Source organism: Myotis daubentonii, chromosome 1 (genome assembly GCF_963259705.1).
Source record: "Myotis daubentonii chromosome 1, mMyoDau2.1, whole genome shotgun sequence".
Classification (NCBI taxonomy): Eukaryota; Metazoa; Chordata; class Mammalia; order Chiroptera; family Vespertilionidae; genus Myotis; species Myotis daubentonii.
In genome coordinates this window covers 190403712-190475800 of record NC_081840.1, presented here as the reverse complement: position 1 = coordinate 190475800, position 72089 = coordinate 190403712, and the positions used below count along the sequence as shown (strand labels likewise).

Below are 72089 nucleotides of genomic sequence, written 5' to 3'. Positions count from 1 at the left end.
TGAAAACATTTATCCCGCCCGCCGGGTGTTTTTGCCGCAGCTGCCTGTTGCTTAGCAGCAGACTGGTCCCAGGCCGCAGTGCGCATGTGTGGAATGTGCGCTGCGCTCTCCGACTCTCCTCCTCCTCTCTGTCTCTGGACTCCTCCTCTCAGTCTTGGGTGTGATCGGACAGTCACGAGCTTGCCTGTGCAGAGCCTGCTGTTGCCTGAGGACAGAGGTAAGAACAAGTTGGGATTTTTTAATTTTTTTTTTTGAAGTTAGGAGGTCTATTTTTTTGAAGTTAGGAGAGCCTTTTTCCAGAATGAAACATCTGAAATCTCCAACCAGATCTAGACTAACTGATGCACACTTGCATCACTTGTTACGACTAGCAGTGACAAATATGGAACTGGACATTGACCATCTCATTAGCCAAAAGCAGGCCCATAATTCCCATTGAAATACTGATAATTTTGTTGATTTAACTTTACTTGTCCTTCATTTTAAATATTGTATTTGTTCCTGTTTTGTTTTTTTACTTCAAAATAAGATATGTGCAGTGTGCATAGGAATTTGTTCATAGTTTTTTTAAAAAACTATAGTCCAGCCGTCCAATGGTCTGAGGGACAGTGAACTGGCCCCCTGTTTAAAAAGTTTGAGGACCCCTGCTATATACACTGGATATTAACCAACTTTGTTCACCTATTTAATAATTATTTATTCCCAGTGTGCAACTTGATGTTTTGTTATTTAATGAAGCCTTTTCATGCATAGAGCATTTTAAAAGTAAACCAATTCTTGAAAGACACAACATTGAATACTACCAAACATTTTAGAGAGAAATTATAAAAATTCTCTACAATTTCTTTCAAAGGATGGAAGCAGAGGGAATACTTCCTGACTAATTCTATGAGACCAGGATTACTCTAATACCAACACTAAACAAAGGTATTAAAAGAAAACTACAGGCCACTATTTCTCATAAACTTTGATGAACAAATCCTCAACAAAATATTTTTTAAAATAAAAATACTTAATAGTCTAACAACTCACACTAAGAACCATAAAATATTAACAAATATTTCCCACTTTTATTTCTTCAGAATATTATCCTATCTTTATCTAAAATTTAAATTTTATTTTTTTACATTTAGGTTTTGCTGCTATTATTCAGGTCTGGTTATAAACCATTTCTTTTTGTGTCAAGATAAGTTAAAGAGCCCTGGCCTGTTTGGCTCAGTGGATAGAGAGTCAGCCTGTGGAACCAATCAATGTGTTTCTCTCATGTTGATGTTTCTCTCTGTCTTTCCCTCTCTCTTCTACTCTCTCTGAAAAAGATCAGTGATTAACAAAAATAAATAAATAAGTAAAAAAGGAAAATGTATTTTTTTAAAGATAAGTTAAAAATACAGATTATTTGTTAACACAAATAGAATACCTACCTATCAAATAATCAAACTGAGATGAATTTAACATGACTCTCCTCTGTCATAAGCTGCACATCCTATATAATAAAAGCGTAATATGCAAAGTGTCCGATTGTCTGGTCAGCCATTCAACCAATCAAAGAGTAATATGCTAATGACTAGAGGCCCAATGCATGAAATTTGTGCAAGGGACCGGGCCCTCACAGCCCCAGCTGCCTCAGCCCTTGTAGCCCTAGCTTCGTCCGGAAAGTCATCTGTAAGGTTGTCCAGATGGTCGTTCCGCTATTCAGCTATTCAGTCGATTTACATATTACCCTTTTATTATTATAAGTATATTATTATAGTTAGGCTAAGGCCACTCAACCACTTGCTATGATGTGCACTGACCACCAGGGGGCAGATGCTTCGACTGGTAGGTTAGCTTACTGCTGGGATCTGGCCAATCAGGACTGAGCGAGACGGGCCAGACACACCCTGGAGCCCTCCGGTGGTCCTTCCTTGGCTGGCTAACCTCCCGCATCCCTCCCTGCCCCTGATCATGCACCAGTGGAGCCCCTTGGCCTGGCCTCACCATCTTGCAATCCAGGCTGAGTGACCCCCACCCGAGTGCATGAATTTTGTGCACAGGGCCTCTAGTTTCATATATTGTTTCATCTCAGCTTTAAAAGTAAAAAAAAAAAATAATAATTATTTTAAGCTGCCATTAGGAATCTGAATTCCTAAGCTTATATTAATACCAAAATCCTATCTCTTTTGAGATAATTTTAGTGGAAAAAGTAGAACCCACATATACAGTTTGATAAGAAATTACTATTTCATACAATCCATATCTTAGTTTTCGTCAATTTTTGTTTCTTTTTCTTTTTTCTTCAAAAATCTGTATAAATTCAGAATTTCTTTTGTTTTTGAAAGAAAGTCTCTATCTCACTTTTGCAAAAGAAATTTAAATAAAATTAAATTGATTTCATCATTTCTAATTTTCTAAACACTTCTTGACTTTTACCATACTCCTTCTTCCCTGTTATGGTAGACCATTTTGGGAGAAAGTAGTTGTATATTTTTCTCCTGTCCTGACATTTTTATAAATGACTAATTTTTAATTACATTTTTCTTTTTCATAATTCTATATATTATTTTATTATTTTACGTAAATTGTAATTTGAGAACTTAATTTAATAATATTTTTACCTTCCTTTTAGCACTACTTCCTTTTTACATTACTTTTAATATATTTTATTGATTTTTTACAGAGAGGACAGGAGAGGGATAGTTAGAAACATCTATGAGAGAGAAACATCGATCAGCTGCCTCATGCACACTCCCTACTGGGGATGTGCCTGCAACCAAGGTACATGCCCTTGACCAGAATCGAACCTGGGACTCTCAAGTCCGCAGGCTGACACCCTACCCACTGAGTCAAACCGATTAGGGCCTTTTTGCATTACTTTTAAAAGATTATCTCAGGAACTAAAACTTTACATTGTCATCACATTCTACTTATATAACACTTCAAGATTTTACCCTTCACTTTTCAGCCATGTTGCAGCCTACATCTTTGTGTTCTGATGCCTAAAGCCAGTAAGAATGTGGCTTTCTGCTGGACTCTTTTTTTTTAATTTTTAATTACAGATTTACATCAACATTACTTTGTATTAGTTTCAGGTATATAGCATTGTGGTTAGAAAATCAGTATTTTATAAAGTGGTCCTCCTTATATTTCAAGTACCTGACACCATGCATAGTTATTACAATATTATTGACTATATGTCCTATGCTGCACTTGACATCCCTGGAGCTACTTTGTAATTACCAATTAATATGTCTTAATCCCTTCACATTTTTCACCAAGCCCCCCAAATCCCCTACCCTCTGGCATCACTCTGTTTTCTATAAGTCCGTTTCTATTTTGTTTGTTTATTTTGTTCTTTAACTTCCACATATAAGTAAAATCATACGGTATTTGTCCGCTAGATTTTTAGTTGTCCTTTGCCACCTGGACTAGGCAATGCTCTCTGGCAAGAAACCATATGTTTGTAAACCTCACCCATTATACTTCCTTCCTTTGACTCTCCTTTGATTGACTCTTCAGTTTTTGCCAGTTTGGGGTCACACTTGACCGTCTTCATATCGTCAGTTTTTACATTTTTCCAAAGTTTAGCATTATAACTTCCAAAGTTTATAACTTTAAGAGTGCTCAATAGAAGATACTTTATCATTATTAAAAACAGAACTCTTTAATGTTGACTTTTATTTATTTACTTTTTAATATATTTTGATTGATTTCGGAGAGGAAGAGTGGGGGGGGGGGAGACAGAAACATCAATGATGAGAGAGAATCATGGATAGGCTGCCTCCTGCACACCCCTCACTGGGGATCGAGTCTGCAACCCGGGCATGTGCCCTTGACCAGAATCGAACCTGGGACCATTCAGTCTGCAGGCCAACACTCTATCCACTGAGCCAAACCAGCTAGAGCTACTGTTGACTTTTAAAGAACACCTTTTGAGGGGGTAGAGGGCACGAGGGCAGGTGTGGGGAGAGTATGGACATTGATTCTTTTTTTTAAGAACATAATTTCTTAATTTTAGTTTAAAAGTTATCAACATTTCCTTTTAAGTTTAGTATTTTACATATACATGTGTGCAGGGTGTTTAGAATGCTTTGCCTTTCATAAAGATTTTCTCCCACATTTTCTTTTAAAAACTTGGTGTTACAATTTGCACTTAGACCAACAGTTTATATGGAATTTAATTTTGTGTGCATTATAAAGTAGAAATAAAGATACACTTATTTTTTCCATATAACTCTTTGGGGAATCTGTGCATCTTATTGAAAATGTACAAACACAATCCTTTATTCACTGCACTACAATGCCACTTCTGTTATAAAGCAAGTAGGTATCAAATGTGGGTCTGTTTTGGAAGATTTCACTGATTCTTTGATTTGTTTCTAATATCAGCAATAGCCACTGTGGACTGGTGTGGTTTTCCATGTTACCCCAAGATCAGCCTTTCTTCCATTTGAACAAAGCCTAATATTTCAGTATTTATGTCATCTTCCTCCTCTTGGCTCCATGACCACAAAAAACAACAACATATATATATGTGTTATTTTTATGTACTTGTTGAATCATCATGCTTTAAATGAGTGAGTTACAGAAAGTACACTGTTCACAGGACACTCCCAAGACTGCATATTCCAGTTTCAGTTCAACCAAGAAGCCTTAATGTCAACTTGGAAAAGAATTAACCAAATGCTCTGTAGCAACTGGAATTATCCACCCCATGACAGCACTTCCTCTTTCTGGGTTTATATTTTTCCCAGGGCAAGCTTCAGAGCAGAAAATATGTTTTTAATACATTTATCTGACAAAAGACTTACATCCAAAGTAGAAAAGTACTGCTATAAAGCTAAAAAGGGAGAGACATCTAAAAAAAAGACAACAACAACAACAACAAAAACTCACAAAACTTTACTAGGCACTTCAGAAAAAAAAATAAGTATATGCAGATGTCCTTAATATTATGAAGTGATGTTCAACCTCATTGGTCATCAGGGAATTAAAACCACCGCATATTGACCAAATAGCTTCAATGAAACAATAACACCAAAGGTTGGTGAGGAAGAGGAGCTACTAAGTCTCTACTATTGAGAGTGTAAATTGCTCCTGCCATTTTGGGAAATTACTTGGCAGTTCCTAGTAAAGCAGAATACCCACCTGCCTTATGACCCAGCAACTACACTACAGTAATAGAGGCTACTGTTCTAAACCCACCAGAAATGGCATGCATTTTGTGCACCAAAAGCCATGTACAAAAGCATTCCCAGCCACACTCCTTCTGACAGCCCCAAACTGTAAATAACTCAGAAGCCCTTCAGCAGTAGAGGGGCTGCATACTTTATATATCTTATTTTGTCATATTAGTGTGGTATTTTCATACAATAAAATATTCTACAATACTTTAAATAAAAGAACTTCAGATACATGCAGAAAATTAGATGCAGCTCAAAAATGAAAGAATTAGACACAAAATAATATGCGCCATATGCTTTTTTATTTCTGTATTAATCAATCACTGTTAGGTCTTTAGTATAGAGTTGGAAGTCCAAGATGGTGTTTGCTTTTGTAGGGAAAAAGGCTTATTGGGGGGAAAATTGGGGGGAGGGGGTGACTTCTGGGATGCTGGCAGTGTATTTCTTGAATAGGTGGCAAAAACGTGTTTCTTTGTGACAATTCACTAATGTACATTTGCCTTCTGTGTTTTCTGTATATCTTATAATTTGTAGCACATTTTCTGAAAAATTGAATATGGAAAAGAATTATTTATGTAAGAAAGCAAAATAAAGAGCCTGTGCACAATCTGTACTGAAAACCTATACTGCAGAACACTTTGCAAGGTGCTGTAAGGGTAGATAAAAAGACACAGAAAAAGTTCATCTATCATGTGCCAGATACACTGGAAATACACCAAACAAGAAGCAAAATTTCCTGCCTCATGGAGTTTACATCTTAATGTAGAAGACAGACAAACAAATATATGTTTGTTTGTTTGTTTGTTTGTTTGTTTGTTTGTTTGTTTTTGTGTGTGTGGTGTCAGGCAGAAATGACTACTATAAGAAAGTGTAAAGTAGGGTCAGAAGAATATGACTGATAGAGGCTACTTGGTGAGACAAGGTAGTCAAAGTAAGCCTTTCTGAGAGATTGACGTTTATACAGAGACTTGAATGAAATTAGGCAAGGGGGAAAATCGCATGGCTATCTCAGGAAATAGCTTTTCAAGCAGAAAAGGCAGAAAAAGCAAAAATGTGGGGCCAAGAGAATTCTTGAGATGCTTGAGGAACTGCAAAGTGGCCAAAGCAGTGGAGAGTTAGAAAAAATACTAGAAAGATAAGAAGATTTTAAAGGTAATGGCCAAAGAGAGAAACAGTTTTTCTTGGACCTAATGAATATAATGAGAACTTTGAATTTTATTCTAAACTTGGTGGAAAGTCATTGTATGTTTTTAAAGCAGAAAATTATGTGGTCAAACTTATGTTCCTAGTGACTGCATGAAGCAAGAAACTAGGCGTCAGGTCTGAGTAGGAGCAGGAGTAAGGGAGTTAATAGGCTGCTGTAGTTTGTCAAGGTGAGAAAAATGGCTATTTGGACTGCAGAGATAATAAAAAATTGTGGAAGTCTGCTATAGTTTAAAGGTAGTGCTGGCAGAATCTACTGACGAATTGAATGTGGTAGAAATTTTGGAGCCTGAGCAATTGGGTTCACAGTAACACCATTAACTGAAATGGTAACACTCAGAAAAACAGAGTGAAAATTGAATATCCTGACCCCATTTTTAGACATGCTCCATTAGAGAGAGCCTTTAGAAATCTATGGAGAGCTATTGAACAGGTGCTTGCTTATATGAGACTGGAGTTCACTGCAAAGGTGTAGTTGGAAATATAAATTTTGGAGGTGGAGGAAATTGGAGACTAATTCCTGTGATGAAATGTCCAGACACATTGATTATTCCTATTGATATCTACAGAGAGTAAGCTGTAGACTAACTGAGGTGCCTCAACACTGTGAATAGGAGGCTGAATTGTAGATAGAAGATGCTGAAGAGAAAAGAAAAAACTTTAGGGAACTACTTTGCAATTATAAATGCTTTTTTGTTTCTTTTCCCAGAATGAGCTCTACTCTGCAGTAAGAAAAATAGTTGAAAATTATTACTTGCCTACTGAAGCTAATGTCTCTGAAATTATGATGATTTGGAGAATGAAAGAAATGGCAAATTACATTCTTTTCAAAAGGGAACAAAAGATTAAATTATAAACAATTGGCAAGTGAACTTGAGTTTAGGCAAAATTCTAGAGATTATTAATATACTAGAAAAGTTTTAGATGGGATGTGAGAAAAAAAGGAGTCAAGAGAATAGATAGCAAGGTTTGGGGCCAGAACAACAGAAAGAATGGCATTGGCTGGGACAGGGAATACAGCGGGTATAACACATGAAGCATGGTGGTCCCTCCTTTAGAAAACTGCTGTTTAAAACTGCTGTTTGAATTACTCTGTTATTTTTAGATAGTCTCTTATTCTGTAAAATATAACTTTGTTAGCTTGAATAATAGAAAAGATTAACTTATTTGTCTGACCTTGCAAGCTAGCCATCTAACATAAGGCACTGATACGCTGATACTGATGCCAAGTGTCTGTATAGATATGTACCCAAGGTTACAGGTGTCTGTATAGATATGATATGTACTCAAGGTTACAAGCTGTCTACAAAAATAACTTACACAAAGAACTAGAAGGATATAAAAAGGAAATACTCCTTCCTGTGTTTATTCAGAATTTGACAGAGGTAATCTGCTCTGAACCTGCATGCAATAAAGATGACTCCTAACTAATTGGCTCGTTAAGGCATCTTGTCCAGCTCGCTGATTTGCAATACAACACACATTTGAGGGAAATACATGTTGTTTGAGATGATTATTACACATCTGAATGGAGATAACCAATAGGAAATTTGACATATGAGTATGGCTTTTGGGAGAGAAGTTTGGACTGAAGATAAAAATCTGAAGTATCATGTATATGGTATTTAAAACCATGAGATCACCAAGGAAGAGTAACGAGGTCTTAGCCCTGGTGTAAGCCAACATTAAGAGGTTAAGGACAAGGATAGCAACCAGAATATAGGACTAGCCTGTGAATACAAAGTCTGAGAGTAGCAGGAAATCAGGATGATGTTGTGCCCTGGAAGAGGGAGAAGAAAGTTAACCAAGGGAAAGGGAACATCAACTGTGCCAAGTGTTATTGATAAGACATATAAAGTGAGAATTCACCATTAGATTTAGCCACATGGAGAGTACAAATGTCCTTGAAAAGAGAAATTTTAGTGAGATTATGAAGCCAAAGTTTGAAATGTGCTTAAGGAATAATGGAATGAGGAGTGAAGGAGATAGTAAATATAGGTCAATTTATTTAAGAACCTTTTCTGCAAAGTTTTGAAGCAACAACTGATAGAGAGAGTGGGATCAAGATAATTTTTGGTGTTTGTTTTAAGATGGAGGAAACAACAAAAGGAAAAGTTGACCATATAGGAGAGGGAGGGAAGAGTTACTAGAGTAAATTCCTTAAGTAGGTGAGAGAAGGTAGGATCTAGTGTGCAGATGTAGGAATTGGCTTTCAGTGAGTGCCTTGTCCACAGGTGGAAAAGCCAAGTGTGAAGGTTTGACTGCTGGTAAGTAGAGGCAGTGGTGGGTTTCTTCAATATGCTTTAATTTTCAGTGAAGGAGGATGGAAGCAATATCTTCAGTGGAATTCAGAATAGATAAGATGTTAGGAGAGTTGAGGAGAGGAAAATATGTGAAATAGACATCCAGGAGAATGGGAGCGTGAATGGTGAAGCATAGTATGATGGTGGGGAAGCATTAAGAGTATGCTGGAGGTTTGTGATCATGAATTTGAATTTAGATCAGTCAGTGCGGTTGTGTATTTTTCTCCAAACAAATTCAACTGCGAGGTAGAGAAAAAGAAAAGGTGGAGATTTGCATTTTATCAGGAGTATGGTAAAAAGCAAGTGTCGCAGAGTGGTGAAACAAAAGAGAAGCAAAACAGGAGTATGCAAAGCAGTTATTATGGTGATTGACTATTGTATGTATTTAAGCTGAATACAACTATGCCAAAGAAGTACACTGATTAATGAATGGATCAGTGTCAACCAAGGGAGTTCTCATTGCATTTCATAGGCTTTCATTCCTCTGTCTTTCATTCCACCTTGAGAATTGTACATTAAAAATTATATTAGGACAAACAAATTATAGAGTCATGGTTATAAAAATTAAGACCAAAAAAAAAGTTTTTTCAAGATATTTTATTGATTTTGAGAGAGAGAGAGAAGAAGGGAGAAAGAAACATCATTGATTGGCTGCCTCCTGCATGCCTTCTATTGGGGATCGAGCCAGGCATATGCCTTCACCTGGAATCAAAAAAGCAACATTTTTGTGCATGGACCAATACCCAACCAACTGAACCACACTGGATAGGGAAAGGCTAACAAATTTTTATGGAGTATATTTCTATTCCACAAGTACAGCATAGAAGCTGATAAAGATGTATCAGAAAACCATTCAATACACTTATATATAAATGTATCAGAAAACCACTAAGTATATTAAAGGTAAATGTGCCAGGAAATACATTCAAGCATGAGGACTGCATCATGATATAAACTATGTCTTAAGTGTGTGCGTGATTGTGTACCATATGGGAAAGGGGAGAACATTTTATATCAACCAACCAATACTTGAAGCTACTGTGGCAAAGTCCAGAATTACAGAAATTAGAGCATAATGCACTCATGAAGGCACTACTGTTATTTTCTACCCAAAGAATTTCTTCTTTTCTATTGTACATATATTGCTGCAGTTGCTTGCTATTATTACTATATTATACTTTATTTCATAAATCTTTATGGGCCAAAGTAATAATCTTATCTATCTGTAAAAGTTATGAAAATGAATCAGTCATGGTCCCTACCCCTACAGAGCTTATAGGTCAGTGTTGAAATAAGATCTATTCACACATGTCCAAAAAAACATGAGTAGATAGTACAGGTACAGAGAGTTAAAAATGGTAAGAAGCCATCTGAAAAGAATATGGCAGTGTATTTTTTTCAAACCAAATATATGCTTACCATACAACCATTAATGTACTCAAGGCCATTAATACCAGAGAGATGCACACATATGTTCACATAAGAAACCTACACACAGATGTTACAGTAGTTTTTTTCATAACAGCCAAAAACTGTGAACAACCTAAATGCCCTTCAGTTGGTGAATGCATAAACAAATTGTGTTATATCCATGCCATGGAATACTACACAACAATAAAAAGAAATGAACTATTTTTTTTTAATATATTTTATTGATCTTTTTACAGAGAGGAAGGGAGAGAGATAGAGAAGAGAGATAGAGAGTTAGAAACATCGATGAGAGAGAAACATCGATCAGCTGCCTCCTGCACATCTCCTACTGGGGATGTGCCCGCAACCCAGGTACATGCCCTTGACCGGAATCGAACCTGGGACCTTTCAGTCCGCAGGCCGACGCTCTATCCACTGAGCCAAACCAGTTTTGGCAAGGAATGAACTATTGACACACACACACAACTTGAATTGATCTTAAGAGAATTATGCTGAGTGAAAAAGCCTACCTACAATGTGATTCCCTTTATATACCATTCTTGAATTGACAAAATTAGAAAGATATAGAACAGATTAGTGGTTACCAGGAGTTAGAGGCTAGGGATGAGGTAAGGAGGAAGCTAGGTGGCTGTGGGTAGTATGAGGAATTATTGCAATAAAACTATTTTGTACCTTCACTGTGGTGGTGGTCACACAAATCCACATATGTCATAAAATTACATTAAACTAAATACACACCCATTCGCATAATTGCATGTTTTTTTTGTTTTTTTTTAAATTAAATCTTTATTGTTCAGATTATTACATTTGTTCCTTTTTTCCCCCCCCCATAACTCCCCTCCTCCCAGTTCCCGCCCCACCCTCCGCCCTCACTCCCCACCCACTGTCCTCATCCATAGGTGCACGATTTTTGTCCAGTCTCTTCCCACATCTCCCACACCCCTTTCCCCCCCAAGAATAGTCAGTCCATTCCCTTTCTATGTCCCTGATTCTATTATAATCAACAGTTCATTCTGTTCATCAGATTATTTATTCACTTGATTCTTAGATTCACTTGTTGATAGATGCATATTTGTTGTTCATAATTTGTATCTTTACCTTTTTCTTCCTCTTCCTCTTCTTAAAGGATACCTTTCAGCATTTCATATAATCCTGGTTTGGTGGTGATGAACTCCTTTAGCTTTTCCTTATCTGTGAAGCTCTTTATCTGACCTTCAATTCTGAATGATAGCTTTGCTGGATAAAGTAATCTTGGTTGTAGGTTCTTGGTATTCATCACTTTGAATATTTCTTGCCACTCCCTTCTGGCCTGCAAAGTTTCTGTTGAGAAATCAGCTGACAGTCGTATGGGTATTCCCTTGTAGGTAACTGAGTTTCTTTCTCTTGCTGTTTTTAAGATTCTCTCTTTATCTTTTGCTCTTGGCATTTTAATTATGATGTGTCTTGGTGTGGTCCTCTTTGGATTCCTTTTGTTTGGGGTTCTCCGCGCTTCTTGGACCTGTAAGTCCATTTCTTTCACCAGGTGGGGGAAGTTTTCTTTCATTATTTCTTCAAATAGGTTTTCAATATCTTGCTCTCTCTCATCTTCTGGCACCCCTATAATTCTGATGTTGGTACGCTTGAAGCTGTCCCAGAGGCTCCTTACACTATCCTCGCATTTTTGGATTCTTTTTTCATTTTGCTTTTCCGGTTGGATGTTTTTTGCTTCCTCGCATTTCAAATCATTGACTTGATTCTTGCGCTCCTCTGGTCTGCTGTCGGGCGTCTGTATAATATTCGTTATTTCAGTCTGTGTGTGCTTAATTTCTAGTTGGTTCCCCAATATAAGATCGAGGGTCTTATTAGTTTTCGTGTAGATCTCATTAAGTTTATCGGCAGCTTCTAAACAGTTCTTGAGAGACCTTAAAAGTATGGTTCTGAACTCTATTTCTTCCATTGACAATTTTGTCCTGTTTCTTTGTCTCCGCATTTTGTTATGCTTCCTTGGTGCACCCCCTAGTGGTCTTTGTTCGCAGTCTTATAGATAAATCTTGATTGTTGTAGCTAATTCCAGGGAGGGTTTGACCTCCAGGCCAAGTGGCTATGAGAATCAGCTGTGTCAGCAGTGAGAGAACTTCTGTCCTCTAGGGAGGTGCTAATCTAGCCTTTGCCTGAGGCTATCCGGCAAATGCCTTTGCCTGAGGCTATCCGGCAAATGCCTCTGTGCAGGGCTTGGGCGGGGCGGGTCGCACAGGATCAACAGGGTGGGCCGGAGAGAGCAGTTATGGCGGCTCTCAGTCCTGTCCCCAGGGGCTCTGCCTCTCTGAGTCCCAGCACCCGCTGCAAAGCTCGGAGAGAAAGCTGCACTCGCTCTGACCGAAGCCAGACAGTCCCGCTTCTCCCGTTTGAGTCTGGGTCCCTAAAGACTCGCCCGGATCTGGTGCTCAGAGTCTGCGACTCCCTCCCGATTGAAAACAACAACCGCGCCCTCCGCCGCCAGCCCGCTCCACGCACTCCGCACCTCAGAATTTGACTTCAGCACTGCGCCTCCTCTCAGTGTCCGTGTGCGTTTCTCTTTCCTCCTAGTTGTAGGACTTCCACTCAGCCAGCGTTCCTGTGGTTCTGGGTGATGTCCCTTCCGTTTTTTGGTTTCACTTTTGAAGTAGTTGTTCAAAGCAGCAAACTCCGGCGTTAACCTATGCCGCCATCTTGGTTCTCCAACTCAATTGCATGTTTTTAAAACGGGTGAAATCTCAATAAGGTTGATGGATTGTCTCAATATCAACTTCCTGCTTATGATATTTTACTGTCACTAAGCTAGATGTTACCATTGGGGAAAACTGGAAAAAGGATGAACAGGATCTCTCTGTATTATATTTTACAATTATACATGAGTCTATAATTACTTGAAAATAAGAAAAGTTTTTTTTTAATGGTTAGGAATGTCAGAAAAGAAGATATTACGTCCACTTGAGTGAGTCAAGGAAGGCTTCTTGGAGGAGGCATCATTTGAACTAGACTATAGATCTTGATATAATCCAGTCACTCTTTGGTTAATAAGGTTTATTGTTTTTAAAGTTGAAATTAAAAATCAGAATAACAGTCAGAGAAAAACTTGATAATATGTTGTAGAATGATTCCAATAAAATTTTCTCTATAGAATCAGAATTAAACAAGAAAATAGCCCATTCTCTTAGTATAATTATTTCTTTATTTCAAACATATTTATTCAACCTATTATGATCAAGTATCAATTATTCAAAAGAAGACTCTAGTTTCATTACAACAACAATTACAATAACACCATATCTTGAGCACCTACTATGCTCCAAGAACAATCATTTGAAGTATTACTGAGTGTTTAAATAACTGGTTTAAGTCACACAGTGTAAAATATGACATTACTCCTTAAAATCAAAGTGTAAATAATAATAAAGCTATGTTTTCTGAATAACACAAAAATAAAAGATCAGTTCAGCAACATTTATTTAAAGACTATTAGGTACAGAACACTTTATTAAGTGCTGTGGGAAGAGAGATAAAAGATAAAGAAGAGGAATCGCATACCCTTTTATACAATTAATAAATATTATTTTGGCAATGACTTAACTTTCTCCAGTGAATTGGTTAACAGACATTTCTATAATAATGTTTAAACTTTTTCTATGTTATCTTGCAAAGGAAGTTGTCATTATAAAAAATATGACACTGTATTACCTATTTCTCTGTGAACATAAAATTTGAACTTTTGCTCATATTTTCACAGTGATTTTACCTCTATTTCACATATCTTTTGAAAATATCAAAAATATTTCTCTGAGGAATATAATGTCACTGTGAAATTAAACTTCTAAAAGTGGTTAATTTAAATCTCTTCAAGTTAGTTTGCAGAGGAAATTCCTTATGTCACATGTTCATTTTATTTGAGTTTGGAAACTCACCTCCAGAAATCTGGAAAATACTAACCATGGTGCCAGTTTACCTGGATTTACTTTTAAATGCCTTTTCATGAACTGTATTCTTTTGGTTTCACAAGACTCTGGTATAGAATTTCTAGTACAGTTTTTCTTATTACTTGAAGTCACAAACATCTTTCTTCCCTGTATCTTTCTGCAGCTGACGGGTGCCACCTAGAGGCCCAACTACAGAATATACTGAAATAGATTTTTAATGGGACACTGAGAGTAAAGTGAAGGGATTAGCCAGCCGAAAAACATATACATAACACATAGACCCAGACAACAGTGTGATGATAGCCAGAGGGAAAGAGGAGTGGGGGCTAAGTGGAGATGGGCAAATGGCGGGGAAACGGGCAGAGAAAGAGACTTTACGTGGAGTGATGGCCACACGATGCAGTATGAGATGATGTTTTATTGAGTTGTGCACTTGAAACCTGTATGGTTTGTGAACCAATGTCACACCAATAAATTCAATTTTTTAAGTGTACTTAAATCTTTGTTTAAAATCTTTCACTTCCCTCAGTTTTTTTTATCAAAATATTTTATTAAATGGAACAAAAATAGTTTCTGCAAAATATTTATCACTATCAATCCGTGTCAATTTTCATATCTTATTTTAGCCACATGTCTCAATTTTAACAGTTCCATATGCCAATGTTATTTGGGTCAAGTACAGTCAAATGTTCCTACTAATGTTAGTTTTCTAAGTGGTTGTGGTACAACACAGAATCTGTGTAAGTAGAGCTTAATGAGAGATTCTGTGAAATCTTAGGATTAATATGGCGTAGATCATGACACCAGCCCTAACTTCACAGTGGCCTAGACCACTTGAATGTTGTGTCTCTAACAATTTAGTAGAGCTGAAATTATAAAGGTGGCTGGTAATTAGCTTTTATTCTTCCATTTTGTATCCAAGCATTTAGCAATTCAGTGCCATTCTGGATGCAGGAAGTCAGCTTCCGGAATATCTCCCCTATCATATCCTCCCCTCTGAACCAGATAGGCCACAGTGCAAGCATGGGATGGAGGCACAGCAATGGGGAAGAAGGTCTGAAATTATTTCAAAATGTGGGGAGGAGCTCTAGCTTTCTTTGCATGACCATAGCTACATGCTAACATCTAGACTTTATTCCCATCCAAGGGTTTGCAGTTTGGGAAAGCTTCAGATGTAAATACACAGGCACTTGGTGATAACATTATTTTATTCAATAGTTTGAATTGATTTTCTCTTCATTTCCTCTTATTCACCCACACAAAAATCTTACCACATACTCTATGCTGGTTGTTCTTCAATAAATTTTCATTCTACCCTCAGATTACATCTTTTCCTCCTCCATGGATAACCATATTACAATGTCAAGCAAATGAGAGATTTATTGTTTTTATTATTATACTAGAGGCCCAGTGCACGAAATTCATACACTGGGGTGTGTGTGGGGGGGGGGGGGGCATTCCCTCAGCCTGGCCTGCACCCTCTCACAGTCTGGGAGTCCTTGAGGGATGTCCAACTAACTGCTTCGTGGGGAGCGGGCCTAAGCCATCAGTTGGACATCCCTAGCACTGCCACGGAGGCAGGAGAGACTCCTGCCACCGCCGCTGCGTTCCCCATCCGTGAGCCCAGCTTCTGACTGAGCAGAGCTCCCTCTGTGGGAGCGCACTGACCACCAGGAAGTAGCTCCTGCATTGAGCATCTGCCCCCTGGTGGTCAGTGCACATCATAGTAACTGGTCATTCCACCCTTCAGTTGATTTGCTTATTAGCCTTTTATTATATAGGACTAGTAGCCCGGTGCACAAAAATTTGTGCACTCGGGGGTGGGGGGTTAAGGGTGGGGCCAGACCCCTCAGCCCGACCTGCACCCTCTGTCATGTTCTGGGACCCCGGCCACTCCTGGCCTAGGCACAGGCCTACAGGCTTGGGGCAGCCTGGCTCCCGAGGCCCCATTTTATCAAGAGAACAAAGTCAGAGTTAGTTACAGCCCTCACCGAACCCAGTACACTGCATCTGTGCGTACAACTGCCTCGTTCATGTGCCTGCTTCGCCCTACTGAATTACTAACATCTTCAGGACATAGCTCTGTCTTATCCTGCTTCAATTTCAGTGCCTGGCCTGGTGCCAGGGACCTGAGAGGGTTTGCTGAGTGAATGAGTGCATAATGAGTGAGTGAATGAGTGAATGAATAAGTGAATGAGCAAGTAGCTACGGGGTGGGAACTTCTGCCGTGTTGCCATGGCAACGCAGCAGAAGTTCTGGCCCGGCTCCTGGCTGCCTGATGCAAACTGCAGGAAGTTCCCACCCCGCTCCCAGCAGCCAGGTGCCCCACTCCTGGCTGCATTGTTCGACCCCACTCCCAGTGGCCAGGTGCCCCTCTCCTGGCTGCATTGTTCAACCCCACTCCCAGTGGCCAGGTGCCCCTCTCCTGGCTGCATTGTTCAACCCCACTCCCAGTGGCCAGGTGCCCCTCTCCTGGCTGCATTGTTCAACCCCACTCCCAGTGGCCAGGTGCCCCTCTCCTGGCTGCATTGTTCAACCCCACTCCCAGTGGCCAGGTGCCCCACTCCTGGCTGCATTGTTCGACCCCACTCCCAGTGGCCAGGTGCCCCTCTCCTGGCTGCATTGTTCGCACCCCGCTCCCAGTGGCCAGGTGCCCCTCTCCTGGCTGCATTGTTCGCACCCCGCTCTCCACTGCCTGACACAAACCCCGGGAAGTTCATGCCTTGCTCCCAGCGGCCCCACGCCCCTCTCCCGTCCTTCCCCTTTCGCCTCCCATCACTGTGCCTATGTATGCAAATTAACCGTATGCAAATTGTTGGCGGTTAACTGCCATCTTTGTTGGCAGTTAATTTGCATATTGCCCTGATTAGCCAATGGGAAGCGTAGCGGAGGTACGGTTAATTACCCTTTTTGTCTTTTATTAGATAGGATATTAACATCCTCAGTAGTGCGATGTTAAATAAATATTATTTGCTTTATATAGAGTTTGCAAAATTATTGTAAGTCACAAGAACACATAATGTTCCCCACATTTATTTCTGTAGTTTTTTTACTAAAAATGGGTAAAAAGCTAAATCTTGTACCTCTGTGAATTTCTTTAACTTAGTTCCCATTCGTTGTCCATCATGAAGGGTTTGGTATTCTGTCTCTGCTTGACCTTTCATAATGAATATGATCATTTGTCTTATTCTGTTCAGAAAAATATATATATTTTTCTGTACATTAAAATGTAGTTTTTTCCTTCTTATGTTTTCTTTTATTCTTTGCCTTGCACCTTGAAAGTGGAAATGTACTGATAAAACAAACTGGGGAAATGAAAGAAGGAATCACTTCAAATTGTATATATGCATGAGAAATTTTATGTCAACAAGGCATCAAGGACAGAAAACTTGTAAAATAAATGAATGCAAGTTGAGACAGAATCCATCTGGAAGAAGCAGGATGCTCACATGTGGAGCAGAGCTAGAAGGAAATTATGCATCGAGCACACAGTTTCATTTTTCAGTCAGATCTAGGTGACCTGCAAAGCTTCTTCTGCAATTCCATATCTCTGACATGGCCTATAAACAAAAATGCATTCCATTCTACTGAGTTTTTCTCCTTTAGATACCAGTTTGGGAAGCGATCCAGTCCCGGAGGGCAGTCACTCTAGTATAAACACCAGGCTTATTGGGCTGCCCGCATTCATCTCCCCAGCTCACTATTCCAGCAAGGTACCAGATATCTCTAGCATCTGCACTAACCAGTGGTCCTCCAGAGTCACCCTAAAGGAGAAGGAAAAGATTAGTAATTAATAATTCACTCATTACAGAGGAATTTGCTATTTTTCTTATAACTTAAGTCTAATGGAAGGGCAGGTTTTCAAAAGTCTTCAGTGTGTTCAAATGCACAAGTGATTCCCTCTAAATCATAATTCACATAAAGGAGAAGCTTAACCACCAGAACTGGCTTAGCCTCAGGGTTCACACTGAGATTAAAGGCTCAGTCTCTTTGGAGAACAGAATTCTTAACCTACCTGGTACATCTGACAAAGTAATTCTCCATACTGGTTGCCTCTTTACCAGTGTCACGTAGCTCTCAAAAGAAGGGTGATTAGTCTATTGCTGATGATGAGCATGGACATAAGAGTCAAATACCTGGGCTTAAATCTCAAGTCTGGCCCTTTCAAGTTGGTTAAGACCTTTAATTTACTTATTTGAAATGCTCCTAATACTGCCTACCTCTGATAATTATTTTGAAGATTATATAAAAGAGTGTCTAATGTGCTTAGCATAGAGCCTGGCACAAAGCAGAACATAGCAAATATATATACAAAACCATAAATTCCAACTGTTTATAACTTGTGAACTACAGAGGGCTGTTCCTATTACCAGTCATAAAAACAAGGTACTGGCTGATCAGATTCCTGGGTTCTCTACTTATTGATCACTCATTAAGTGTTCAGCATTCTATAAAAACTTAATTAATATATTATTTCATTCACTCTTATAATTCTGGCAGCAAAACATGGGGTTGTGTTTCATTTTGTCCATTTTAGCAAAAAGGTAACTGAAACCCATAGAAGTTAAGTAATTTGCCTGTTGTCACATGCTAGTGTGGCAGACGTGAATATGAATCTACAGTGATCTAACTCAGAAGCCCATGTTTTCCCTCTACATTATACTAATTTCCTTGTGAATTTTCCTTTGTCCATGTAAAACTATTAACTAATACTACAAATAAAGCAAATATTAAAAAATCTGAGTCCTGGCCAATATAGCTCAGTCAGTTGGAACATCATTCGGTGTCAAGGGAGGATGAGTGGAGAATGAGGCAGCACCTCTCTCCCCTCTCCAGTGTCATGTCAGAGGAGGCCTGTTAAAGTAGAAGATTTAAATAAGATCTAGAGCCTCATAACAATACTCAAAATGTCAAGGGTACATTTAAAATGTATTATCATACCAAGAATCAAGAAAATCTCGAATGAGAGAAAGCAACCAACAAATACTGACACTGAGGTTTGGAATTATCTGACAAAGATTTTAAAGCAGCCATTGCAAAAATGTCTTCATGGGAAATTATGACCATGCTTGAAACAAATAAAAAAATAATAAGTTTCTGCAAAGAAATAGCAGATATAAAAAAAGAATCAAATGGAAATTTTAGAACTGAAAAATACAATGATCAAAATAAAAATTTTAAAAACTCAATAAAGATGACAAAATAAAAAATCAGTGAATTTGGAGATAGTATGATAGAAATTACCCAACCTGGACAATAGAGAGAGTGAAAAGGAAAAAATGAACAACAGAAGCTCAGAGACCTCTGATACTATAACAACAGAACTAATGTCTCTGCCATTAGAGTCCCCGATGAAGAGAAAAAAGAAGAGGGTGGGGCTAAACAGTATACAAAGAAATAATAGTTGAAATTTTTCCAAATTTGTCAAAGGGCAGACACCTGCAGATTAAAAAGCTGAGCAAACCCCAAATAGGCTAATCCAAAGAAATCCATTCCAAGGGACATAATTAAACTTCTGAAAACTAAAGACAAAAAAAAATTTTTGAACACAGCAAGAGAGAAATGACAACCTATCTATAAGGAAAAAATAATTATAATAATAGCAGTTTCCTCATTAGGAATCAGGAGGCCATAATTTAAGTGCTGGTGGAAGAAACTATACATCCCAAATTCTATATCTGGTAAAATTATGCTTCAGAAATTAATAGGAAACAAATATTTTGCCAGACAAAGAAGATCTAAAGAAATTTGTCACCAGCAGAACTACACTAAAAGAATGCTCAAAAAAGTTTCTGAAGCAGAAAAGAAATGATAAAAAAGAATCTTAGAAAACCAGGAAGGAAGAAAGAATGAAACTATGGGTAAATACATTTTCCTTTTCTTGAGTTTTCTATGTTTGGCACTTGAAGCAAAAATATTGTATGATGTGGTTCCCTATACATATAGAGGAAATATGTAATATTTTATTTTTATTAATATCTAATATTATAAATGGAGAAGAGTAAAGAGATTTGAAAGGAGGTAAGTTTTCTGTTGTATACTCCACTCAAACTAGTAAAATCTGAACACAAGTAGACTATGATAAGTTATGTGTGTATAACTTAGAGCAGCCGTGGGCAAACTACGGCCCGTGGGCCAGATCCAGCCCGTTTGAAATGAATAAAACTAAAAAAAAAAAAGACCGTACCCTTTTATGTAATGATGTTTACTTTGAATTTATATTAGTTCACACAAACACTCCATCCATGCTTTTGTTCCGGCCCTCCGGTCCAGTTTAAGAACCCATTGTGGCCCTTGAGTCAAAAAGTTTGCCCACCCCTGACTTAGAGGAACTACAAAGTGTATTGTCCATAAAGAGATAATCTAGTCAAAAACACTAATAGGAATTTTTAAAAAGTTACTTTTTAATTCTATTTATATAGCACTCTCAAAATTATTGATATGGAAAACAGATTGGTGACTGACAGGTATGAGTGATGAGAAAGTGATGAGGGAGGAAAGTGGGTGTTATAGGAGATCTTTGTGGTGTTGAAATAGTTCTCACCTGCAGTGGTGGTTACACAAATCTACACATGTGATGAAAGGCCATAGAACTAGAAGCACACACTGTACCAATGTCAATTTCCTAGCTTTTATGTTGTACTATAGTTATGTGAGATTTCACCAGTAGGGACATTGAGTGAGGTGTACATAGGAGCTCTCTGTACTATCTCTACAACTTTCTGTAAATCTATAATTTTTTTCAAAATATGTGGTGAGCAAAAATCTATGCAGCATAACTTTTTTGGCCAAAAAGTTATAGGTCAAACCACTTACCTGGCATGCATCTCTTTTTCCTTCCAAGGAGCCAGCACATAACATCCTAGGAGTTATGGTATTATTGTAAGCTTGAGGTTTATTGCAGGTTTCAGTGTCTATGAGATTCACCTGCACTTGCCGAAGATGATTTTGACTGCTACCTAAAGCAAAAAAAATAGTCTTTATATTTATTGATATACATATGTTTTATAGACCTGAAGAAAGCCTTTCATAATTATCAGATAAGATGATAATATAGAATCTTAGGTTATATATTTTCCAGATACAGTAATATTTGGGGAGATCATGTTTTTCTAGGCACTTTAAGGAAGAAGTTAGGTGCCCAGGAAAAAAGCCTCAAGTGGTGAAAGTAATTTATATTCCATTATTAAGCTTAGCAGGTAATTTTAATAGGAGGGCATGGTGGTTTTATGATTCTTTGATCTTCACCATTGAATATATTAATGATCCCTCATCTCTTATGTCCTTAATTCCCCAGCAAAAAGTTCAGACATGTTTACTCTTTCAGATACCTTTCCAAGCACCATTACTATGGTAGTAGTGATGCACTTGATAGTAACCTAAGGTATGAAGGAATTTATGTATCTTCTAGATTTACAAGCAGAGCCTGACCTGGCCCAGGTCCAAACAACTAACATACCTGGGCATAAAGACATTTCATTCTTTAAATGCCTTAGAATGCTAAATTAGATTACTATATTTGAGTTTCTCTTCAGATTCTCACCATCATTTTGCAGTGCTCCAAATCCGGTCACAAACATCTCATCACCTGGGCGGAACTCATAGGAGGCATCAGGGAGACAAACTCTATGTACCGCATTTGTGTAGGGAACAGGGCTGGAAAGCTCTGCAACTGAAATATCATAGTCGTGTGATGGATATTTGTATTTTTCATGCACAATTACCCTCCGGATGCCTTGTTTCATTTTAGAAGGAAATAGTGTCACTCCAAAGGAGGCAGTCCATCTGGATGGGTCCTTATACCTGGGAAGGCAGCGAGGAAGAATAAATTTTACTTTGCCATGCTACCAATATAATGGTTTCCATGAAACAATTTAATCTGTCCATATGAGGTGTTTTTTAAATTATAGTTTCTATGTATAGAAACAATCTGAGAATCTGGCTCATGGGTCAGATCAGGTAGAAACACCACAATGGCATGTATCTTGCTCCTTTTCATGCTGAGTTACCACTCCAGACCTTAGGGCCTTATGATATTTCTGGCATCAGTAACTCCGAGGAATATATGGAAAGCATATCCTGTACAGGATGAGAGAACTAAATGCATTCTACACACACCATGTCACCTACCCCCACAAACATACACATTTCTCTGAAAACCAAAAAGACTGCATAATAATTTAACAAAGCATTACAATCCTGTATACTGTAGGCATTTTACCCCAGGTTAAAAAGTTTTTATCCCTTGGAATATAACTAGCCAACCTATTCAGTTATATAATTTGTTGCTACCAGGTTTCTTCATATTTAATTCTTATCACGGGAAACTCCCCCATTGGGGTCAAACCTACAACCCACCTAGTCTCCATCTCTCTTAGATATGCAACAGAGAGCTATAGCTCTTCTCATTGATATCAAGCTCAAAGTCCAAAGATGTCTTAAAATTCCTGCTTCCTCTGACAAATTATTGTGCGCTTTTCAATGGATAATTTACCTAGATGCATTTTGATGCCATTTCCATTTCCAGACTATAAAACCTTTTACTAAGGTTTAAGAGTTTCCCACTCTCTTTGTGATGTGTATGTTCTTTAATATATACTAAACTCATCTCTCTTAAACTTCATAAGGTATTTTCTTCTTGCCAAGCCCCAAAGCAATCTGCTTACCCCCAGTCACTCATGAGGTTCAGGACTTACATTCTGAAGCAGTGAGCGGCACTCACAAGCCATGAGCCATTAATTAAAGTTGCTCCACAGCGATGGATCCCATCCAGTTGCAGGCTAGCTTGCCATGGCCATTCACCCTCTTCCACCTGTGTCCCACCAACAATCCTGACACTCTGTGTTGTACTTTTGTTCTTCCGAGTCCCACAACCTGCCCAAGAGAGATGATGCATTAGTTAGTGGTTGCTTTTAAGTTTCAAATTGTGTTTTTGTGTTCCAAGTTTTTCATACTTTGAGCTCCAGTAGTATCAAACATTTTCTCTTGTTTTTCCCTTTCCTTAAACTGTTGTGTTTCATTATTTAACTCCCATTCATGTTGTAAGATTGAACTAGTCACCACTTCCTCTAGGATACTGTCTCTAACAATTCCCCATCCTCAAACTGGATCAGTTATAACTTTCTTTAGTACCTCCATTAAAAAAAAAATGATACTCTATATATTGTATGTGCATATACCTCTCTCCCTGTGGTGTTTATTACAGGGTTTCTCAACCTTGGAAGTATTGACAATTGGGATGAATAGTTCTTAATAGTTGTGGGAGACTGTCCTTTATATACTAGTAATAGGATGTTTAAAAGGACCCCTGACCTATACATATTAGATACCAGCAGCGCGTGTGCGCGCGCGCACACACACACACACACACACACACACTCACACAAAATCATGATAACCAAAAATGCCACCATAGGGCATAATTCTTTGGGGGGTCAAAATTGCCCTTGTTTGAGAGCTATTGTTGTAGAGTTATGCACTAGTTCATGCACTAGTCCCTGTACATATAGTCCCATTAGAGTATGAGCTTCTTTGTGCAGGGATATTATTTCATCCTTTAAATCCCTATTGCCTACCACAGCACTAGCACATAATAGGTTCCTAATAAATATTGGTGACAAGAATATATTTTATTTAAGTAATAGGATTATCCTTTGGTCTCATACCTAGTTAAATTTATGTATCAACCAACATTCTGAGCTTGTGAGTAGTATATTTCCTTCCATCTTTTAAGATAAATATATTCTGTACTTATTCTATAACTATCTAATGTACTCTCTAAATCCTGATGCAATACTCTGCTATGAGGGAAGGAAATTCTAGGTCTAGAGTCAGAATTTTTAAAATACAGGTAAAAAATGTTATCTAGGCCTTCAGTAATGTCATCAATATACACTCCAGCCCTATGATTGCCTGTGATTTCCACAATATGGGATTAATCAAGAAGATTTTATTTGCCCTAGCCAGTTTGGCTCAGTGGGTAGAACATCGGCCTGCAGACTGAAGGGTCCCAGGTTTGATTCTGGTCAAGGGCACAAGCCCAGGTTGCAGGCTTGATCCCTGGTAGGGGCTTCCCAGAGACAGTGATCAATGATTCTATCTCTCTTTCCCTCTCCCTGCCTCTCTGAAATCAATAAAAAATATATTTTTAATAAAGAAGATTTTATTTTGTGTAGAATAACAAGTTTCTTCCTCTAGCTGAAAAATACCAACATTCAGATTACTTTTCTATAATCTTTAGAAAACTTTTGTGAAAATATATTATAGTTATCTTCAATCAGAACATTAAGAAATATTTTTGCCTCTTATTTAACAACTGCATGATTCACTTCCAATACACATGTGCCATGAACACCCATACATCCACTCCAAAATTCCCCCAATTTTGTTATTCTTTAGTAATAAAATGTGCCTCAGAGGTAAGCTAAAGCACCATGAGCTGTACACAGAACACTCAAACTTTATTCTGACCCTTAATACCACATAAAGTAAGCCTAAATAATCTAGTGTTAACATTTTACATTCAAGTCATGTGATTTTAATAAATATATTAAACTTACAATTGTTTAGAAAGTTGTCCGTTTCTGTCTTGTTGATTTCTGAAATACACAGAAATGGTGAACAGGGTCAGCTCAGCAGAATTGCATAATGCCTCCGAATACTTCAAATACTAAAGGCTGGTTTAATTCCATTTTAAGATAATATATCTCTAGGTTGTAAAGAAAGCAACATAGTTATTTTATCATAGACATAATATGTTCACTGCCTTGGGGAAAAGAGAGATCTGAACAGTGTTTCTTAAACTTTAGTGAGGATAGAGTAACATAGGGAGCACCTTCATAATATAAATACCTGTTTCTCTTTCCAGTAATTCTGATTCAGTGATTTTGTGTTGAAGCCCAGGAACATGAGTTTTATACCAGGAAATAAGATGCATGTGGACCACAGTCTGTTTGAGGGAAATAATGGCCTGAACCACAGTTTTGATTGACCAAATGCAATGATATTATTTTTATTGGCCACTATTGCAGATTATTTACTAAAGCCATAGGCATAGTCCCATTTGTACAACAACCACGTGGCATTTCCATAAATTAGTTCTCACGCCCATTTAAAACCAATGTTCTCTCTTTACTAGTATAAGTCTTCCTTCTGCCAAAGTTTCAGCAAGGCGATTTGCCTTCACATCCTCATTTCACTCTAACCAATGGCTCCTTAGCTCATTGACTTCTCAACATTAGGCAGAGGGCAGGGATAGTCCCCAGACGCCAGGTTTCCTGTGTGAACCAGAGGGTGCTTAAAAGGGAGGCAATGACATTCTAGTAGACATGAGCAACCAATGCACTCTAATATATTCTTTCTTGCTCTCATCATTCTTGGTATTAGCCAACAGTTTCTGCTGGAAATAATGGCATAGATAATAATAAATAATAAATAATAATAATAAATAAATAAGCCATCCTTGCTTAAGCTAAAGGTAGCGAATGTTTTTTAAATGTGCATGTCTCAACAAGGGAAATAAAAAAGCTCATGTTAGCCTTGTGTGGTGTTTTCATTGACCTGGTAAAAACTGAAATATATATATGTATGAGCTGTGAAATACAGTTGTATAATTTTTGTGATTCCATGTAAAAATGAAATGCTCTTATAATTGCATTTAAAATTGACATTTCACAGAATGAATGTGAACAGTAAAACTCATTCTAGTAATTTTATTTTTTTACTTTAAATAACATTAAGAAATAAAAACACCATGACAAAACAAGAGACCATGAGAGAAAAAGGCCATGAGAGAACTTATATTTTATTGCCTTTAACAGCCCTTTTTTAAATTGTTTTTTGAAGAGTGCAACTTTCTCTTTTCCACTGGGCCCCACAAATTATGTAGTAGCCCTGACTAGTGAAGCCTCCTTTGTAAGCAAGTAAGGTAGCTGACCATCAAGTTAAGCCTCTAGTGAAGTCTACCAGCTTTTATATTTGTACTTTGTACTTGTTCCCTATGGTCTCATTTCTAATACTACCAATTCCCATATTGTACCACTAGCCACATGTGCTTAATCAGCTCTTGAAATGTGGCTTATCTAATTTGAAATGCACTATATATATAAAATATACACTAGATTTCAAAGCCTTAGTATTATATATATATGTATATATATATGCACATATACAGTATATGCATATATACATATACTAGAGGCCCGATGCATAAAATTCGCGCAAGGGACTCGGACCCCATAGCCACCGCAGCTGCTTCTGCCTCGGCCTCACAGCACCACGGCTTAGTCTGGAAGGTTGTCTGGAAGGTTGTCTAGTCTAATTAGCATATTATGCTTTTATTATTATAGATATATACTCATAATAATTTGTACATTGACTGTTGAAATAATACTATTTTATATATATTGGGTTAAATATACAAATATTTAAATGAATTTCACAATTAATGACAAACTTGCATGCAAGCCATAAGTTTTGGGTAGTATAAAAAATTAAAATACTTTATTAGGACCAATTTGGTCCCAAAGAAATGTTCTACTAGTGGCAAGACTCCATAATTAAAGGGCATCCAAAATAATTTTCTAAAAATCATTGCCCAAGACCAAACGTAACATGGAGATATTTTATGTAAGAGAATTGAACTAAGTAAGAAAAATAAACTTACTTTTTATTTCAACTGATTCAGGATCTAATTTAGGGGGCCCTACAGCATCATACAGCTTTTCATGTAGAACACGTTGAATAATTTTATTTATGGTTTCAGGATCCTCAGTAGAGCGAAATCTAAAAATCAGCAGCATGTGAGCCAACACTCCATTTTCCTCTTTACTGTGGACCAAAAAGAAAAAAAATGTGGTTTTAAAATATAGTTTAGAATAAAATTTACAGTAATAGCATATACTAGGGGCCCAGTGCATGAAATTCATGCACTGGTAGGGTCCCTAGCGACTGCCGGCTGCCAGCAGTTACTCACTCCCTTCCCTCAGCTGCCTGCTGCCACTGTTGGCCTGGGGCTCCCTCCCTTCCCCTGGCCACCTGCCGCTGCCCCCTGGTCGAACTCCTAGACAACTCCCAGTCAGGGGGACAATTTGCATTCTACACTTTTATTATATAGTATATTTTTCTTTATCATTCTTTTGAAACACAAAAACAAATCCATACATGTAATTTTAAAAGATCTAGTTTATTTTCTTCTATATTTCTATTGGTTACCACATATAGAACTCCCAACTCAGCCTCTCTGATAGTAATAAGCTAGTATGTTCATGGTTTCTATTACAACCAAAGGACCCGGTTAAGTACATGGCTATTGATATAAAAAGACACTTCTCTTGTCAGCCATTCAAAATTATCAAATATAGCATCACCGGTATGACTCAGTTGTTGAACATTGACCTATGAACCAGCAGGTCACAGTTCGATTCCTAGTCAGGGTGCATGCATACCCATGTTGCTACTGGATCTCTAGTGGGGGTAGGGAGGGAATGGGCAGGAGGCAGCCAATCAATGATTCTCTCTCATCATTGATGTTTTTATCTCTCTCTTCCTCTCCCTTCATCTCTGAAATCAATCAAAAATTATTTTTTGAATTATCAAGTATAATGTTTACTGAATATGAAATTGACTCTGGCTTTAGCTTTCAGGCTTAACTCCCAGCGACTTAAAACCAATAATTTTTCCTAAGCAACCTTCAGGCTCTCCTAAACAACTCCCAAATCCTAAGAATCTTAGAAAGCTTGACCAAACTATGTTGACTCTATGTGATTGTATTTTCAAGGTAGAGTGTTACTTAACCTTTGTTATTTGAATGAGTTACTGACTTGGATTCAGACTTGACTACTCTTTCTCATTCTGTCAGCTGCTCCACCCCATGTTTTTCACATATGATCAATTCCCATAGAATCTTACTCCTACCTCTACATGGCATTAACTCTTACATAAATTGTAAATAGAATTATAAATTAGAATCTTATTTTTTGAGGTGAGTTTTTTTATTATAAATTTTATTATCCACCCTCTCTGATGCAGTATTTCTGCTTTTAGAAATTTAATCTTCAAATACCCTCTTGTATGTACAAGGAGATATGTATGCATATGTTCATCATAACCTTGTTTTTAAATCCAAAAATATGTAACAACCCAAGTGTCCATCAAAAGGGCATTGGCTAAGTTGACCCTGATACATACTTGTAGTGAAATACTATTCAGCCAACTAAAAAATGGAATAGATGTACATTCAGTCATTGAAAATACGTGCAAAATAGACGGTTAAGAAGATGAGTTCTTTCTGGAAGTGGAATTATTGGAGAGGGAGATTTCAGGTTCTATTTATGTAATACTGTGTTGTTGAACTGTGTATCTTTTTGTATTGCTTTTGTAATCTGAAGAAACAAATAGGGCTTTAAAGAGATTATTGTTATGTATCTCATTGCCTTTCAGCAACCCCGCACATCAATTATTTCTTCTTCAGTCTCTTAAAATATTCCCATACTGCCTGGCTTATAGAAACAAAAACAAACAAAATCCTCTCCCTACCCCAGAAATTCAATGTATCTCTCACCTTCTTATCACAATAAACCTTCTTGAAAGGATAAATTACATTCTACCTCATATTTACTTCTTTGCACACTGCTTCCTCCCCTTCCCGTCCACTGAGTCTTTCTTCTACACTAAATGACTTCCTCATTGACTCATACATCAGTCAATTCTTTCAGTCTCTTCTTGAATTTTGTGCATCTGTCATGAATTTTCTTTTTTTTTCTGCTTCTTCCCTATTGCCTAGGTTCCTATTTTTTGTGAATCTCCTTACACATTTTTGTTCTTCATCAAGCTTTTTTTCATCAAACATTCTTTTTATCTTTCATTACCCTTTTTTTGAGAAATTTCATTTATACCCAAGTTAAACTCATATTTCAGGCTCATATGGTTCCCTAGCATCTCAATTCAACATCTCTAAGACTAACTTTATCTTTCCAACACACTTTACTTCTTCCTACTGCAGTAACAGAAAAAAACATAATGAACAGTAAGGTTTGTAGGATGAAGAAATAAATTGGAAAGTGGTTGGGAAGATAGAATTGGCATAACTTTGTTATCCATGTATGATGGATCCAGGAAAGAAAGTAGTGTATGATGACTCCTAAGTTTCTCATTTGACTGGGTTTTCCTTGACTCCAAGATATTTCTGTGGAACTTACATGTGGAAATGTACTTGGGCAGGCATATAGTTCTAGAAGCCAGGAAAATAGTTTAGACTGGAAAAATACACTTGGATTTCAATAACACATGTGGATGCAGTCCTCTTTAGAGAGAAAAAAATTAAGGATTAGAGATCCAAGAAAGAATAATATTTCAAATACTAAAGAGGACAGAATTTTCAGGTGAAAGTGAGCAAAGTAACACCTCAAAGATGTCAACAAAGTAATAGACTAAGAAGTGAATCTTGGAGTTTTGTCATTGAAATAATATTGGAAAGAGTTCTTATCCTATTTTTGAAAAATACAAGTAGTTTTCATTAAGACAATATATTATTTAAAATCCTCATATAGTGCTTTGCATAAAATGTGCTCTAAATTTCTATTTATTCACAGTTGATAGTCAGATCTAAGATCTTAAATACTTGGAGCAGAAAGGGTAAAATAAAAGATAGCAAAGAAAATTGAGAAGGAAAACCAAGAGATGAAAACAAACCTTATCTACTTACACTATTTACTATTAAACTGAAAGATGTGATAGGTGCCTATTTGTGCTAGAATTTGCCAAAAAAAAACAAACCCATAATTCTATAACATAGCCACCAATAATATTTCTGAAACTCTCAATCATCTTGCAAATGCTTTCTTTTGCATTTAGAAAATCAGCAAGACACATTGTAACCCATGACTTACACTGAATAGGTGCAAAATGAATATTTGTGAAATTGAATTACATCATATTATAACACTTTAAACAGCATTTATAAACTGATTACATCAACAGCTTTAGCTTTAATTTGTATTCTGAAGTAATTTAGATCTACATACCTGAATCTGATAATGTGAGACATGACGAAGTCTCCCCTCAATGAAGATTTATGAAATGCATTTCTCACCTGTTCCAAAAAATATTCAAATCATTCCAGCAACAATTCCTTGAAATTCTGCAAGCTAATTTAAAGTTTACATTTTTTTTTCAATTAAAAACAAAACACAATGACCAACGTATCACCATGTGGCAAACTTGAGGACCCTTTTTTAGTATTCTACTCAAGTGATTTCCACTGAACTCTGCCTCGGGACTTATAGGAGCTGGGGAACCATAAGAGAGGGGTCTGAAGTGACATCAGTTGTACTACACTCAAAAAGAGATAAAAGAGAATAAACAGACTGTTTTTTGAAAAGTAACAGTCAATATTCACATCCTGAGATATAGATAAAAGTATACAAGGGAAATGAATTAATTCTGCCAACTAGTAATTGGGTTAGAGATATGAGTGCATGAGTGTCACATGGTTTCCAAACCTGGTGAAAAACTTACCCTATATAATAAAAGGCTAATATACAAATCTACCAATTGATGGAAGACCAGTCGCTATGATGTGCACTGAATGCAGGAGCTGCCCCCCAGTGGTCAGTGCGCTCCCACAGGCTGGTGAGTGCAGTGGGGTTGATGGGAGCCTCTCCCATCTCCACAGCACATCTCTATGGACCCCTCGGGGGATGTCCACCTGCCTGCTCAGGGGGAGCAGGCCTAAGCCAGCAGACAGACATCCCCCAAGGGGTCCCAGACTGCGAGAGGGCACACAGGCAAGGCTGAGAGACCCCGCCTCCCAGTACACAAATGTTGTGCACCAGGCCTCTAGTATATATATATATATAAATATATACACTGAGTGACCAGATTATTCTGACCACCTGACTTTTGTAGGCAAATTAGCTATAATTTCGCACTGAAGTTGCTAGAGGGCCAGACCATTATAAATAGGGAAGCAGGTTGTTTACCACAACAGTAGAAGTGATTTTTTTCTGAAGATATGGGCAAACAACACGATTTTACAGCCTTTGAATGTGGGATATATTTGAACGTGAGTGGCCAGATTATTATGACCACCCCATCAGTACTTCAATGGGGCACCTTTTGGCTTCAATACTGCGGCGATTCTTCTTGGCACTGACTCCACGAGATGTTGAAAGGTGATGCGAGGAATCTGACACCATGCCTGATGAATAGCACTGTCCAGTTCTGTGAGATCTGATGGTTGTGGAACCAGCTGCCTGATGGCTCTTTTAACTTTGTCCCACAAATGCTCAATTGGATTGAGATCTGGTGATTGTGGGGGCCACCTAAGCAAGGTAAAGTCTCCCTCATGTTCTTGACACCACTCCTGCATAATACGAGCTCCATGGCATGGCGCATTGTCTTGTTGGAAGAAGCCACCTCCATTGGGATATGCCATCAACATGATAGGATGAACTTGATCAGCAATGATACTTAGGTATGTTGTGCTATTCAGACGTTGTTCCACATGAATTAAAGGGCCCAAATCATGCCAGGAAAACGTGCCCCAAACCATAACACTGCCCCCACCAGCTTAAAGGGTTGTACTCATGCATGTGGGGTGCATGCTTTCGTACTGTTTCTGTCAAATTCTCACTCTGCCATCTGCATGATGCAACTGGAAACGATTCATCGGACCACATGACTTTTTTCCAATGCTCGACTGTCCAATCCTTGTGTTCCTGTGCGAATTGGTAACTGCAGACAGCAAAGGTGTTCGAACAGGCCTTCGGCTTCCATATCCCATACGATTCAGTGTATGGCTAATTTGCTTACAAATGTCAAGTGGTCATAATAATCTGGCCACTCACATTCAAATATATCCCACGTTCAAAGGCTGTTAAATCACATTTTTTACCCATATCTTCAGAAAAAAAATCACTTCTACTGTCATGGTAAACAACCTGCTTCCCTATTTATAATGGTCTAGCCCTCTAGCAACTTCAGTGTGAAATTATAGCTAATTTGCCTACAAACATCAGTCATAATAATCTGGCCACTCACTATAGATATATATATATATATATTGCTTTAAAGAGGAGCTTATTCAGATATTTCCCTGACTTAGTGTTTACAAATACAACCAAGATTTGACCTCCTCCTCAGCAAGGTGTACGAATCCTCAGGCTTCTAGTCTACCGGGCAGTTTCCAGGCGACTCACTGCCATTCTGTTTTTACTTGGGGTGTTGGAACTGGAAGACGATTTGGAAATGATCCAGTCTTAATGCCCTAATATCCACATAAAAAAATTTGTCCAGAATGATAAGTGATGCCCCAAAGAACACATCACTAGCTAGTACATGGTATTGAAAATAGATGTCCCAACTCCTAGCTTAGGGGGCTTTCTATCACATCATACCACTAATTACCTCACAAAATATCAGGAAACATCTAAATTATTCTCTAAGTAATCTGACAATAAGAAGTCACCACCCAGGCCCTTGCTCTTTTGGCCAATACTACTTATTTTTCTACTTCTTAAAATATTTCATTCATCCCTCAGGATAATGTTGATGCCTTCCTGATGGAATGAGTACCCATGGATTTCTTATGCACTTATTACCAAAAACTGGTCCAAGATTAGATTTTTAAATATGAAAATACTATTCAAGTATGTGTTTCAATAGTTTTAATCTGGTGGTCTTTTGCTCAAGGTTTCTTCTTTAAGAAGTCTAGGATACATCAACCCTCACATTCCCAGAATTTCTGGATTTTGCTGATTAAGCATGTAGCCCTAGCTAAGGAAGGGTGAGTAGGAGAAACATAAAGAAATGGCTAAGGTCATTTGGTTCAGGTCTGCACATCATACTCTCTGAAATCATGAATTGTTATTTTGTTTTATATCCCTTAGGGAGGGGGCTCTTCTTATTTTGCAAAGATGTGCAAGATCAGTGGAATAGATGTTGTAGAAGCTAAGGTACTAAACATTATGGTTAAAAAAGTGATGGCCCTGGAAATGGAGGGGAAAAAATGCTTACCATTGATTCAATTCTCTGGCTCATTTCTGTGAAATTTTTAGAAGCCTCTCTTTCAAAATCATCATACAGTTTGTCACTTGTAAATGACAATGTACTATAGTAATTGTAGGTCTTCCTTTGATCTACAAGAAAAGAGATAAAAACCCATCATAATTTTTATCAGATGTGTGTGAAGCATTATCATTCTCCCATTTAGTGGTTGCTGGAAAGGCTGAGACTGGAAATAATGTTTGTACCCATGTCAGCATCTGCATCATCCTGCCCTGAGCTTCATGATTATCTCAGAAGAAAAGACAACAACATTAATCATCATGAGATTTAGAGTGTAAAAGCCATAAGAAATGCTTGGTGTTCCTATGGGTTAATTAGTCGTGTGTTATCCATTCCTGAACAAGCAACAGGAGGTAGCAAGTCACGCCATCTGAGCAAACACACATGGATGGATTTAGAAACTTCTCAAGAGTAAATGCATTTTTTATTCCAAAAGTAGGTTTCTTCCATAATTCTGGCCATAGGACTCTAGTGTAAGAATATTTACTTTGACTAAGGAATAAGGTGAAGATAGGGTTTAAAATGCTAGGAATTCAGTATATAGTTTAAGAAGCTAGAGCTGCCACCTGGCATACACTTCCAGGGACACTATTTAGTTTCACCTCGCTCCCTTTTCACACTATTTATTTTCTTTCCCCTGACAGCCACAGGAATTGGAGCTTGTCGGCTTCCTTAGCCATTGTCTCCATTTTGTGCATTTAGTTTAAGCAGCCCAGATTGGGGCCTGCTGAAGAATTCATTCAGGAAAGCGTTTCATCTACCCCATGATACACAAAGCAAGCACAGAGCCCTCAGAAAATTCATTAAACAAATATTAATGCCATCTACCTTTTCTGTGAGGGACTCTGTACTGAGCATTAGAAATACAATGGTGATCAAGACTATTGTGTATGGTTATCACAGGAAAATGGAGCGTGTTTCACCCAATCTCAAGCTCTCTGCTCTTCTCTGTTGCTTCTTATATGTTCCCTTTGCACTTAAACCCCAAGGAAAATAAAACTAACATTGGACACCTGTGTCCCAGACATACTTACATATCTCATTTAATTTATAATAACCCTCATGGGAAGGCAGTATTATCCACATTTATCAGACACATGATATAGCCTCAGAAATGTGAATAAATTGCCTAACCTCAACATGAATAGCCAGAAAAAAAAACACAGATCAGGGCTTCAACCTAAGGTCTAACTCCCAAAGCACAAATGTTCTTTACATACTGCTTCTTGGGGTGGAAGCAAACAAACAAACCCACTCATTGAAGCTATAAGAAAAATATCTTGTTATATGCAACTTACGCAAAATAACTCCTGGTAAATTTCAAAAGAACGTCATGGCCATCAATCAGACTCTAACAAGGTCTGGAGTGACACATGAAGGAGAGGGAAGTCAGGCTGGAGAGACTGAAGGGTCAAGGTCTGCTGAGCATTAGCCACCTAAATGAGGTACTGGAGAGTTTTTACCTTCCTCATCTCCCTTCCCTGAATGGCCAGTGCAAGCTAAAATGCAGGCAGAGCCCTGGAAATGTACAGAATTTTAAGTAAGGTTTCTAATCTATTGAAATATTGACCGATAGTTTCCCTTAGGTCTGAATTTGGGCCCAAGACTCTGCATTTTTTCTAACAAGCTCATCCATCAAGCACTAGGCTGATGCTGCTGGCACCCAACCACATGTTGAATAGTAAGGTTCTAAAAAGGAAAAGAACAGACTCTTCTATATCCTTAGACCTGTTTTGGTGCTGTTTATTTAATCATTAGATTAAATCAGTGGTTCTCAACCTGTGGGTCTCGACTCCTTTGGCGGTCAAACGACCCTTTCACAGGGGTCGCCTAAGACCATCCTGCATTTCAGATATTTACATTACGATTCATAACAGTAGCAACATTACAGTTATGAAGTAGCAACGAAAATAATTTTATGGTTGGGTCACAACATGAGGAACTGTATTTAAAGGGCCAGAAGATTGAGAACCACTGGATTAAATCATTTAAAATTGCCGTTCGTGTAGGTCAAAAATGGTCAAATATCAGCAATTCCATATACTTCAACCAAATAAACAATTATCTGTAGTCAATATTTTACTTTGATCAGATGACGCAAACAGATCACTAAGTGTCAAAACATATTCCCAATTGTCAAAATTATATGGCATGTGTAGTTGTTGAAGAATATCATTGGGAATGTTAACAGAAAAGTAAAAAAAATAAGGAGGAACATAAGTTTTCTAACAGGTTTGTGATCCTATAACCTACAATGATGTTACTTATAATAGATTCACCTTCTGTCATTCAAATCACAGAGGGGACAGGAATGCAGCTTCAAAGGCCCGTGGACACACACCACACACACAAATCTGCGCTGTCCTGGGCTTTATGCCAAAACAATGTTTTTTCAAGTCTGATCACTTCCAGCTTTATCTATCTGTTTCTGTAGTAGATTTGTTTGGTTTAGCTGTGTTATCTAGGTGTACCATCTCCAAGTGCACATGTGCTATATCCACTCACAGAGGGCAGGTCGCAATTATGACAGTAACACACATCACAACAATCGTTTATTCAGGTGTGCTGTGTGGGCAGTAGAAACTGTGTTCCATATTACTCAACTGATCATCCAAACAATAGGATCCAGGAACAGGTTACTGGAAAAATCTTGCCAGGTTTTCACTGTATGCATATGAATAAGATTTTAAGCCTCTATAAACACTTGGCTTGGGAAGAAGCAAAGGAGAAAATTAAGAAACATTTTCTCTCACTCAGGTATGGAGACTCCTAGTATTACTTGGGACTCCTTATGAAGTCAGATAAGCCAAAATATGCCCCTAGAAAATATCATAGGTATGACTCACTTGTTGCTTTTCATTCTGTATTTAATAGACATTAATTAAGTTTCTAATATGTGCAAGAATCCTCTTAATTTCTGAAAATACAAAAATGAATGCAATGTAGTCCTAGGCATCCATGAAGAAGAGTGATAATGCTTACAACATCACGGGACTCAATATATTCATAACAGAATTATAGGATTGTGAAGTTATTTCAGCTACTATTTTTTTATTAAAAACAAGCTCCAGAAAAATTTTCAAAATGCAAATACTTCAAATTCAAAGACCTGCATGTGGGGAAATTCTACCAAAAATAATATTTACATTACTTTTTTTTCCTTTAAACTGCTCGTTAATGATCCATCTTGTTTGGATAATTAAGACTGGATTGTGTCTGCTAGCAGATCACCAAATTACAGACCACCATTTCTCTTTACATGAAAGAAACTTCTGCAAATTCCCAATTAAATTAGAATCAAGTTATTAGCCTCTTTAGTTACAGGGTCTTGAACATCAAAGCATTATCTAGTCAGTAAGGGAGATATTAAACCAATAGGTCATAGTGGAGTCAACTAATTAAAACCGGAGGCAAAATAGAAGGAAACTTCAGAAGGGTTGTCGTGCACTTAAAAAACAGTTCTGGAGTACCCTGGGGATCTTTCCAATAGCACAGCAGTGTTCACGTTTCATTCAGCAGTGAGGTACCCAATTACTGCAGAGCGAATCTCCTTATAATTAGCCTTCTCAGCAGATCCTGTCCTCTTTACTCACTTATAATACATCCCAAGATGAGATTTAAAATAACAGAAATAAACATTTCTTCAATAATATATCACTCTGAACATTTTTCTAACTTACCAGCACAGAATAGAGCCTACTTATTTTTTATAGTCCCTGATTATGTGATTAATTAATTGGGCTGTCAGGATTTCAATGAGTTATAATTATTTTAAATCAAGGTGATTGCCCTATAACCTCAAACAACTCAAGCCACTGGACTCTAGCTATCCTATGGTCTTCCCCTAATTAAGAGTTGATTATTAATGAATATAAAAACGAGCATGCTGTTCCCAGTAGGAAGCATTGCTTCATTAAAGATGGAAGAAAGAATCTGCTTGGCTCGTGAGGATTAAACATGAAACAAGGCAGGTAAAGCGTTCTTCGTACCAGCTATGCAAATGAATTGTAGTAATGAATGAATAAGCCTGTGGCTAACCAAAACAGGAATGTACAGGAGGAAATATTTGGGGTAAATCACATGATGCCAGGGCAGCCCATACTTACTGTATCTCACATAATGAACAATGAGTCCAATGCACACGGCCAGGACAATCAGGGATAAAAAGGTGATGAGGCCAATCACCCATGGCTTCACACACTCTCTCTTCGTGGCCCTGGCCACAGAAGACCTGAGAAAGAAAGCAAATGGGTGAATTATATCACAGTGCACACTGTACCCACTTCTTGGGTAAAACAGATATTCCTGAGGAATTAGGACACTCGAACAGATGATAGAATACTGTTTTGTTTAGAACACACCCTGGGTCCCAGGCTGCTAAGCCAGTCTGGCTCTGGTTGCCTGACTTTTGGCAAGTAATTTGACTTCTCTGTGCCTCAGTTTTCTTGTCCATAAAGCAAGGATGATAATGGTAAACCTATCTCATAGAATTGTTGTAAGGATTAAATAAATTACTTCGTGTAAAATGCCTACAACAGTGCCTAACATGTAGAAAGTGCTATGCAAATGTTAGCCATGATTTATTGTGCTGTCTGTGTGCAGGACAGAGTTAGCACTGTAGGAGCTGTGGAAATGTTTAAAGCCTGTTTCTACTCCTCTAGAATCTAAAACTGCCCAAGAAATGTGTTGCAGCTTTAATCATACCAGATTCCAGATAGAGTTTCTAATTCAATCTCTTTCTGTTTTTCTGATCGATATCCAAACAAGCTTTCAGGATACGCATAAAAGACAACCAGAGGTCTATTCTATAAAAGCTAATGTTTGAGCTAATAGTTATCTCTAAACTTCAGTGATGCTGCAGGGAATCCCTTGTTCATGAGACTCCCTCAGCCTCTCCCATTTGTTCTGCCTTCAGAACCACGTTACTGAAAAAATGTCTGTTAACCTTCTTTGTGCTTGATTAGTAAAGTTGCTGTTTCCTTGTGTTATAATAGTTACGAAGCAAACTCAAAGACTAGAGAAAATGAAATAATATGTCAGTTGGGTAAAGAGTTTGAATATGATGCTTTTTTAAATTTCTTGAGGTATTTGTCATGCTGGTAGAATCAATGGCATGTATTCATACCTTCAGAGCACTGTCTGGTACATGAAGACTAGGGACAAGTATGGTGTTATTTTGGAGGGCGACCAGGGATTGAATCAAAATAAAGAGAATTCCAAGTCCAGCTCTTTCCTTACCAGCTTGGAAAAATCACTTAGACTCTGAGCATAGTTTCTCGGTCTTACAATAGGGACAGAAGAATACCCATATTTTCAAAAGCATGAGGTAGACTGTGGAGCCCATAATGAAATCATGAATTTGAGAAGTTCTTGGAAACTGCAAAGCATTTTGCAATATATATATATTGCAGAAACAAGGAGACTCTATTTCCACGTGATATATGGCCAAGAAGTGATATCATTTTGATCCCTGCCACACCATCATCACATCCTGTCTCTGCCTCCATGTCCTGTTCTGTGTGAACATTATTGCAGAAGTCAATAATGGCACCATTGCTACATGACTCTGCCTCTGCTGAAGGCCTGGGGTGTGGTGCAAGGCCCCTGGGACTCTACCTGGTCCTGTGACTTTCCCATGAGACTGTAGTCAAGGAAACTTCATCTTCCTCTACCCTATCTCTTCCATCACTAGTTCTCCCTTGAGTGGAATTCCAAACACCTGCTCCTACAATGGCAATTATTGAAATATAAAAAGAGTTCTCCACAGGAGGTTATTTTTATGTGCAAATGTGCCTAAGAAGTCTAAAAACTGACTACTGTTCCTTCATCTGTGAATGCTTGCTATTCGCCTGTTGCAGAAGAAAGGAGATGCATATAGCAGACGTAAGCAAAGTGTGGGGGGTGGAGGGAGGGGACAGCCATGGGAGGGAAGGGCTTCTCTACTAATAGCAAAACATGCCAGATAAGGAATATGAATTTATAATGGCAGGAAATATGATCTAACTATAAAAGTATATGATCACTATATAGAATTGTGAAATATGACAGAAGTTCTATTTTATGATAACTTTTTATCAAGACAGAAAAGTAAAATAATGCAGCCATTAGACTGATGGGGTAGAGCTACATATATTAACATGTAAAAGGTCAATGATATATTTTAATGAAAAAATGTTGCAGAAGAATATGTATTCTGTGTCTAGTTTCTATAAATAAAACTATATATGTGTGTGCATTGCAAAATATATAGGAAGAGACAAAAATTATAAACAGTAAGAAGTGGAATAACAGAAATAAGAGAGAAACTTTAATTTTAATGTGCTTTCTTGTGTTGTGGTGGATTTTTTTTAACAAGAGATATCATAGCTTTTGAATTAAACAAAAGAGAGAGAGGGGCCGAAACCGGTTTGGCTCAGTGGATAGAGCGTCGACCTGCGGACTGAAAGGTCCCAGGTTCGATTCCGGTCAAGGGCATGTACCTGGGTTGCGGGCATATCCCCAGTAGGAGATGTGCAGGAGGCAGCTGATCAATGTTTCTCTCTCATCGATGTTTCTAACTCTCTATCTCTCTCCCTTCCTCTCTGTAAAAAATCAATAAAATATATAAAAAAAAAAGAGAGAGAGAGAGAGGGGGTTGAATTTCAAAAGATAATGAGAGTGATTATATGCCTTTTCATGGAATTTCTGTCACTATCGTGCCCCAAATTACCAGTGTGTCCTCCTTTCCTGACCCCCACCTTTTACAGCTATTTCAGTGATGGTCTTTGGTGGCTTTGAATGAGATAAGAGAGGTAGCATGGGACAAAGAAAAAAGAGAAACCATCAAAAACACTTTGAATAAGCAAGGGAGTGTATTGCTGAGCCCCACCACCAATTTATTTATTGTGCATTCTTGTACCAGCAGATTCAATTCTCTCTTATTTCCTCCACATGAAAAACAGGAATTATAATCCCAAACCCCTCCTAAACTCGTGAATTATGTGGAGATAAAAAATGATAAAATATTTTGTTATTTTGAGCTCCCAAGTAGAAAAGTATTGTGTAAAAAGCAAGGGCTATCATTATTATCATTATTTTAATTATTAATAATAATGGTAATAACCACATTACTGAGATGTTTGTCATTTGAAACATTACCTCTTCCCTTCCCAGTCTGCATGGCATTGCTTTTCAAACTGATTCACCGTGTTTCTTAATTGCTTTTTTGTTGCTCTCTCAGCAAGTGATTTAATACTGAATTGCTCCAAATTAGATGTGGTAGAGTGTGCTAAAAAATCATTAAAATGGAGGAATAAAACCATTTTATATGTCAACAGAAACATGTAATTAACCCCCTTCTGCACATAAACCCTTATCCAATCATCATTGTGGCCTGTTGAAACTTATCTGAAGTTCCTCCCATAAAATTACCTTCAGATAGACTGGTTAATTCTAATAGCTTCAGTGGCATCAAATTTCTTTCTTTGTATTATTTTTCTTTTCCATTTGGGGACATGTGTGATTAGACAAAGAATATAGCAGGTGAATAAAACAGTTAAAATATGGGTACATTTTTATAAGCCCAAAATTGCTAAAAGACAAGTTATATGACCTGAGTTGCATTTTCATTGTCACTTTTTAATGAGTACTAAAAAAAAAAAAGGAGCCCAGCTGGTGTGGCTCAGTGGTTGAGCATCAACCCATGAACCTCAAGGTCATGGTTCAATTCCCAGTCAGGGTACATGCCCCATTTGGAAGCTTGAACCCCAGTAAGGGGGTGTGCAGGAAGCAGCCAATCAATGATTCCCTCTCATCTCCCTTCCTCTTTCTGAAATCAATAAAAATTGATTTTAAAAAATAAAGAGAAAGGCAAAACAACTACAACAAAAACAAGGGGGAAGGGGTATATACTAACAAATAAACTTTATGGTAAGCACTAGGGAATGAGAAGTCAAGACTCACAGTGCTTCAAAGGAAAGTTCATCAGAAAACCCCTACACAACACCACCACCATGGACTGATGGATAGAGGATCTCCAACTCTTTGCTCGTTGTCTACAATGGTAAATAGCATGGATGTTCTTGGTTCACATGTTTCACCAGGTCAGTCCAGCTGAGCTGTTTTGAATGAACATGTGCACAATATCTATAAAGCTGGAGATACCAAAGCATTATTATCAACGACTTAACCCAGAGGTCAGCAAACTTTTCTGTGAATGTCCAAATAGTAACTAAGGCTTTCTGTGCCACACAATCTCGATTGCAGCTACTCAACTCTGCCGTTATAGTGCAAAAGCAGGCAAAGACAATACATAAACAAATGAGCATGTCTGTGTTCCAATAAAACTTTATTTCTGTACACTGAAATTTGAATTTCACAAACCTTTGCTTGCCATGAAATATTTTTCTTCTTTTGATTTGTTTTCAACCATTTAAAAGTGTAAAAAGTCATTCTTAACTCAAGCACGGTACAAAAGCAGGTGGTAAGGCAAATTTGGCCTTTGGGCTGTAGTTTACTGATGGTTGACTTAAGCAAGAGCCGGCAAGTCAATGCTAATTGCGTTGGGAAGCTATAATGGTCTTTTCTCTTTCTAGTCTCACTTTCATAGCAAATCTAATGTAGTCTATCGCTAATCCCATTGTCACTGAACTTGTTTTGACAATTCTCACCAAAACCTGCCCTATAGCTTGACAAGAGATTTCTTTCTTGTCTACCACTCTCCATATCATTCTCCATTATAGTAAGCTGTCTTTCTAGAAGGGATATGCTAATGCTGAGACTGCTTGAAACCCAAGTCGGCCTCAGTTTGCTTAGTATTCCCCCTCTGTCCCATGAGCTTTAAAGTTATTTGCCTTTGCTCCTGCTGCTTCTATGTGGAGTAACTTAGAGTCTTTTTTTAATATGCATATGTATAATTTATGTAAAACAAGTTACCAAGGTGGCCCACTCATACCTGAGTCCCTCCCCTTAGCTCACTCTTCCCCACGATGGCCCATTTGATCAGTGCACCAATACTGGAAAGTGCTGGGGGCTATTCGGTTTTGTGTGTGTGTGTGTGTGTGTGTGTGTGTGTGTGTGAGTGAGGAAGAACTTTTTGAAAGTTAATTTTACTAGTATTTTCATCTAGTAATATGTGCATATTGTCTAAAAAATGAAATGAGACTACTTACCAGTTGTCTTTAGCAATTGTTTTTTATTTACCTCTGAGTTTCTGAATAATGTTCTCACATAGAGTCTATTCTTTGCCTGCATCATAAAAGCCTGTGGGTATTTAAGAGCCAATTCAAAAAATCTATTCACTTCAGCTAAGTTTATTCATCCCCAACTCTGAATAAACAGATAAGTATGCATTTTGAGCTCTTTGAGGATAGGGTCTAATCCTTACTTCTTTTTTCTTTTTCTTTTTCTTTTTTTCTTCTTTTTTTAAATCTTTATTGTTCATATTATTACAGTTGTTCCTCTTTTTTTCCCCCATAGCTCCCCTCCACCCGGTTCCCACCCTACCCTCTGCCCTTAACCCTCCCCCCCCCCTACTGTCCTCATCCATAGGTGTATGATTTTTGTCCAGCCTCTTCCCACACCCCACACCCCTTTCCCCCTGAGAATTGAAAGTCCACTCCCTTTCTATGCTCCTGATTATATTATATTCACCAGTTTATTCTGTTCATCAGATTTTTTATTCTCTTGATTTTTAGATTCACTTGTGGATAGATATGTATTTGTTCATAATTTTTATCTTTACCTTTTTCTTCTTCTTTCTCTTCTTAAAGAATACCTTTCAGCAGTTCATATAATACTGCTTTGGTGGTGATGAACTCCTTTAGCTTTTCCTTATCTGTGAAGCTCTTTATCTGACCGTCAATTCTGAATGATAGCTTTGCTGGGTAGACTAATCTTGGTTGTAGGTTCTTGCTATTCATCACTTTGAATATTTCTTGCCACTCCCTTCTGGCCTGCAAAGTTTCTGTTGAGAAATCAGCTGACAATCGTATGGGTACTGCCTTATAGGTAACTAGCTCTTTTTCTCTTGCTGCTTTTAAGATTCTCTTTTTGTCTTTTGCTCTTGGCATTTTAATTATGATGTGTATTGGTGTGGTTCTTTTTGGATTCCTTTTGTTTGGGGTTCTCTGCACTTCCTGGACTTGTAAGTCTATTTCTTTCACTAGGTAAGGGAAGTTTTCTGTCATTATTTCTTCAAATAGGTTTTCAATATCTTTCTCTCTCTCTTCTTCTGGCACCCGCATAATTTGGATGTTGGTACGCTTGAAGTTGTCCCAGAGGCTCCTTACACTATCTTCATATTTTTGGATTCTTTTTTCTTTTTGCTTTTCCAGTTGGGCGTTTGTACTTCTTCGTACTTCAAAACTTTGACTTGATTCTTGCAATCCTCTAGTCTGCTGTTGGATCTCTGTATAATATTTTTTATTTCAGTCAGTGTATGTTTAATTTCTAGTTGGTCCTTTTTTAGATCCTTGGGGGTCTCACTAGACTTATTGAGGGTCTTACTAAATTTATCGGCGGTTTCTAGAAAATTCTTGAAAAACCTTAAAACGATGGTTTTGAACTCTATATCCAGTCATTTGCTTTCCTCCATTTCTGTCATTTGTTGTTTTCTTTAAATATATTTTTTATTGATTAAGATATTACATATGTGTCCTTGTCCCCACGTTACCCTCTACCCCCCACATGCCCTCACCCCCCCATTGTCCGTGTCCATTGGTTAGGCCTATATGCTTGCATAGAAGTCCTTTGGTTGATCTTTCCCCCTTACTCCTACCCTCCCCTACCTTCCCTCCAAGGCCCGACAGTCCAATCAATGCCTCTCCGTCTCTGGATCAGTCCTTGTTCATCAGTTTATGTTGTTCATTATATTCCACAAATGAGTGCGATCCTGTGGTATTTATCCGCTCTCCAGTTCCATCCATGCTGTGGCAAATGGTAAGAGTTCCTTTTTCTTCTTCCTCTTCTTAAAGAATACCTTTCAGCATTTCATATAATGCTGGTTTGGTGGTGATGAACTCCTTTAGCTTTTTCTTATCCGTGAAGCTCTTTATCTGACCTTCTATTCTGAATGATAGCTTTGCTGGATAAAGTAATCTTGGTTACAGGTTCTTGCTATTCATCACTTTGAATATTTCTTGCCACTCCCTTCTGGCCTGCATGGTTTCTGTTGAGAAATCAGCTGACAGTCGTATGGGTACTCCCTTGTAGGTAACTGACTGTCTTTCTCTTGCTACTTTTAAGATTCTCTCTTTATCTTTTGCTCTTGGCATTTTAATTATGATGTGTCTTGGTGTGGTCCTCTTTAGATTCCTTTTGTTTGGGGTTCTCTGCACTTCCTGGACTTGTAAGTCCATTTCTTTCACCAGGTAGGGGAAGTTTTCTGTCATTATTTCTTCAAAAAGGTTTTCAATATCTTGCCCTCTCTCTCCTTCTGGTACCCCTATAATTCTGATGTTGGTACACTTGAAGTTGTCCCAGAGGCTCCTTACACTATCTTCATATTTTTGGAATCTCTTTTCTTTTTTCTTTTTCGGCTGGGTATTTTTTGTTTCTTTGTATTTCAAATCTTTGACTTGATTATTGGGATCCTCTTGTCTGCTGTTGGATCTCTGTAAATTATTCTTTATTTCAGTCAGTGTATGCTTAATTTCTAGTTGGTGCTTTTTCATGTCCTCCATGGTCTCACTATACTTATTGAGGGATTCATTAAATTTATCGGCGGTTTCCATAAAATTCTTGAAAAACCTTATAAACGTGGCCTTGAACTCTATATCCAGTCATTTGCTTTCCTCCATTTCTGCCATTTGTGACCTGTTTCTTTGTCTCCGCATTTTGGCTGCTTCCCTGTGTTGATAGAGTGGCCCTGCGTGACCCGATAATTGCTGCAAGCACCTCTGAGGGAAAGCCGCCCTCAAGTTCGCCCACTGCCCGACAGTCCAGCTTCTCCCCGTATGAGTCCTGGGTCCCCAGAGACTTCCCGGAACCAGAGTTCAGAGCAGTCGGGAGCTTGTGGCTCCCTCCGGATTCAAAAAAGACAGCCGTGTCCTCAGGTGCCACCCCCTTTCCGCGAGCACGAGCCGCCGTACCTCTGCACTCCACCTCCGCAGCTCCTCTGGCTCTCAGTGTGCTTTTCTTTCCTTCTACTTGTAGAATTTACACTCAGCCAGCCTTCTTGTTGTTCTGGATGATGTCCGATCTGTCCTTTGTGGTATTTTTCAATTGTTGTGGGAGGCATCAATTTCCCGGTGTTTATCTATGCCGCCATCTTAGTTCTTTTCGGCTTTTTTCCATTTCTGTCATTTGTGATCTGTTTATTTGTCTCCACCTTTTGGCTGCTTCCCTGTGTTGATAGAGTGCCTTTCTGTGCTAGGTGTCCTATAGGGCCCAGTGGCTAAGCCTCCCCAATTACCTGAGATGGACACTCTTGGTGCACCCCTTTGTGGGCTTTGTGCACAGTCTTGTTGTAGTTAAGCCTTGATTGTTGTAGTTATCACTGGGAGGAATTGACCTCCAGGCCAATTGGCTGTGAGAATCTGCTGTGTCTGCAGTGGGAGAACTTCTGTGCTGGAGACATCCTTATGGGGCAAGACTTGCTTCAGTGGGGCTTTGGTGCTCACTGCGTCTGCCCCCTGACTGTGTCCCTTATGGATCTGAGGAGTTGTAATTGGATGGTCCCGCTCTGCCCACTGGGCACACTGGCTCCTGGAACTCTAAGGAGGTGCTAATTTAGCCTCTGCCTGAGGCTACCCAGCAGGAGCTACAGAGAGATCTGCAGATTCCTCTTCTTTGTTTGGGATTTGGAGGTGCCCAGATGAGGCCCATCTGTGAAGCAATGCAATCTGTTGTGTGTCCTTGGGCCTTCTTTTGTATGATCTAGGTCTGACCCAGCTGCAGTTTGTTAGGTAATTTTAGATTGCAAAGGGCCAGGTCATTCATATGCAAAAGCCTCTGCGCACAGCTTGGGTGGGGCAGGGTCTCAGGGAATCAACAGGGCAGAGCAAACAGCTATGGCTGATCCTCAGTCCTGCCCTAAGAGGTCCCGGGTCTCAGTGGCCCGCAGTAATCAGTAATCGCTGCAAGCACCTCTGAGAGAAAGCCACCCCCGAGTTCTGCCCACTGCCAGACAGTCCAGTTTCTCCCCGTATGAGTCTGGGTCCCCAGAGACTCCCTGGGAAGTGTAGTCAGGGCCATCAGGAGCTTGTGTCTCCCTCCCAATTGAAAAAGACAACGGCAACCTCAGTTGCCAGCGCTTTCCACGTGCGCCTCACTACCTCCGCACTTTACTTCCACACCTCCTCTGAGTCTCAGTGTGCTTTTCTCTTTCCTTCTAATTGTAGAATTTCCACTCAGCCAACCTTCCTGTGGTTCTGGATGATATCCGTTTTGTCTTTTAGTTGTATTTTTGAAGTGGTTGTGCGAGGCAGCAATTTCAGGTGTTTACCTATGCTGTCATCTTGGTTTCTCCCCCTTACTTATTCCTATATTCTCTGAGCACATGCTCAAGGAATGTTCCCAGAGGGAATTGAAGTTGACTAAACAAATTGAATCAACCATTTGTCAGTACCAAATATGGGTTTTGAACTCTCTTAAAGCAGTCTGGTCTGCCATAGTCTTGGAAAAGAACTGGGAATATGGCACACAAAGAAAGACAGGTCAGACATTGTAAAGAATAATTGCTATTTAAGTAAGCCTGATTTCCATAAGACACTTTATATAATAATGAAGCTTTGATTAATGTTTCTATTTCATCTGTGTTTAAAATATATGATTATCCAAATTGATTTGATCTACCTATACTATAAACTACTATCATAGTGCAAAAAGTGACAAATGCAAATAAAAGGACAAATAAAAGGACATTAATTTCAGGAGACACATATTATTTGAGATCACTGAATGTCTGTATGTTATAATATCTAGACAAAAGCATAATGAAAGATACCACAATAAAGTAACAATATAGTCCCTTATAATATTGCTAATTCCCTATGTCAGTGCTTAAGATTTAAAATATAATTTATTTTTTATGGTGACTGTAGCTTATTTCTTTAGTTCATTGGATTGTGCCTCCTTGTCCTATCCACACAAATCCTTCTGATGGTTTTTCTTACCAGAAGGCATCGGTGAGATCTTCCATCTTTTTTATATTTTCTACAATACAACTATAAAAATATCCAGGATAAAACTAAAAATTTGGCCCTAGCTGGTTTGACTCAATGAATAGAGTGTTGGCCCTCAAACTGACGGGTCCTGGGTTCAATTCCAGTCAAGGGCACATACCTAGGTTGCAGGCTCAATTCCCAGCCCTGGTCGAGGTGCATGCTGGAGGCAACCAATCTATGTGTCTCTCACACATCAGTGGCTTTCTCTCTCTCCTCCTCCTCTCCCTTGCACTCTCTCTAAAAATCAATGGAAAAATATCCTCAGGTGAGGATTCATCAAAAAAAAAAAAAAAACTAAAAGTTTGTATATATGTTCCTGGATTATATGTTTTCACTGACTTTTTAAAACAATACAAACAAATTACTCCTTAATAAAATTGCAAAAAACATATTCTGCCCTGTCTATACAGTTACACAAACAACTCTATAAAGTGTCTAATATCATCAACCTGGTCTTTGGGCTGAATTTTGTGTGCACTCCCTACAATAATAACTATGAATAGTTCTCAGAGAGAAGTTATAATTATAACAAGGTGGGAGTCTGATTACTAGACAACTGTTTCCATTTTATTTTTTACAACACCAATGTAATGGTGGGAAACTCATTGTTTTTATAATGAATGTTTTTACTTGTATTCTACCTTGTTCTACACTGGATTAGGTGGCTTATAAGGAGATTTTATATAAAGATAGATTTTATATATATATTCTATATAAAATATGGTATTAAATTACCTTTAGAGATGTAAGAATAAAGCAACATGTAAGTGAAAAGATAAAATGGGAATAGAATTAAAACTATATTTCATAATTCTCATGTAGACATTTCCTTAAGTCAAGCCACAACATTTATAGCTCTCTGGACAAAAAAGCAAACAAGCAAACTTTGGTCAGGTATAGTCTTCATGGCACCCATAAGATAAAAACTGAGCAGTTGCTCAGAAGCAATACCATTCTTTCAGTTCCTCACAAAAAGAATCTATACTAATAATAGCCTAGATGGTCGTCACGCCCTCATGCATCACGCCCTAAGACAAGATGGCTGTCACAAGATGGCCATCACATGATGGCCACACACACAGCATAGGCGGGGCCTGGCAGAGGAGGTGGGTCGCAGCTGAGGAGGGCAGTTGTGGGCAATCAGGCCTGCAGGGGAGGGCAGTTGGGGATGTCAGGCCGGCAGGCGAGGGCAGTTGTGGGAGATCAGGCCTTCAGGGGAGGGCAGTTGGGGGAGATCAGGATGGCAGGGGAGGGCAGTTGTGGGCAATTAGGCCAGCAGGAAAGGGAAGTTTGGGGTGATCAGGCCTGCAGAGGAGCAGTTAGGGGGCGATCAGGCTGGCAGGCAGAACTGGTTAGTGGCAATCAGGCAGGCAGGCAGGTGAGCGGTTAGGAACCAGCGGTCCTAGATTGCGAGAGGGATGTCCCAGATTGGAGAGTGTACAAGCCGGACTGAGTGACACTCCCCCACCATGCACAAGTTTTGTGCATCAGGCCTCTAGTACTATATAATGTAATGAACTATATGTTCTCTAAGATATTCTTAGCACAGAAACAAAAATTTGTTTTATAATACTCTTACACTGTCCTTCAATTCTAACAAATGGCATCAATTACTATTCAGTAAAAGCAATATGATATGGGACAAACCAGTGTGAAATCATTTAGATACCAAGTTCTATATTTTTTGCCTGACAACACTTCCCTAATCATTATTGAAATGGCTCCTTATGGTATTTTCACAAAGTATCTAAAGATGATTGAAATCATAGACATTAAAACAGTGTTGTTTATTACAGTAGTAGGTTTTAGTAAACATAATAGTATTGTTTTGCACAGTAAGAAGTTTATAATAAACTAATGGCCCAGTGCACAAAAATTTGTGCACTTGGGGAGGTCCCTCAGCTTGGCCCATGCCCTCTTGCAGTCTGGGACCCCTCAGAGGATGTCCACCTGCTGGCTTAGGCCCACTCCCCAGGGGATCAGGCCAAAGCTGGCAGTCAGACATCCCTCTGGCAGCCCAGCAGCCCTCAGGGGATGTCCACTTGCCAGCGGGGAGCAGGCCTAAGCTGCAGTCGGACATCCTTAGTGCTGCTGAGGAGGTGGGGGAGGCTCCCACCACCACTGCTGTACTGGCAGCCGTCAGCCTGGCTTGTGGCTGAGCAGAGCTCCCCCTATGGGAGCGCACTGACCACCAAGGGGCAGCTCCTGCATTGGGCATCTGCCCCATGGTGGTCAGTGTGTGTCATAGTGACCACTCATTCCCAGTCAGTCTGCTGTTAGGGTCAGTTTGCATATTACCCTTTTATTATATAGGATAGAGGCCTGGTGCATGGGTGGGGGCCGGCTGGTTTGCCCTGAAGGGTGTCCTGGATCAGGGTAGGGGTCCCACTGGGGTGCCTGGCCAGCCTAGGTGAGAGGCTGATGGGTGTTTGCAGGCTGGTCACACCTCCTTCAGGGTGAGGGGGCTGATGGCTGTTTGCAGGCTAGTCAAGCCCCCAACCCAGTGGGGACCTTCACCCCATGGAGGTTTGGCCAGCCTGGGTGAGGGGCTGATGACTGTTTTCAGGCTGGCCACACCCCTTCAAGGTCGGGGGGTCTCCACCAGGGTGCCTGGCCAGTCTGGGTGAGGGTTGAGGGCCATTTTCAGGCTGGCCAAGCCCCCCAGCGACAGAAGCTCCCAGACTCTCCTCTTTTTCTTTTTTTTTCTTTTTTCTGGGATTTATTTACCTTCTATAATTGAAACTTTGTAGCCTTGAGAGGAGCTCAGAGCTGGCCAGGGCAGGTGGGAGGGAAGCCTCCTGCTCGCTCCAGCTCCGTGGCCACAGCCGGCTGAAAGCAGGTATCTGGGGTTTATTTACCTTCTATAATTGAAAGTTTGTTGCTTTGAGTGGAGCTCAGAGCTGCCGCAGCAAGCGGAAGCTTGGCTTCCTCCATCATTGGGGCAACCAAGCCTCCTGCTTGCTCCAGCTCTGTGGCAGCCGGCCGCCTTCTTGGTTGGGTTAATTTGCATATAGTCGCTCTGATTGGCTGGTGTGTGTGGCTTAAGGCACGGTCAATTTGCATGTTTGTCTTTTATTAGTGTAGATGTTATGAATGACAGAAAACCCTACCTCTCATTAAACTTTAACTTAGGCAAAACCCATAGCTTAACCATGCCTATGTTTAACCAACCATAAAACTGCAGTGATAATCTTTCCTCCCACCTAGTTTAACAGGAAGTTGTGAAGATAGCACCTGATATCATCAGACTTTGTTAGATACATGTTCTATATAAGCATTAGTGGCAACTCAACAGTAAGGAATGTCTCTGATCTCCACTATGTTATCATCAAGGTCTTTATTAAGTTCCTAACCAGAGATGGTACAGCATAGAAAATTTAAGTTGACACTGTAACCTCTAGAAATTTACAGTCATAGATAGATGGGACCCCCAAAAAATTTAAAAATATTATTAAGTAATTAGTTATTCATTTAAAGACTTATAAATTAAACTATTTAACCCTTAACTCCACTAATACATTTGTTTTCTTTTCCTCAAACTCTTTCCAGTTCAAGATAGTAAGTTGGCATGATCTGAGTAGATACCATTTAAAAGCAGCAGTTTCCCACAGAAATGTTGACAAGGAGTGCCATTGCAGCTCATCATAGGGAATAAAAATAAGAATTAATAGGGAATTTGTGAGTATGTCATGGCAAGTCTGTCACAAGGAAACTAATTGAGAAACCTAAGCTACAGACACTTGAGGCTGCTAATATATAACACAGACTTTCATTCATTAACTTTTTGCATTGTTATATGTCTTTCTACCAAGTCTTTCTTGTGACTTTGTCTAGATAATTCCTATAAGAGTTGGCATGATATAGTGGAAATAACTCTGAACTGGATGACTATTTACCTGTGTCTTAGCCCTAAGGGTTCATTTAAAGAGTAAGCCCTTTCATCTAAATCCTAAGTTTCTCGGGTGATAAATCTATCATATTCAACATCATAAATGCCAACATCTCCTAACCCCCAACTTGTGTGATGTTGAATGTGCTCTCATAGTCTTCATTTTTAAAAAATATAATGGGAATTTTAGTTGATCTAGATGCTCTCTAATTTTTACCAAAGCTAGTGTTTCATGCCTAATAACCTAGAAAAACGTAATATTTATATAATTAAAATTCATCATTTATTAAACAATAAGCTTTAACATAAGTTTCAAATGCATTATTTTTTATTAGCTATATACCAGATAATTTGGAATGCTCAAAATAAGAGATTGCAAGTCATTTGAAATAATCCAAGAATCATATATATGAAGAAGACATAAAAGTTCTTTATTACTTGAATCTTAAACCAGTTTTAAAATCTGTAGAACATAAAATTCCATTTTGCATAACCCACTGAAGGACTTTAAAATTGGAATGTGTCAGTGGGAACATGAGCTAAGACTCTGTGATGTCTTCCAGGTTGCTGTTTCCCTAGTAAACACTATAAGCCATATACTAAGAATCCTCCAGATTATCTAGAAATTTCTATATATAATCCTATCTGAGTTAACTTTGTAAGGAGAGACAATTGGAAAATGTATGAACTATTTTAATACTTATATTATTCTTCCAAAAGTGAGATTTCTTGATTAATGGATTTCCTCCCCCAGTTGCTGACCAATAATATATGGAAGTATTGCGTCTTAACTTTTGGATGGAACACAAGGTTTGTGAAATTGATAATTAAATTCTCACCTTAGCTTAATTAATATCTAAAATATTGCCATTTTAGTAACAAATAGTGAAATATGCTTAGATTCATGTTATAATAGGGTAGAATTTACTATGCAAATTAATACCATAATATTATAAGAAAAGTATTCTTTTATCCAACAGAACCAAATATTTTCAGTTACCAATGTCCATGGCCTTAATTCATATGTATATGCTGATGTCTAAACTTCAGACCCATATAGCCACCTGCCTACTGTTTACCACAACATTTCAATGATGATATTCTTCTCATCATTTAAATTTAACATGACTATGGTAGAAACTCACAGGTGCCTATCCCAAATATTTGTTCTTTTTTCTTAATAATAGAATCTTTGATTTTGGGTTGGGCCTCCTGGAAATTAGAATAATGTCCCTTGTCCATAGGAGTCTCCATTTAAATAAGTTCTGACCAATGGAATCTCTGTTCCTATGGCTAGAATCTTGATGTGAATGTCCTAGCTAAAATACGTGTTAGTTGGAGCTCAGCAACCATATTGAACCATGATTTGGAGGATATAAGTTTATGCCAGCGGGACCTCATGACAGTAGGAGCCTAGATTCCTAATTACTTTGTGAACCTCCCTATCAGCCATCATCTGTCTGCCTTCAGACTTGTTTTACATGAAACTGAAATAAAATTACATTTCATACACTAAAGCCACTTTACCCTAGATTTCTGGCTACTCATAGCTAAATTTAATATATTTACAATATATAAAAGAGGTTAATTGCAATCAGGTAAATACTATTTTTATGTAACTATCTTTGGGAAAAAAGGACATCAAGAAACATACTTAGTAATTCTCATTCAATTTCTGTATATGAGATGACAAAAATATTTTTACTTAATATTCTCTTGCAGCATAAGTTTGAAATACAAGTAATACATCTAATACTAATAAATCAGGATATCAAGTTTCCATTGAGGATCTCATCATAACAAGCTCTAGGACTTTAAACAAATGACTTCCATTTTCTCCCTTAGTGGATAATGGTCTGTGCTGTAGTATCAGAAACTTGGGTTTAGTCCTGGCTCTTCCTCTTATAGCTAGGTGGCTCTGAGCAAATTACCCTTTACAAGTCTACCAATGGAGATAATGATCTAACTATAGGGTTCTTCTAAGGGTTAAATGAAATAACACTTAAAAGAGCAATTGGCATCCTGCCGGGAACACAGTAAATGCTCAACAAATGTTGGCTTTGTCCTCATTCCTCCTTCATAATGAGAAATAAATTTGTTTTTAAAGTGGGATGAAATATCCCTCAAGTTGCTTTATGTGTTCCTGAGGGAATAAGGAGATAGAGTAGGTGAGGCTCAAAGCCTTAGTCCCACTACACCCCTAGCAACTCTGTTCCATACAACAGGGCTTTGCATTAGCTTTATGTGCAAAAGGGATTCAACTGGTAAAGAAAATGTGGAAAACCACTCATCTTTGCACCTGTCTGCTCTAAGAATCTATGAGTCAGGCCAATGGTCAGCCATGAAGTGTATAGAGTTTAGTGTAAGGATTTAGAACTCTACTTATGAAGCCCTAATCTATCTTTGCTTTGAATCTAGTAATATATGTATAAGTGCTTAGCTATGGCTTTAATGTATTGTATAGATTGAAAGATTGGTTTGTAATATTTTGGATATATTATTTGTAATCTCTGGTATTCTCTTGATTAGGAAAATTGAGACACTGAGATTAAACTAATTGTTAAAACAAGGAAAGTTAGCTCTGCTTAATCAAGGGATCACTTGTGATTCCAGGGATCATGATATGGTGGAGGCAGCAGTATAGAAATGCAGTTAGAGCATGTATGTTTAAACTCCAACTCCATCAATCACTGACTCAAAAGTGTGGAAGTCTCAGTCTTCCTAGCCTTTGATATCCCTATATGTAAAATTATGATAATGTTAGTATTACCTGCCTCATAGGGTTGTTGATAGGTACCAAATTTTATGTTTATATATATAGTAGGAATTGTGTGTAAAGAACATATCATCCTATATAATAAAAGGCTAATATGCAAAGCAACCAAACAGCGAAATGACCAATTGCTATGATGTGCACTGACCACCAGGGGGCAGACACTAAATGCAGGAGCTGCCCCTTGGTGGTCAGTGCACTCCTACAGTGAGAGCACTGCTCAGCCAGAAGCCCTGAGCCAGGTTCATGGCTGGTGAGTGCAGCAGTGGTGGCGGGAGAGTCTCCCACCTCCACAGCAGCACTGAGGATGTCCCTCGAGGGCTCCTGGACTGTGAGAGGGCACAGGCCAAGCTGAGAGACCCCCTGAGTGCATGAATTTCATGCACCGTGCTGGGGTCCAACCCCAGCAGGTCCAGGGGTTCCCAAAGGCGTAGACGGAGTCGGCGAAGAAGGAATGACACGGAGACAGCGTTCAGACCGGCTCCCGGCAGCACTGGGCCTCTAGTATTATATATAAACTAGTAGCCCTGCACACAAATCTGTGCGCCAGTAGCTCACCAGTAGCTCACTATCGCCTTCCAGTAGCTCTCTGCCTGCTGCCCTGCCCTCTTGTAGCTCTGCCTGTCCCCCCTTACCCCACCCCCTCATAGCTTGCTGCCCTGCCCCCTCCTGTAGCTCTCCACTGCCCGCTTGTAGCCAGTAGCTCACTGCCACCCTCCTGTAGCTCTCCGCCCACTGCCCCACCCTCCTATAGCTCCCTCCACCCCCCCATCCCCCATCATAGCTTTCTGCCCTGCCCCTTCCTGTAGGTCTCCACTGCCCGCTTGTAGCTCGCTGCCCCACTCTCCTGCTGATCTGTGATCTGGTCATTACACTTCATGGCGTAACAACTATTTGCATATTACATCTTTATTATATAGGATACTTACATATGAATATATGTATTCTTACTATATGTACCTTCTCTGAATTTTACTAAATGTGACCTGACAAGCTTTTAATTTGCAATGACTAATTTTTAAATGGCCATATACTTCTATATGAATCCAAATGGTAATAGTAATAATAATAATAACAATATTTTCTGGGGCATGTAGACACCAGTGTTAATTTAACTTTTCTACTTGACAATATTGGACCCAATGTACAGGTGAACAGGAGGACAGATTTTATCTCTAATATTGATCAATATTCCTGTGACCACATGCAAATTACCTAATCTTTGAAGGTTGTATCCCTTAACTTATAGAATGCAGAAAGCAATGCTTCCTGTCTACCAGCCTCAAAAGTGGAGTGAGAGGGAAAAATAAAGGTCACTATGCTATTACTTGAGGGACATTTTCTGATAATTCTGGATGTAGTAAAGAGTGTGAGCAGGTAAGGAAGAGACCTCCTCTGTATCTATGCTAATTAAAGCCTGGGGAGGATCATAAAAAGAACATCCACATTTTGAATCCAAGTAGCACACAAGACAGTTAAATCAGTATAGCAGTAGAACCACCTAAGTAGGTAAAGGAGACATTGTGAAGAGAGTATAGCATTGTAATAAGAGCATAGATTTGGAGTCAAATAGACCTGGCTTAATTCCCAGGTCTGCCATTTATTGCCTTTGGGCAAATAATGGTACCTGTGAATCTCAGTTTCCTCATATGTAAAATGGGCATAATACTATAACCATCTCTAAAGATTAAACGTGCATGATATTTTAGAAAAGTAGTTGGAACATAGTACATGTGAAACAAATGATGACAATTACTTTTTTTCTGCACTGACTCATAGTTTGACTTTAAACAAAGTGCTAACTCTTTTCATAGCTTTTGCAGCTTCAAAAAAAAAAAAGATAGCATCTGACAACTTGAGATGAAAAGTTGCAAGATAGCATTTAACGATGACTGCATGGTACTTTGAATTCCCCGAAGCTTAGTTCTACCACATCAGAGTTAGTATTCTAAAAATCTCAGAAATTGCCCAACCATGCAGGTGATACATATGCCTGGGAGAAGATTGTGCTTGCCGGTTCTGGCATGACTTGGTGTCTCTGCAGCCTGTTTTTCTTTCTCAACCTCTTAAAACTTTCTTAATCTCGAATCTACTCATTTCTAAGCCTATTAAATTGTGCTGGAAATTGAGAGCATTCACCACAATTCTCATTCACCATCTTCGCTGAAAATATGTCCAAGGAAGTATGCTTTGAGAAGTTTTCAGTTGAGTTCTAAATCCTAACCCTGACAAAGCCAAGAAATGCAGCCAGAGTACCCATTTCAGCACTGACCATCTTGGAAGACCTGCTCCACATCTGCCCAACTCACCTCATTCCCAAGCACTAACATTTCAGGCACTACAAACCTTATGAACCTCTGCTGATATTGAAGCACGTATTGGGCAAATAATATTGCTTCTTCTTCTTGAATGTTTCTATTTATTCCCTCTTTATAGTGACACAATGACATATTTTTGGAGGAAAGCAGACAGCAATGAAAGAATAACAAAGGTCTATTATGCAGTTATAGTTACTATAGACTGATGAATTCCTTCCATGAAATGCTGCAATAAGATGAACTTGATTTTCACACAGTAGAAAAGGTTGTAATTATTTTTATAAAATGGGGATGATGTAATTGAAGTGCTATACTCTCAGTCACAGATCGCCTTTGAGATAGGGTGAGAGAGTTAGGTCATGTTCTTATTTAAATACAAAGACAGTTTGAAGAATATTAAATAAGGGCAGTTCACGCACTCTTTAAAATGTTTTTAAACCCTTCCTTCTTAAGCATATATGTGCATTGTTTCACATCTGTACATGATCTGTTTCTTTGCCTATACATTGTATAGGCATGTATGGGTATACCTACACATGCATTTTCTCCATGTATGAATCTGCATGTGTGCATGTTTTCCATTTCCCTGATAGACTGCAAACTTTCCAACTACTCTTTTTTTAGGTCCCCACCCCTGAGAGACAATGTGTTACAACAGAAAAGTGTAGACTTTAGAACCAGAAAGTCCAAGGTCAGGTTCTAGATTCAACACTTAACTGACTCTGGACAATCTGAGCTGCTGTTATTTCATCTTTGAAAATAGTGACCAACAATAACTGCTTCTCAACGTATTGTCCAAATTAATTGAGGTACCATTTTACAAGGTGTATAACACATAATAGAGGCTCAACAGATAGTTTCTTCCACGCAAAACTGGGTACACAATGAGAACTTACTACAAGCTGTTACATGGACCAGGGCTGATCTTGGCTGAAGGAGAAGTGAGGCCCAGTGTTAAACACTTAGAGCATGATCCTATAGCAACCTTGGACCTAACTCTCAATAGAGTGGCCCTTCAGCATCACTATCTATTGACTAATTTTAGGGGGGAATATTACTAGATGAGTTTTATGTCAAGGTTTTCCCTGTAAACAAACAGATTTTTAACCCAAAAATGACCACCCTCTCTGTTTGACACAAACTACCCAAAAATGTCAGTAGCTTCTCTTCAGTTTCCCATGTCTCCTTAAATTATCTTCTCCTGCTTAATCATCACTATGTTGCATAAATGAGTGCTCTTTTCCCTAGAAGGGAAAGGTGACTAGGGAAATAGCACCTCCCATTATGATATAATTATACCAATTTAAATTTTAAAAAAGGGCTACCTCTTTAAAAGATGACCGATTTCATTTCTGCCTTAATTTCTCTATATCTTACCATCTCCTTTCTTTTTTTTATGGCTTTACACTGTATCAATTCTTCTCAGACTTTCAGTACAAATAAGAATTACCTTATGTAACTTCTAAAAAAATACATTTCCCATGCCTCAACCAGAGATTTGTTAGAATTTATGAAATGAGAACTGGATGTTTCTATTTTTAATAAGTATCCAGTGAATCTAATGCAGGAAGTTCATGGGCCACACACTGAGAGACAGTCATATCCCACTGAGTAAAAATTAAAGTTATCCATGATGTTTAATTTAAATATGACTCATTTCACCTTCATCTATTTAAATGTGTGTAAATATTAATGTTTATAAAGTTCGTCTGCTGACCTGTAATTCTTATCAGTGGTTGCTGGTGAATACAGTCAGCATGCGTCCCCATCATCAGTATATATACAGGGGTGGGCAAAAAGTTGGTTTACAGTTGCTCATATGGAAAATAATACAATAATTAATAAATAATAATATATGAATAAACTGTCTCATGTACTCATAACTGTAAGCCTACTTTTGCCCATTCCTGTATTAATAAGTAGATTCTTCTCTACCCAAATCTCTTCCTTATAAACTTATTCTTGATAAAGATTTCTTTAACTTTCTGCTATGGGTGTTTGCTCATAAAATTCACAAGTTCTCTTCATGCTCAAATAACAGTATAAAATAAGAATTTGGGGGAAACAGCAGCATAAAAAGAATGTTTACATGGTCTAAATTTCTTCTTACCTTTAAATTCAAAAATAGTGATTCTCATTTAGAACAAGTAGAGTGGAGGGGGGAGCTATCAGAAATTTGACTAAAGAGGAACGTGCCATTTAATAAAATGCTCCATCTGTTTCTTATATGACTTCCCAGTTATGACTCAATGTTCTTAAAGAGAAATTGCCTACACATATCCTAGTATTTCAATCATATTTCTTTCATGCAAGCATTGCTGTTGGTACACTTACTCCAGCAAACGTGCATAGTAAATTTAATCCCTTCTCACTCTAGTCTAGTCTCTTAACATTACCAAGGTCAACTCAAACATGATACACTTCACTTTTTAGATCAGGATGGTATTTTGTTCACCTTTCTTTTTTTTCCCTTGAGATGTACCTCCATCTCCTCTGAGGCAGGAATTAAATAGGTACATTTTTTGCTTCAAATTAGAGACTATACATAGAAAAGTTCACTCTAATACAACCCCCCCCCCCCCTCAGCTCCTCTACACAAATTCCAGGCTCACTCACACCCAACATAGAACAAACCTCAAATCTATTGGATAGCTTGAGTTTGATAGAGATTCTAACTTTAAATAAAACACTCTTTTATATGGTAATATTCTTAAAGACAATGCAGGCAAAAGGTGTAGACATAAAACCATCAAGGACTATAGAGAAGTACTTGCAAAAGCAGGAAGTCTTGAAAAATCTGACTAAATCTGTAGTGTCTTTAGCTCTTAGTTTCTCCATGAACATGTATAGAGAGTATTAAACTTCTCATGACAAGTATGTAGAACTCTCTATCAATGACAGAGCCCTCTTCTCAAAGTAGAAATCAATCTCAATAAAAGATATACCGATACATCAACCAGAAAAAATAAAATTTTAATCTAAAGACAAAATTATTTTTAGAGTCCAGATTTTTTACACTGAAACTTGGATAATGTTTCATTTCTATCTTTGAAAGAAAACAACCCCAAAATAATTATGATTTATCTATTAGAGAAGTTGATTGGGGGCAGGTACATCGTTAGATTTATTTTTTAAATCCAGCTATAATAGTCTAGTCATAATGTTTTTTTAAATTATTTCTCACTCTTTTAAGACATGTATAATTTTTTAAAGTTAAACTATTTACTTAGATAGATAAAGGTAATTTGGATCTGCATGATTTTCTCAATAAGACAAAGCTAAAACATGTTCTTTTAGCCCAAGCTAAAAATGTGTTCTTTTCTTCAAACAAACAAACCAAACAACTGAAAGACAGCTGTTCATGCAGTATGTACCTTTATCTGTTGTTGAACTCTTCTGAAAGTATGTAGAAAAACATTTTTGGATAGGACACTAGAGAATAAGAAAACCAAATACAGAAAGAATAGAAATCTATTTCTTGATGTCATTTCATTTAAATATAGAAAGTATTTTTCAATGTTAAGCAAAATAAACCAGAGATCTATATATTTCTTGGTTTCTTTTATGTCTCATTTTAAACTACAAGCTAACTTAAGACAAAAAAAAAGGAACTCACGGATGCATTTCTGACCAGCAAGGAAGAGTCCTGTGGAGACCGAGGTCTGTAGTCAAGTGTATGCATCCAGGCTCTATCAGCAACTTCCTGGGCTGGATGAGGTGAAGAAAGAAATCACTGATGATCTAAACAGAACCAGTCTGACAGGTCATGGCTAGTATGATGGGAACTGTTTGTGTAATAGTAGGACAAAGTCAGATGTTATAGGGAGCTAGAGAACATAAATAATTTATAAATACTTTCTAGGAGTGGAAATTTAAAAACTATTGTCTTAAGACTCTAACTTAAAAGTGTTAACATAAATCTGAATATTTCAAAAAGTCAGATGTTTAACTCTAGAAAGAAATTCTAAAACCATCTTGCTCAGCCTCTTCATGTTTCCAATGAAGAAACTGAGGTTTAAGTTGAATGACTTGGTCAAAATCACATAGTTTATGAGCCACCAAACCAAGATGAATGCTCATTTTTTGTTGCTTGTTTTAACTAGTCTGACATGCTTGCCACTCTACCATGCATATAATGAAAGTTTTCCTTTGGTATTGACTGTAATCAATCATTGAAAATTATAGTAGAGATTAGAAAATTATGTGTCATAATTTACCCAGTAATTAATTAATTAACAGGAAAAGAGCAAAGGGAAGGCCAGATAATATAAGCATGCCTTTTGTACAGCTGTGCCAGAAAACTGCAGCTTAGCACTCTCCAGATCTGGGGGCAGATCCTGGGGGAAGGGACTGGACAAAAAAGAATAGACACAACCCTAACTGGTTTGGCTCAGTGGATAGAGCGTAGGCCTGCAGACTGAAAGGTCCCAGGTTCGATTCCGGTCAAGGGCATGTACCTTGGTTGCATGCACATCCCCAGTAGGGTGTGTGCAGGAAGCAGCTGATCGATGTTTCTAACTCTCTATCCCTCTCCCTTCCTCTCTGTAAAAAATCAATAAAATATATTTTTTTTTAAAAAAAAAAAAAGAATAGACACATGTTCAGTAAGGTCTGAATGGTATGGGAAAGGCGATTGTTTGTCATTCACACCTGGGAGCAGGGCACTGGCCAGAATAGGCATGGCCACTACAAGCGCACAAAATCTGAGATACATAAACTCCTGAACAAAGCCAGTTCCCTCTCTTGAGCTCCAGCTCTCTTGTTGCAAGGGGTGCCCTCCTTGCCCCATGGCAAACAGCCATGTGTACTCCCCACACACAATGGACTGATGGACTAAAATTAGACTGATGCTGTGCTAGACTCAACTCCACCATGGAATGGAACTTTGGACATTGGCTGTGCTTTTTTTAAAAAAAAAAAATCTTTATTGATTAAGGTATTACATATGTGTCCTTATCCTCCCATAACCCGCCCCCCCCCCTTCACTCATGCCCTCACCCCCCTGTTGTCTGTGTCCATTGGTTAGGATTATATGCATGCATACAAGTCCTTTGGTTGATCTCTCCCCCTGACCCCCACCCTCCCCTACCTTCCCTCTGAGGTTTGATGGTCTGATTGATGCTTCTCTGTCTCTGGATCTGTTTTTGTTCACCAGCTTATGTTGTTCATTATATTCCATAAATGAGTGAGATCATGTGATATTTATCTTTCTCTGACTGGCTTATTTCACTTAGCATAATGCTCTTCAGTTCCATCCATGTTGTTGCAAATGGTAAGAATTCCTCCTTTTTTACTGCAGTGTAGTATTCCATTGTGTAGATGCACCATAGTTTTTTAATACGCTCATCTGCTGATGAGCACTTAGGCTGTTTCCAAATCTTACCTGTGGTGAATTGTGCTGCTATGAACATAGGGGTGCATATATCCTTTTTGATTGGTGTTTCTAGCTTCTTGGGATATATTCCTAGAAGTGGGATCACTGGGTCAAATGGGAATCCCATTTTTAGTTTTCTGAGGAAACTCCATACTGTCTTCCACAGTGGCTGTACCAGTCTGCATTCCCACCAGCAGTGCACGAGGGTTCCTTTTTCTCCTCATCCTCACCAGCACATGTCATTTGTTGAGTTGTTGATGATAGTTATTCTGACAGGTGTGAGATGATACGGCATTGTCGTTTTGATTTGCATCTCTCAGATGATTAGTGACTTTGAGCATGTTTTCATATGTCTCTTGGCCTTCCTTCTGTCTTCTTTCGAAAAGTGTCTATTTAGGTCCATTGCCCATTTTTTGATTGGGTTGTTTATCTTTCTTTTGTTAAGTTGTATGAGTTCCCTGTAAATGTTGAAGATTAAACCCTTATCAGTGATAACATTGGCAAATATGTTCTCGCATGCAGTGGGCTTTCTTGTTGTTTTGTTGATGGTTTCTTTTGCTGTGCAGAAGCTTTTTGTTTTGATGTAGTCCCATTTGTTTATTTTCTCCTAGTTTCCATTGCCCGAGGAGCTGTATCGGTGAAAAAAATTGCTTCGGTATATGTCTGAGAGAAAGCTTTGCTTTTAGTTCTACTAAAGCAGCGGTTCTCAACCTGTGGGTCGCGACCCCTTTGGGAGTCGAACGACCCTTTCACAGCGGTTGCCTAAATACAACCTGCATATCAGATATTTACATTATGATTCATAACAGTAGCAAAATTACAGTTATGAAGTAGCAACAAAAATAATTTTATGGTTGGGCGTCACCACAACATGAGGAACTGTATTAAAGGGTCGGGGCATTAGGAAGGTTGAGAACCACTGTAAAGCCCCAGCTCTGCATTTTCCAGGCCTGATACAAGGGAAATGGGACTTTGGAAGCCAAAGGATATGACTTCATGAAAATAAAGCTTTCTACTACATCTCATCCTCCCATGGGGGCCTCCAGAAATTCTTATTCCTGTGGTACTCCAAGAACCCCACTCCCACTAGCAACAGAGAAATTCCACCTGTGCAATTCTCCAATAGTAATAGTTTCTCTAGAAAAGTTAAGTAGTTTACAAATATTAACCCCCAATTGAGACAGTATATTTCTTTCATTATGCTAGAGACAAGCATACGAGCCAACACTGAATCATTATTGTCTCATTCCTAAAAAGTGAATAACATATTTTTTAATATGTTCAGCCCTAGCCGGTGTTGCTTAATGGTTAGAGTATCAGCCCATGCAACGAAGGGTCATTGGTTCCATTCCCGGTTAAGGATATGTATCTGGGTTGCAGGTTTGATCCCCAGCCCCACCAGGGCTTATTCAGGAAGCAACTAATAGATGTGTTTCTCTCATATCGATATTTCTCACTTTCTCTCTCTCCCTGACCCTCTCTCCCTTCCACGATCTCTAAAAATCAATGGAAAAAATATCCTCGAGTGAGGATTAACAAACAAAAATGTGTTCACACATGTGTATGCAAAACTCTTGTTATTTGTGTCACGTATAATCTTTAAATTGCCTTCCCTAATCCCAATAAAGTAGATGAGGTGTTTCTCCTCTGTGCTCTCATGGCATCATAACACTTACCATATTACACTAGAATTTTCTGTGTTCTTGTATCTCAACTCCACTAGACTGAATTCTTAAAAGACATAAACCTATTCCTAAATCATATGGCTCTCAACTTATGTGTGAAAAGGAGGGAGAGAAGGAAAGCATAAGGAGCTATGAGTAACTAATCTTAAAAATCACCATAAAGAAAGCAAATAGATTCTGTTTAATGTTTCTATGCATCCATTGATCCAATGGCTCATCTGAACAGATATAGAAGTTGGAATCCACAGTGCAGTGTGGGCTTAGGTGGCCAAGAATTGAATCACTCTTTAGCAGTAACTCCCCAAAAGCCTCTATGTTGGGGCACACTGTACTCGGGACTAGGGAGAGCATGGCATCTACCCTTTGTTTCTGGCCAATAGATGACAATGCTGTAGAATAATATTATATGAACTTGGAGTTAACTACTATGTAGTATCAGTTTTCTGTCTACTCACTTGAAAGAGCAATTTAGCCAAAAATAAAAAGGTAACAATAATGAAGTAAAATGTTGTGAGATTAAACTGTTCTCATTATACAGCCTTTAAAAAGTGAAATCCTCACTAATGAAATGTTAACCTGGTTGAATAATACCATATATTATTTTATACTCATGTTTTATGAAAATATTGATTATACTCTTGCTTTTGAAGAAAAACAGAGTCTTCCTCAGTATAACTGTGGGCCAAGATTTGTCAAACTCATTTTAACAGAATCTCATGACTTTTTTTTTAAAACTAAAATCCAGATTCCAAACTCAAATAAATCTTCTTATATGGTCCTATGGTCCTGTATACTTAGGATTATGTATTCCTAATGATGAATTGTTTAAAACCCTATGAATATAAACTAGAATTTATAGAAAACCAGAGGTTAAGGCTATGTAAATTGAAGATAAGTGTATATCAGCCTAATGATATCAAAAGATAACCATAAGAACATGCTTCCTATGTTAATATCTTTCATTCAAGCTACTCAGAGACCATTAACAGTGTGTGCCATAAAATTTCATTATATTACTTACACTTTAGTAGATATTTGAAGAATGACAGGGAAAGAAGGAGGAATGAAACACTGAACTCTATCAAATGGAGTATTTCATGAACTTAGGCTTTTCTTCGATAGTGATTCTTAGAGTTGTAGGATAAAAAACACAGTCAATCATTGTTTGAATTAATTGATCTCTAAGAGAAAAAATAAAAGGCTCTTAGAGCAAAAGTTTGTCTTTCATTCAATTATTTATTTACTGTGTTGCTGTTTTTCAGGAATCATAAATTGAATTCTGTAATCCTTTTGCCCTAAATTATGGTGTGAAGAAAATGTGTTCAAAGATGTTTCCCCCTCTTTGTGTCTGAGATCAGGGCAGTCTGTCTTCCTGTGTCCTCCTGTGCAATGAACAGCAAAGTCAGGAGGAATATGTTTGTGGCCATGAAACCCACAGCAGACGTTACATTGCACAATTAATAAAATAGCAACATGACCACAGGCATTTTTACCAGCCAACAAACCATTCCATAGTCCTTCCTATACACGTCAGTGTCATAACAATGAGGCATGTGATGGCTGTAAGCATGACTATGCTAAAGAAGTACAGTGCCAGTGTAGCTAGTCATGGATGATTTTTATCATTTTTTAAATATCCCCCAGCCTGAACCCCAAGTTATTTTATGCCTGATAATACATGGATGCACATGCATGGTAATATGATTAATTTATGGAAGCACTTAAAGTTATACATAGCTTATCTTTGTATTGCTAGAGCAATCCTTTTATTGGCCAATTAATTGGGTCGTACATTATATAGACTGACCACTGTCATTAAACTAGTGAGTGAGCTAGTTAGCAGGTAAACACAGCTATTGTCATTTGCAGATCCATTTCCTCCTATCATGTATTGTTTTGAAGGGCCCCTGCGCCTTAATTTGTTTAAGCTGAGAAAACAAAGAGCATCAATATAACTAATTACACTGAGCAATGCATTGAATAATATCAGCAATATGTTTATCAAAAATTAGAAGAGAGTTTTATATAACTTTCTTATAAAAGTTTAAAGAAGCCTAAGAACATAACTTTGAAGTTGGTGACAGATTTTTATAGAAGATCTATTCATGTGGTCATTAATGTATACTTCCACTGATCTAGCTTGATCTAATGGCAGAACTCAAAGTACCTAAACTAGAGATACTGTGTTCTTTAGATGAACTTTCTTAGATATCACTTTTCTCAGAAGACCTCTATAAGAACAGAATAGGAATCGTCTGAGTTCATATCCCTAACAAAGGCCTGAAGAGTTAGTATTGTACAGGATGTCCCCCAAAAAATGTATACACACTTTAACAGCTGATAGCTCAACTGATGTTGCTTTCTTTCAAGAGTTAACCCATTGGAACTAATAATTGTATTCAAAGTGGTATACACTGTTTTGGGACACCTGAGATATATTTTACTGATTGAGGGAAGATCAATTTACTTTCTTAATCCAAAGGGGCAGTTGACAGAATTAATACTTTATCAAAACTAAGGAGCTGAATGAATTTTACATTTAAATAAAATAAAATCCCATGAGATTATGATTTTAGATTAGTGTACTTTGACTTAGTAGATCCAGTGTGATTTGTATTATGTTTTCATTGTCTGGTTACTTGTGTAATGTATCACAACAGGAACATAATTACAAAATAACTTTATTTATATTACAATCAAGGCTTCCAACCATAATGTATTGAATCTCCTTTTCATATTCCTTAATGAAATCTTGTCATAGAGCATCATTTTCTACTAATTGCAGTTATTAGAATTTGGGTCTAGTTTAAAACTTCAACTGTGCATCTGATATAGATAAGATCACCCTCTTTTCCCCTCAATACAAGCTTAACTTCTTGGAGTAGAGAAGTTGGAAGGCTCCTCCTTCCTCACTGCTTAGCTCCTCTACTTTTGCAATCAGAGAGGGGAGTTTATCTGTCCCATTATCAGCATCACTTTGGGGTTTCTCATAGAAAGGGAATAGGTAACTTTGCTCTTCTTTTCAATTATGAGCAATAGGGGAAGTCCTAGTCAACATCCTACAAGCTTGCTTATAAATATATCTAGTTATGTCCCTTAATTTCCACTAGATTTATAGTCAGAGGTATTTTTATCACACTGTTCAATCATTTCTGTTGATTCATTGTATGTATCTATTATTAATCTAAAATCATTTGACTATTCCTACCTCATGTCCACCACATGGGTCTTCTGTTTGCTCTTAAACCCCTGATTTCAGTTCTGCCTCATGACCTTTATGCTATTCCTACTTCCTAGAATTCCCTTCCCACTGTTATTTCCAGCATTTATTAACTTAACCTACGTGACACACTGGTAAATGTCTAAGCTGGGATTTGAGCTCAATCAGTCTAGTTCTACTTTAAAGCCTGGGTGTGTTAGCTATAATACTTTAGTACTGCATTTTTAACTTCTACATTGGTGGTTTTCCAGCCTTAAGTATTTTTTATAAGTCATTAAACTCAAGACTTAAAGACTACTTATTTTATTTTTTTAAAATATATTTTATTGATTTTTCACAGAGAGGAAGGGAGAGAGATAGAAAGCTAGAAACATCGATGAGAGAGAAACATCAATCAGCTGCCTCAGCTGCCTCCTGCACATCTCCCACTGGGGATGTGCCCGCAACCCAGGCACATGCCCTTGACCGGAATCGAACTTGGGACCTTTCAGTCCGCAGGCCGACGCTCTAGCCACTGAGCCAAACCGGTTTCGGCAAAGACTACTTATTTTAAATCTATAAGGTTAATCAAGAGACTATATGTAAATTACCTAAATTGTCTGAGGAGAGGCATTCACTATTCAAAATGCAGTCAAAGATACAAAGTCTAGGTGGCTATCTATTTTAAATGTATTTACTTATAGTTTTATGTAATACCTCATTCTAAAGAGAGAGAGAGAGAAAGGAGGGAATATTTAACAATATTAAAGATTTGATGAATGATTATATAAAGGATATTTCCTAATACAAGAAGTATCCAAATTAAATAAGGTTAGGTGGTACTAGGTTAATTGAACTTGAACTGCAGAGTCTAGCAATAGTCATAGAAAGTTATGTTTGGCACATATGTCTCTGTTTGGAAATTATAAAATGATTTTGATTACAGTGAAGGGAAAGGCTGACTGATAATGCAATCTCTTTTAAGGAAATAACTGTTCTTTTTCATTTTTTATCCCTTATAGTATCTAGCACAATGATTAGTACAACAGAATGACTCAAAAGCATTTACAGAATTACTAGATATCCTATATAATAAAAGCCTAATATGCTAAGTGTCTGACTGTTCATTTGACCATTCGACCAGTTGCTATGACACACACTGGCCACCAGGGGGAAGTCGCTCCAACCGGTAGGCTAGCTTGCTTCTGGGATCTGGCCAATCAGGACTGGGCGAGATAGGCCAAACACGCCCTGGAGCCCTCCCACGGTCACTCCCCGGCTGGCCGGCCCTAATTGGCCACAATCGGGACTGGGTGAGATGGCCCCAATTGCCCTGATTGGCCCAGATGGGGATTGGGCAAGACGGGCTGAACACACCCAGGAGCCCTCCCATAATCCCTCCCTGGCCCCGATCATGCACCTGTGGGGTCCCTGAGCCTAGCCTGTGCTCTCTCACAATCTGGGACCCCTTGGGGGATGTCGGAGAGCTGGTTTCAGCCCAATCCCTGCAGGCCAGGCCGAGGGACCCACTGGTGCACAAATCTATGCACTGGGCCTCTAGTATTGTTATAAAATATGTTGTTCTGCTTACTTAAAATTGAACCTAAGTGAACAACTCTTTTGCTTTTTATCTAAAATCACAAACAAGGCTATTTTGTTAATATGTTTTTTAATGATTTCAGAGAGGCAGGGAGAGGGAGAGAGAGAGAAAAACATCAGTGTTGAGAAAGAACCATTGATTGGCTGCTTCTGCATGCCCCACACTGGGGATATAATTATGACAGTTGTTCATATGGAAAATAATACAATAATAATACAAGAATAAACTATGCTCTAGCCGGTTTGGCTCAGTGGATAGAGCATTGGCCTGTGGACTGGAGGGCCTGAGTTAGATTCTGGTCAAGGGCACGTACCTCATATCTCGGTTGCAGGCTCCTCCCCGGCCCAGGCCCTGGTCGGTGCATGCAGGAGGCAACCAATTGATATGTTTCGCTCACATCGATATTTCTCTGTCTTTCCCTCTCTCTTCCACTCTCTCTAAAAATCAATGGAAAAAAATCCTCATGTGAGGATTAAAAAAAGAATAGCCCTTGCTGGTTAGGCTCAGTGGATAGAACGTTGGCCTGCATACTGGGGGGTCCTGGGTTCGATTCCAGTCAGGGGCACATGCCTGGGTTGCAGGCTCTATCCCTGGTGGGGGTCATGCAGGAGGCAGCCAATCAATGATTCTCTCTCTCATCATTGATGTTTCTATCTCTCTCTCCCTCTCTCCTCTCCGAAATCAATAAAAATACATTTTTTTTAAAAAAAAAAAAAAGAAGAAACTGTGTTTTGAGTACACACAATGGTAAACCTACTTTTGCTCATTCCTGTATACAGAGTTCCATGATTAGAAAGTGGAATGATTAATTGCTCTCTGCGAGCGGCTGGCAGAGCAGGAGAGGCAGTTATGAATGCTCCAAGTGTGGTAAGGTAACAAAGGGCTAAGGAAAGAGAAAATTGAGCAATTGATTCTGCTTGTTAGGGACTTCACAGAAGGCTAAGGACACACAAATAATTAAGAATGCACTAGGATAAGAAAAGAAAGTTAATTCCGGGAAGAAGAAGCAGCCTGAGCAAAAGTACTGATACTTCAATAAAATACACAATACCTTTGTAAGAAGACACACACACACACAAAAAAAGTTCAATGTGAAAGAAATACAGCTTTTTTTTTGTTTTGTTTTAATCCACAACTCCAAGTATTCAAACTATTTTTGCTAGGCCCTTCTTGATAGGTCAATGTATAAGCAACCCTGGAAACAGTTTCCCACACCTAATGCCATTTTTGACAATCCCTTTAACTTCTAAGAAATTATTCTGCATGGCTGAAGAAAAGTCAGCTTTTATTCAAATAGGAGGTTATCATCAAGACAGCCCATTCTTTTCTCTCCTTTCATTATACTGCATCGCTTTCTTGGAAGCCATCCCTCTCTTGGACGACAACCTGTCTCAGAGAGCCATTTAAGGGACCCTGCTTTGTTCTTCTTAGAACACAGTACTTCACCTAATTTAGCACTTATTAGCTTACTAGAGGCCCAGTGCATGAAAATTCATGCACTGGAGGGGGGGGGGTCACTCAGCCCGGCCAGCCCCCTCTCACAGTCCAGAAGCCCTCAAGGGCAGGAGATGACCCGGCGATCAGGGGAAGGCGATGCCCCATCACACCTCTGCTGCTGCCACTGCCGGCAGCGCAAGCCTCGGGTGGCCCTGGGCGGCTGGGCAGCCGCCATCTGAGGCTTGCTTGTGCCTCGGGCCGGCCCTGGGCAGCTGGGGGACTGAGGGGACTGGTCACCACCATCTTGTGGCTGTGGGTGCCACCATCTTTGAGGGCGGAGCAGTCAATTAGCATATGCCTGCCATTTTGTGATGGTGTGAGGGTCAGTGAGCATATTCCCTCTTTATTAGATAGGATTATGTAACTGTCTGTACATTTGTGTCCCTCATAACAATGTAGACTATTTAAAGACAAGGGTTGTGCCCTGCTCTATAACCATGGTATTCCCAAGACCTATCTAAGTGTCATTCACATAGTTAACTCTCAATAAAGACCTATTAAATGAACAAGTATCTTCACACTTGTGTTTTTGTCTGTTCAAGATCCTCCTGCAGAGTACTGGGCCAGGCCTGGACAAGAGTCAGTAGGAATGTCGACTAAGGAATAGTTCTTAGGGTAGGACACACTAACTGAGGAGGTTCGTGACAGAAAGAGCAGAAGGACTGAATGGAAGCCAAAGTCCTTAAAAGACTGGAATTTTAAAGTCAAGGAAACAAGGTCTAGGGGCAGAAGCAGGGTCTTAAAATGGGGAGAAAACCCTCGGCTGTGCCTCTCAACCTGGGGACCTTGTGTTCGCAGGGGTATTTGTCAGGCTGCCTCAGAGGACAGGAAGCTATAAGACCAGCATGGACCATCATCCTACAGTGTCGGATTTATTCAATGGTGAGTACATTAAACATTCTATTTCTATTAAACAGAAAGAGGGTTCATGCAAATTTGCCCTGATTTTAATAATAAAAATGAAATTTCAAAATAACTGCTTTTGGTGAGCCATTTCATTTTATATGCCCAAATTCTTAGAGCCATGTGTTTTTTCCCTGATGTTGGGGATACTACAGTACAAATTTTTGAGAAGCATAGGTAAGGTAAGAAGGTGAGCAAAACCAGACTTTTAAAAAAAATAATTGAAAACAATTTGAAAGGAATCTTGGGCGATTGACAAGAACAATATGGAGCTATCCTTAATTTCACTGGTTTGCATAAAGGTGAAATGTTAAGTAGGTGACTAATTCTTAACTTTTTTTAACTAAAATAATGTTTTTTATGAAACAATGCTTAAAACAAGGTTTGTCACAAGCTGATAATTGTTGAAGTTAGGTGGTAAATACTTAGAGGTTCATTATACTATTCCCTTTATTTGGGGGGTTATTTTAAATTTGCCAACTAAAAGGTTAAAGAGGTGAATACAATGCATGGTAATATTATGTATAGATGAGCAAAAAGAAAAAATGTTAAAAAATATAATTTCATTGTCCATATATCATCCTTTTATGGTATTACTTTTCTAGACTATTCATAGATACAGACAGATTGATAATTTTTAAAAATCTATAAGAAATGTAATCCCAGTACCCAGATACTATCATATTGTAGGATTAATTTTCTGGTCTACTCATAGATAGAGATTAGACAGGTGATAGATATAGTAGATAGATATTTTTTAATCGTTTTTTTTGTTTGTTTTTTTTTTGCTTTCCAAATGCATTCCATGCTACTCTTCATTAATTAGCAGCACTCTGGTTTGGGAAATACATCTTAGCTCAATGAGTGATTGTGACTGCTCTAAAGAAACAACTGAAGTGTCCTTAGACAGATGATTGAATAAGAAAGATGTGGTACATATATACAATAGAATACAACTCAGCCATAAGAAAAGATGAAATATTGCCATTTGTGACAATGTGGACCTTGAGAATATATGCTAACCAAAATAAGTCAGTCAGATAAAACTAAGAACCATATCATCTCACTCATATATGGGATATAAAACTGAAACTCATAGACACAGACAACAGTATGGTGATTACCAGAGGGAAGGGGCATGGGCTAAGGGTAAAGGGAACCAAATATATGGTGATAGATCATTTGCCTTTGGATGGTGGCCACACAATGCAATATACAGAGCATGTATCATAGAAATGTACACTTAAAACCTATATAATCTTATTAACCAACTAGGAGCCCAGTACACGAATTCGTGCACCTTGAAAGGAACTGTGGGCCGTGAGGCTGCAGTAGGCACAGGGGCGGGTCTCCGCCCATCCTCCACGCCCCCTCCCAGTCCCTCCTGTCACAGCCCCTGGTCCCTTGTCTTCCAGCAGCCCTGCTCCAGCTGCTGCTCCCATGTGCTGAAAGTGCCAGCCCCACTCACACCCGCTGATGGCGTGGAGTGATTGGGGCTGGCACCAACAGCAGGTGTGAGCGGGGCTGGGCCGTCAGCAAGTGTGAGCGGCGGCTGCTGGCCCTGATCACCCCTCAGGAGCAGGGGGAGGTGGAGAAGCCCTCAGGGGCAATCAG

At 38.6% G+C, this 72089-nt stretch overlaps 1 protein-coding gene across 1 annotated transcript; it reads right to left on the bottom strand.

Moving 5' to 3' along the window:
* Positions 1-16930: 16930 nt before the first annotated feature.
* LOC132227339 (transmembrane protease serine 11E-like) lies at positions 16931-59902 on the bottom strand. Its single transcript, XM_059682291.1, has 10 exons — positions 59834-59902; positions 37200-37324; positions 33043-33164; positions 30051-30118; positions 26693-26856; positions 24588-24626; positions 22725-22902; positions 21572-21831; positions 20845-20987; positions 16931-17792 (listed from the first exon to the last, which is right to left on the bottom strand). The coding sequence occupies exons 1-10, from the start codon at positions 59839-59841 to the stop codon at positions 17631-17633; spliced, it is 1269 nt and encodes a 422-aa protein (XP_059538274.1). The 5' UTR covers positions 59842-59902; the 3' UTR covers positions 16931-17630.
* Between the last annotated feature and the right edge of the window lie 12187 nt (positions 59903-72089).

Coding starts and splice junctions, on each gene's coding strand:
- LOC132227339 (XM_059682291.1), bottom strand. Junction 33,165..37,199: donor TGTTCATTATGTGAGATACA/GTAAGTATGGGC, acceptor CTTTTCTTGTAG/ATCAAAGGAAGACCTACAAT. Junction 30,119..33,042: donor GCCAGAGAATTGAATCAATG/GTAAGCATTTTT, acceptor TTTTTGGAACAG/GTGAGAAATGCATTTCATAA.